This window comes from Vigna umbellata, chromosome 9 (genome assembly GCF_029865625.1).
Source record: "Vigna umbellata cultivar VRB3 chromosome 9, Vumbellata_1.0, whole genome shotgun sequence".
Classification (NCBI taxonomy): Eukaryota; Viridiplantae; Streptophyta; class Magnoliopsida; order Fabales; family Fabaceae; genus Vigna; species Vigna umbellata.
The window spans coordinates 44,695,784-44,758,330 of NC_142173.1; the positions used below are offsets into that span (position 1 = coordinate 44,695,784).

Sequence of the window (62,547 nt, forward strand, 5' to 3'; positions counted from 1 at the left end):
TGCTATCAATCTTGTAAAAATTCACCAAACGTATACTCATCAAACAAAATAGTCATACCTCATAGAATTCTCATCTATTTGTCTCTTAGCAATGTCCTCTTCCAGCTTAGGATCCCTCACCACAACACGTTGACGCATTTCCTCTACCCACGAACTCTCAAATCCAACTTCAATAGCTTCTTCACATAGTTTATCGAACTCCTTTTCTCTTTGAGGAATAACACTATAGACACTCTCCTTCTGCAGGAACAACAACATATCTGCCAAAATTTTCAACCTCCAAGCTTGAAAGCGCTCACTAAACTTCTTGGAAGCATTCCAGAGATGAGGATATGTTGTTATTGCCTCCACCAGAAGAGAAATCTGTGCATCATTCAGATCAACAAAATGTTTATATGCTCCCAATCTTGTACGGACATCTGCAGAAGCTATAAAATGTTTGAGAAGGTGATATGGAAATATAGGATGGAAACGAGAAAATAAGAAATCAGAAACCTGAAGAAATGTCAATATTGTTGTTAGGAACAACATCTATTCCTTCTTGTTTATGCAAAAGGTTCAACCCTTCTTGTACTTGGATTCCTTGGCTTGCCACTGTTCCTGCCTTGCCTTCATTCAATTTATCATCTTGTTCAACTACCTTGGAATCTAGCGCAAGTTTGTCCTCACCACCAGACTCAACGTGAGTTGCAACACCACCTTCAATGCCAATGTCTTCAACTAAAGGGCCCTCTTCAACACCACCTTTAATGCTCTTCAATGCCAATGTCTTTAATTTCCTATTCATAGATTGGTTGGTTCTGACCTGTGATGAAGTGAAATCACTGCTATCACTTACTATGGCTCGAAGTACCCAACTATGAACTTCAGTGGTTACGAAATCTGTAGAAAGATATATATATTAGGATAGTACACTAAGATAACTAAATTACATAGATAACTAAATTGTAATAGTGCAAACAAAATGTGAAAATAACTAAAAAAAGAGTTAATTTCTTAAAATAATTTGAGTCTAATAATTAATATATTTTCGTTGTTGAATACAAGTGAGATAAAATTATATTTAATTTGAAACTCATAAACTTCCTTTTTGAGAGTGTATACGAGTTAAGACCAAAATTTATGAGAAAAGAATTACCTTCAGGAGGAAAATCGTAACAGAACTTCTCAAATGTAGTTGTTGAAGTCAAAGAGAGTTTTGGACATTTGTAGACAATGCAATTCTTTACATTATGCAATTCAATATCTTGACTGATGTTTTCCAGATGCATAATTATTAAAAGTTTGAGTCTTGGAAGCTCAACTTTAATCTTTCCTTGTTTACATCCAACAAGCTCTTCTAGTTCATTGGCTCCATTTATGGCCAGAAGATGAAGATTGGGAAGGTCATTAGAAGCAGATCCAGAGAATAATCTTTTCAACTTGTGACAATCATCAACATGCAATGCTTCTAGTTTTGGGAAGCATGGTTGAGGAGAAAGAATATTAGACAAATTTTTATCCTCCTTCAATGATTTGTCTTAATTCTTTGCATTCTTTAATCGTCAAAAGCTTCAACTTTGGTAAGAATCTTACAACAGACTTTGGAAAGATTACTTCCAACTTTTCACATTTCCTTATTTCTAATGTGGTAAGATGTTGGAGAGTAAGCGAATTGTTGGGACCCACCCAAATATAAGTCATTTGAGGTAGAGATCGTAACACCAACTTCTCTAACCTTAAACTCACTTGTTGGCCAATCATTTCATGTTCATTAAGATAAAAAATATGTTCTGCATCAGAATCCATTATGATTAGAGTTTGCAAAGTGGCGAGATGGTTCTGAATCCCTTTCGGATCCTGTAGGACATTAAGAGCAAATGTAAAAACATAAATGAAAAAAGAAAAATTAATTAATAATCATAAAAAGAAAAAAAAGACAAGACTACCTTCGTACTTCTGATAATAGGCTCTCTTGAACCATAAAATGGATACAAACATTCGTAACAATTAATGCCCTTCAAAGATGGCCACGTCACAATGAGATTGTTGGTAGAACAAATGCTAACAAACTTTGGTAGATTCCAAAGAGTGAGTATTTCCAATGCTGAGAATTGAATATGAATCTCCTTATAATCCTTATTAGCTACGTCATATTGCCCAAACATATATTTCAATTGGAAACACTTATACACATAGAGATTTTTTAAGTTAGGAAAGATAGCTTTCATATTCTCTTTGCCATATTCATCATCAGTGTCTATAATGTACTCAAGTCCACCACATTCCTCAATTACCAAAATTTCCAACATCCTCAATGATGAAGCAATGGAGAGTTTAAAAAGGTACTTTGCCTTATCAAAGCCTTTCAGTTCAATCTCTCTAATATTGTGTGTCATAATCAAGTTCAAACCCTGTGGTTGTTTTGAAAGACATTCAACACTTTCAACCGGCGGATCAAAATCTGAGTTCGATATCTGCAATGTATACACCAAAATACTTCTTAAACCAAAATAAATATTATTTTAACTCTGATTATTAACGTATTCCATTTCTATCGTATTGTTCGTATTTTTACACAACATCATCTTGAAATTCAAATATTTAGATTAATTTTTGTAAATTCACAAAGATAGAAACAATGTAAATGATGGTTTTTCATACCTTGATTGCAATACAATCCCTTTTTGTAGCTTCTGAAGCATCGCTTGAACAATTTAAGTTGAAAAACCCAATATATCTCCCAATATCCAATGATAGTGTTCTTAAAGATGGACATATCACATCATAACTACCAACAACGGTTCTGTTCCGAATACGATGAAGTTCAAGTACTTGTAAAGCAGGAAGCTCAATTTGAGTATTATTTTGACTAGAGAAGTCTTTGAAATCAGCAGCCTCTTTATTTGTTATATCATTCAATTCTCCAACAAAAGAAACATGGAATATACCCTCAAATAACTCACAATCACGGATGTACAATTCTTCCAAAGAAGTCAAGTTCTTAGCTATAGATGCTGTAAAAGTTGAGCCTAACTTCCCACAACGTTTTATCTTAAGACTTGTAAGGTTGGATAGAGTTCCTGAAAAGCAATTATAAATTAAAAAAATATTGGTTTCTAGGAACTAAAATAATCGTACAAGACAGTTTCCTTGAAATAATTTTAAATTTGACAAACAACTTCAAATGCAAATATAATTGTCTATAATTTTAAATGAGACCAATTTTGCTTGTAGTGTATTAACAAGTAATTGATTTAAGTAAACGTAGATTAGTAGTGTCTCGAGTTTGAACCTTACTAACGGAAAATAACATTGCAATAAAACAATATATAAGTTCGAAGCTACATGTGTCACCATTTTTAACAAAGGAATACCATGTAATGTAATTAGGCTATGCTTCACAACTGTTGTTGGAATTGAAGGGCTATAGAAATATGGATGCTTACCTTCCTCTATTAGTTTATCACGGTCTGTTGATGGAACAATATCTCCAATTATTTGATCTAGCTTCTCACATTCTTCTATCTCAACAATTTTCAATTGAGTTAAGCCTCCAACAATGTTGGCTGGGAATATATGTTTTAATTCTCGACACCTGTTTATCTTTACAGCCTGCAGATTTTGGAAAATTTGTACATACGTTTTGTCATCATCTGCTAATATATACTTCAGTTCATCACATCTTGATATTTCTAATATTTTCAATTTTACCAAACTTCGAGCAACAACATACGTGAAGAGAGATGTCAGACGTGGACAATCACTTAAATACAGCTTCTCTAACTTCTCAAAAGGCCCATTGGCAGGAAGAAAACAATGCCATATAACTCTTAGATTTCTCATGTTCTCAATTCCAAGCGTATGCAACTTGGAGAAGAGAGTTACCACCTCACTCGAGTGACTATGAGTGTCAATCAAACATTCTAACTCTTCAGAATTACGTATCTTCAACTTATTCAACTCATCCAAACCTCCTCCTTCAATTTGAAATATATCAGGGATGATATTTTTTGCACCTCCATGAATAGTTGCCACAAATAGATCCTTTGCTCTTTTTGCCAAACCCTTTATTACCTCGTTTGATATGTCAAAATGGTTAAGTAATAAAGTTCTGCCATGAATGTAAATATCTCTAACATCAAAATCCTTAAAACTATAAGATCCTAATACAATTCCATACCTTTGCAGTGTTTCGGGAATGCTAAACGTCTTAAAGAATTCAATATTGTCTTCACTGTTAGCATCCCACCATTCTCCTTGAATATCAATAATGTACAACTCTTCCAAAAGCGGGATTCTTTTAATCACTTCAAAATTCTTCACTTTAATTTCACATTCCCTCAACTCCAACAATTTTAGTGTAATCGCAACATCGGTTTGTAATTCAGGAAATGAAGGCAGTAAACAATTATACAACGAGAGACTTTGAAGATTCTTCATACCGCCAAAAAATGAGAAGTCGCTCAATTCATAATTCTCAATGAATAGACAACGAACATTTGTTAATGTTTCGAAAGATATTGTTGACAATGGTGTTCTTCCATACTCATCGTTGACAAGAATCAAAACTTTGAGCATTCCCATTCTTTTGAAAATTCCATCAAATTCTTTCATCTTTGTCCGTAAGCGTAAAAACTCAAGATTGGAGCAATCCAAATCATTTGGAAATTTCACACACCATAGATATCTAACTGAATTTTGTTCCACTCTAATATCTTTTTCCACTTCACACTTGATAATCTTATTCTCATCTTTTGCTATTATGTGGGCCACATGACGAACTATGTCATGCATTTTGACACGTTCATGATCTGCATCCAACAATAAACAACAACTAACAAGCTTAATTTTAGCTGCAATCACTTCACTCCTTGCCTCTTCATATGAGTCAACTTCTCCAACTACACCTAATCCTATTGCACATCTTGTTAAAATTTCAATTTGAATTTCACAATCTTCAGGAAACACAGAGCACAACAGGAAAAGTGATTTAGCTTCTTCAGTATCCAAATAATCATAGCTCAACTGCAAGCACTTGTAGGGATTAATCAAATTCTTTCAATATTTATTGGCTCAGAACGTTCAAATCTATTCAATGCAACCCTCCATACTGTCTCAGCTTTTCCCTTTAAACTACAAGCAACAGCGTTAATGGCAACCGGCAATCCTTTACATTCATTGGAAATTGATCTTCCCAGATCCTTTAAGGTATCAGAGGTGGCTTCTGATATAAGTGCTTTATTTTGGAAAAGAGTCCATGCTTCTTCATCCGTTAAAATTGGCAAGTAAATCTTTCTTTGACAGTCCATTAAAGTACAAACTGCTTCTGATCTAGTCGTAATGAGAATCTTGCAGCCTTTATGGTGTTCAGAAGAAGGAATCCCAATACGACCAAAGTCAAGGTTTTCCCACACATCATCGAGAATTATAAAAATATGTTCCTCTTGAGTTAATCTTGAACACAATCTTTGTGCTCTCTGCATTTCTTCGGTTTCTGGAAATTTAAATTGCAGTGAACTTGCTATTTTTTCTTGAATGCTCCGAACTTCCACTGAACTAGAAACAGGTACAAAAAGAACTTTTTCAAAAAGATGCTCTGCTTCTACTAATTTCCTAACCTCCATTGCTAATGTGGTTTTACCACAACCTCCCATCCCATACAACCCAATCATGGAAACATCATTATTTTTTACTGCATCCAGTAGTTTCTCGTATGCAGATTGTGTACTATCAAAATATACGCATTTTTCTGAAAGCATATCAAGGGTGTTTAAAGGAAGCGGTGCGGGGCTGTTAAATGGCACATATTTTGTTCCTTTTTCAATGAACTTTTTGAGGTCTATAGTTTTATTTGCTAACTTTTTTCCAACCTGGTATCGCCAAATCCAATTTGGACAGTGCCCAAAGCAACAATGTTTTTGTGTTCTTGCCTCTTTCAGCAACTTATTCACATTGTCTACATCATTGACAGCATCTTCCAGCCACTTGTCCACAATTGCACTGGGCGTTTTCGCTTGTTTCTTGTCATCCGTAACAGATTTTTGGACACTATCTCTCGTTCTAATCAAATTGCTCTCTTCTTTTTCAAGCCTTTTGACGAAATTGTTAAAGCAACAAGGATAACGTAATTGATTTAATGCTCCATACACTAAATCTCTTGAAACAGAAGATGGTAACCACTGCATCACTTTATTCCAACCTATACAACTTTCTTAAACCTGAAAAGAAAAGATAAAGGCACTTGTTAGTCTTATTATATTTACATGTATTACATAACAAAATGATTTTAAAATAATTTATTTCATCATTCAGTAAATAAAAAGTTATCAAGTGTAGGAATTAAGTTTAATGTTTTCTATCCTAAATAGTTAATTATGGGATAGACAATAAAAAATCTAATAACTTTAATCATTGCTTTTAAAAATCTAATAACTTTAGTCAATTATTGACAAAGGGATTAAATAAAATTATCAAGAATCTTATGTGAAAGTCATGAAAATATCTACTCGTGGTACTGAATCAATTGAGGAAAATACAAACTTCAATGATTACATAATATTAATTAGTTGAGTGTGAGTTGTTTTTCCTGTGAAATTAGGTGGTTCCATTGTATTATGTCCTATAAAGGAAAGATTAAAAAGAGGAGTTCATTAAGCTCCTTTAATATTTCTAAATACATAATTTCTCTCTATTTTAATTTTAAGTTGGTACTAGAGGTTGCTATTAACCAGCCATGAGGTCCTTCCATGGAAAGCTTGACCACAAGTCTCCTTATTGTTCCAACACTTCGTAGAAAGGAAGTTCATGAACCTATGGAACCGTCTTCTATGGTTATCACACGAGGAAGGAGATGTGGAGGACGAGGAAGTACTCAATGCACATACTGTAAAAAGATTGGTCCCAAGAAAAGTGTTTCTCCAAGCATGGTTTTCCTACCAAGACCGCCCATGTCTCTAAGGCAGATGTTACCGACTCCAAATTTACTAATGAAGAATAACAAAAGTATCTAAGGTTAAAATCTAATAACTTGGTACAAACATCTGAAACTTCAAGTACATCAACGACTTACATTTTCCAATCCATGAAAGGTCAAAATTCATAGATAATTGACTCAGGTGCTTTTGATCACATGTTTGATAATATCTCTTTGTTCACATCTCTTTCTTTTAAAAACAAAAACATCATTTCATAACTATGGCGAATGGATCTAAAATTTCCTCAAAGGTAGTCGGTCAAGTTTAACTTTCTCCTTCACTTAATCTTAAATATGTTCTTTTTGTTCGTAATTGTCCTTCTAATCTAATTTCATTAAGCTAATTAACCAAAATGTTAAATTGTTCAATAACCTTTGTCATATGGAGCATGGTTTAGGGAGACGAATTAGAGAAAGATATGATGTTGGAGGATTATACCATTTTGGAAGTCCATATGTATCATGTGTTGCATCTTTGAGACCTAAACTGTTATTTGATCAATTAGGACATCTTCCTTTGTCAATATTAACAAAAATGTTTTCTAAGCTCAGTAGTCTCTAAACCTTAGAATGTGAATCTTGTTAACTCAGAAAATATGTTAGATCTACCTTTCCTAAGAGGTCTTAAACAACGAATAAGTATATTTTTTCTATTTTCCCTTTTGATATATGCATGCCTAGTCGCATCTTAGCGTTTGGTTTTAAGTATTTTGTTATGATCATTGATGAATATTCAAGATGTACTTGGGTTTATCCTATGAAAGATTATTCTAAATTGTTGTCTATCGTCATATCCTTTTCGAATGAAATAAGGAATAAATTTGGTCAAGTAATTAAAATTTTAAGAAGTGATAATGCCAAAGCGTATGTACTTTTCATCTAATGTTTCTACTGTCTTAAGTTCCCATGGTATGTTACATCAATCACTTGTCCTCACACACCACAACAAAATGGTATAGCAAAAAGAAATAAATAAACACATAGTTTGAACAGATGGCTCATACTGTATAGGTGTAAATATTATTATTCATCATTACGAGGATGTCATCCTAACTGCATGTTTTCTTATTAACAAGATGGCATCCTCCTATCTTAAAAATAAGGTTCCTTTTTCCATTCTTTTTCTAAATGACCCTTTTTTCACATCTCTCCTAATCTTTTTGGTTGTGTATATTGTTTTCATGACATGTCTCAAGGGTTAGATAAATTATCTGCTCGTACTATCAAATGAGCCTTCTTACACTATTGATCATGACTTCGAAAGGGATACTAGTGTTACTCTCCTAAAACTAAGAAGTACTACATGTTTGTCAATGTCACATTCTTTGAACATATTCCTTACTTTTCTTCATATATTCAAGATGTTCATGTTATTCGGCAAGTCCTCCCTATACCTTTAGTTGAGTACAATATTTCTAGCTAACTGTCAATTTTAGTCTTGATTAAAGTCCTCATGAACCATCATCTCCACTTACTGATTCCACCTACAAGATACCTCAATTGATAATCTAGTTATCCAAGAACAAGGTGAATCTCTTACATCAAATTCTTCTCCATGTCACTCAATACCATGACACGCGGTGAAGATGATTCAACATGGCTCATTGCTATGAAAAAAGGTCCTCATTCCACTTGAAACTCACATCTTATTCATAACTTTTTTAATTTTCACAAATTGTCGTTTTCCTATTATTACTTTTTATCCTCCGTGTCCTTTATTATCATTTCCAAAAATGTGAATTAAGCACTTGATATCCTAGATGGTGACAGGCTATGCTTGTCGAAATACAGACTCTTAACAGAATAATAGTTAGGTGTTAGTTCCTCTTCCATGAAAAAAAAAGGAAGTTGGATGTCGATGGGTATATGCCATTAACATAGGACCTAATGGTGAAGTTGATCAGGTCAAAACCCGATTAGTTGCAAAGAGGTATACTTAGATTCATAGATTTTGTTGGATCAAATGACCAACTAGCATATGTGTTGTCCAAATCCTTAAGGGGACCTGAGATTGAGTTTATTTGTTTCAAGCTTGGTATATAATTTATATGCTCCAGCTTGAGAAGGAATGTTAGTAATTAAATCCATGTCATATACACACAACTATGTGTGAGTTGTGTAATTAGTTGAGTGTGAGTTGTCTTTCCTGTCTAGATTAGCTGGTTCCATTGTATTAAGTCCTACAAATGAAAGGTTATGAAAAGGAGTTCATCAAGCTCCTCAAAGACTTCTAAATACATAATTTCTCTTTGCTTTAATTTTAAGTATGATTTTCCTAATAGAAATAATATTTTAATATCTTAGTATGCATTATGTTTGTTAGAGATTCCACATCAATTAGAGATAAGACCAATTTAGTGTATAAGTAGCTGCAAGCCTCATTTTATAAGTTGGTTTTATGGAGTTTGAGTTAGGCTTAAAGTTCACTTCATAACATGGTATTAAATTCATGAGTTTGAGCAAGATTTGTGATTTTTTTGGGTTTATTATTCTAATCGCTATCAGACCACTCATTAATGTATAATCCCACACTCGACATGTATATACCTTGGCATGAATGAGTGTGTTAGAAGTTTCACATTAACTAGAGATAAGACTAATTTAGAGTATATAAATGGGTACAACCCTCACCTTGTAAGCTAATTTTTTGAGATTTAGTAGACTTAAATTCCATTTGTTAATAATGTTTGTTTAATTTATTTGTTTATTCATTCATATAAACATATACAATGACACATAAACCAAGTGGAAGAATATAAGGTTTTATGTCTCGTGTTAATTAAAGATATCAATGAGTAAATAAATTAATAATAAAGTGGAAAATCGTAATTACTCTATTGAGGAGCAATTTTCTAATGATGACTACTAGTTTATGGTCGAGCAAAACAATAGAACATGTATTTATATGAACCACTAAGGTATAAAGAAAGCTTTCTCGTATGTTTCTTCATGTTACATCCGTTAAGAAAGAAGATTGTAAAATAGAGAGTCAAAGTCATTGAAAAAAGCTTAGAGTAATTCATTAAATCAAATCTCTAAAGCATTAAAGGGTGTTTTCTCATGAAAAAAGGTACACATACTCTTTCTTTAATATATGTGAGAATCACGTAATTTTAAAATCCTATTTTGGCTATCTATATCATGCAGTTATTCGAAAATCATTTAGTTTTGCCATGTGTTTTTCTTTACCAAAGTCACTAATAGTCTTTTCTAGCCATATTAGTTACGTCGACTATGTCACTAATTATCTAGTCCCCATCTATTTCCATGTTTGTTGTCTTTAGTGTAAGGGGATGTGTTGAAAATCTCACGTCGACTAGATATATGACCAAGTTATAATGTATAAGTAGGTACAAAGCTCACATTCTAAGCTACATTTTGAAATATGTGAATGCTCGATGTCCTTAATGTGAGGTGTGTTAGAAATCTCACATTAGCTAAAGATGTGCACAAATTATAACACATAAGTGAATATAAACCTTACCTTACTAAATTAATTTTACATATGATTAAGTTAGGCTTAAATATCACTACATAATAGCTTTTAAAGTTATTAAAAATCTATCTTAGCAAAATTAGTTAGATATATCAAACATACCTCTTTACCATTCCAATGTCCTCAATTTAAGAGAATGTATTCAAATTTTCACATTGATAAAAAATTCATTCAGTTATATATATATATATATATATATATATATATATATATATATATATATATATATATATATATATAATTAATAATTTAGTTTAATGAAATTGAACTATAGTTAGATTTGATTACTTAAAATACTCAATTTAGTTTCAAATAATTCATTATGGTCAAAAATTAATTAGATTTAAATAAACTTTTGAGCTAGTTACACCTTTACTCATCTCTCTTAGAAAGGACTACTAGTAAAAAAGATGGATATTAACTTGCGTATTTAACATCGGTTTCATTGCAACCGAAGCATAAAAGTCCATAGTGACATTTTTGTAATTATGACAAACTTATAAGTCTCCATTGAAGAATAACCAAAGCCTAAAGGGATATATGGCTTCGGTTCTTTAAACAACGAAGGTCAAATCACTCTTACAAAATTGACTTTTTAGTTGACTCATTTTTAAAATAGATCTATGGTCTCGGTTGTTTAGAGAACCGAGGTCATATAATTCTTATGTTTCAGTTATGGCGCGAATCGAGGCATAAAATAACTGAAAATATTTTTTTAAAATTTTTTGGGAGGCTTTAGACAACAGTTCTTAGAACTGAGACCATAGACCCCTTATTACTAAAATAACAGAACGATTATTTTTTTTAATATGGACTTTAAACAATAGTTGTGGTAAAAAATTGAGTCAGAAAAGAGTCTATTGTCTCGATTTTAGATCCAACCGAGGTAGAAAATGGTCTATTGCTTCGGTTTTGGATCCAACTGAGGCAATAGACTCAATTTTTCTTTCTCTTTGATTTATTGCTTCGGGTTTTTTTGAAGTGAGGCAAAATCATAACTTGTTTTGCTTCGATTTTTTGATCGAGGTCAAAAATCTCATATTTTTATCTCGCTTGAATATACTTTGATTCTGAAACTGCTGTCATAATTTTAAAACAACTATTGTCGTATCCCTTCATTGCACTAATAGACATTTGCTCCGTTTAAATTAAAATGATACTATTATCTTCTTTTCAAATTAAACTGAGACCAAACTGCTTTTAAAATTTTACACAAATTTTTCATTTGTATATTAAATATTTTTTTTTTCACATTATACATGCACCTCCATAAAATTAGTGAATGTAAGCATAATTTCAGAAAGCATATTGTATTTTACTCATCCATTTAGAATTCAGATGATGTTAAAAATGTTCATCTTCTACCTATACGATACATAATTGATAATGGGATGTGAAATAAAGATGATGTTTCTAATTTGGAAGTGGAAAATGATAAAAGATTATTTACCTGATTTAACTAATACGCAGAGAGAGAATGGAGAATTGACGAGAAAGAAACAAGTGAACATCCATTATTTCAAAGAGACTCTGAAACGTTAAGTTACTGCAAATACAAACATAAACACAAACACATTATCTACAACTTCCATTGAAAAAGAAACGATTAAAATTTCAAATCAGAATACAGAACAGAAGTTAACTTTACACTGACAGATAGCTCCGGAGAGATGAATGTACTCAGTTGCTTGGATCTGACTAGAGAATATGATATAGAATGCTCACACTCATTACTCTTGCAAGATATAAGAATGAAAGCACAGCCTTTTTCTAACACTCACAATTTGTTTTCTTCCTATTCTCCTATTATTAGTATTAATTCTCTGTGATCGAGGGAGATTATAACTTGCACTTGTATGTCTTTGAGAAGTCTTCATGGTATATTTATTATTGTTGTGTGGTGGGTGCTATCAGAATTCAGAATTATTATTATTAATTCTGCATGATTGAGGCTGTAACTTCCACTTGTATGCCTTTGAAAAGTCTTGGTAGTTTATTTATTATTTTTAAGTGGTTGGTGCTATTAAGATCTACATTCAACTCTTGTATACTTAATCTTTCTTGCAAAATTTGCTTGTTGGAGAAATTAATTTGCATAAATTTTTTTAGAATAAATTTGGCTACCACAATTTACTTAATTCACTGAATAACACACAACCAATACGATTTGGTTATATATAATCTTGTAAAGTCTGAGTATTTGGCTTTTTAAAGTTAAAAATAAAAGAGTTTTAATTAAGTTTTGAATGATAAATTTAATAACTCTCAAACAATTTTTTTTAATTTATCGAGTATTTAATAAAATTATATATTTCAAGAAAGTCTTTATAGTTTGATTTTGTTATTAATTATATATGTAATGTGGTAGCTATAAATGGGTCATGGATGATGTAAATCTTGTTTGCTCCGTCTTTGTTTAGTTATTATCATGTAATTTTATAATTTTATATCTTACCTTCCAACTTATAAATCCTTAAACTTTCTTATAATTGTTTTCCAGAAAAAAAATTTGTGATCACAAAAATTGATAAAGAAATTTCTAACAATGTTAAAGATCATCATCAACGTCGAGATGCAGGTCAACCATTAGGAAATCATACATAAACATTAAAATTCTCTTTAATTATCTAAAAAACAGTGTCTTAATTTTCATTTTGTAGTCACATTACATTAACTAAAAAATTAAACCCCAAGAACTCAATTGAAAAATACAATTTTATTAAGTATTTAATAGACCATAAAAATATATTACAGACTAAATTGAAAGTTTTTAAATTTATCAGGAACTTAAAACTTAACTAAACTAAAAATATATATAATTTTTAAAAGAATTTTACTTTTATCTTGTTTACATAATATTTGAAATTAAAAACTAGTATAAATGTTTCAACCCAAATTTAAATTCACCCCAAAATCTAGTGTAAAAATGAAAAGTACAAAAGAAGCCCTTTTAAAATTCTTATACTTTTTTTAAAGATATTATTTAAAATGCACTATAAAAAATAAACCAGAGAAAACTGAATTTTGTATTAAATGTTATAAAAAGTAAATAAAAATATAAATTGGTGATTCCTCCTTTTAGACTGACCGTTTAAAAATATTAGATAAAATGAAATAAACCATTAATATTTTTATGAATGACTTCCATTTTATAGATTTAAATTTAAAACATTTAAATATTTAAAATGTTCAATCATATTTATTTAATTTTTCTTATATGAAAATAAATTTTTAAGAACATGATGATTAATATTTTTCTCACTAATAACTTTATTTTTAGAAAGAAAATTCAAATAAAATTCAATATAACAATTAGTGGATAATAAATATTTACAAGTTGGATAATCGATTATACCATAAACTATTTGAAGAATTATCTTCTCGTTGGATAATCAATTATCTTAAGTGATAATCGATTATTTCAAAAACTTTAAAAAATATATTAAATTAATTATTGTAATTATCATTAGTTATAATCGATTATCATGTAGGTTTTTAGAATAATAAAACTTTTTCTTTTTTTTAATATTTTGCTGGTTGAATTTTACCTATTGACTCTTAGGATACTAATTTCAAATAAAATACATAGATTACAAGATTTCAACAACTACATTCTTAAGTCTTCAATGAATCTCCTGATCCAGCAACACTTCTCTATAAGTCATCATCATTAAACTTCTTTATTGAAACAAGATGTTCATCTTCTTCTTTTGTCAACAAAACATAGTCCAACATTATATGAGCTTGACACAATGCTATTTTATTTGGTATGAATAGATCTAACAGTTCATAATTTAAAAATGACATCGTTCAACATAAATTGAAAAAATATTATGCAAATATAAAATTACAAAAATATTAAAAAAATTGACCAAAAAATAACATTAAGATTGACTACGAAATATTATCAATATTTATAGTTTTTTTAATTCTTAATTATTATTTGATATATATTTTAAATTCGATGATAATTAAAAATAATTTATTTTTAAAAAATCATTAAATTTGAATTTATTTATCCAACAAAACATTGAAAAAAATAAAAGAATTTAAAATAAAATCAATTCAAATTTGATATATTAATTTAAATATTTTAAATTTATGAAGTTTTTATCCAAACACAAGAATTTTTTTTTCAAATTAAACTATGCCCGAAGTGTTTCTAAAATCCTACACAAATCTTCCATTTGTCTTGAAAACATTACATTATTTATCCATTCTTTTTATGAAACATCATTAAAATTTGTGGGAAAATGGGAAAGATGCAGTTGTTGGTGTTTTGATCTCTTAGTTAAAATAATTAAACATCATTACGTAAAACAATTTGTTAGTTTTTTTTTTTACTTGAATAAGTTAAAAACAAATAATTTTGTTCTCTTTTCAGTTTTCTCTTTTTACATAGTTCAATAGTTCTTCTGTTTGTACTTTTATTTTTCAAGTTTAATAATAATGATGCTCATATATCTTTTCTTTGTCTCCTTTATAAAATTAGTGTTTTTTTACCATATGAAGAGGTTTCATTATTAATATTTAGATTATATTAAGAAGATGAACAATTTTGTTGAATCTTTCCCTTTCAAAGATAACGAGCTTTTATTATTGTGCAAAGTGTTTTATGTTAAAAAATTTATTCGTCCGACCTTTTACAATCTCAACATCTTACATTTAGTGAGATTAAAACTCGTATGCCACTTGAGACTGATAATAAATTTGCTCAAGTCTTCATCTTTGAATTCTAATGTCTTAAAAACCATGACAACTTTATATGTGAGCAGTGAATTAGTGATAAGGTCTTTTGGAATAATCATTAAGAAACATTCATTAATATTCTTAATGAGAATCTTTATTAATTTAATTAAGGTACATTGTCCAAGTTTTATGGAAACAATAACGTGCCGAAAACTTTATATATCAAATAAGCTTGAAATTTTTTTCATACTTTTTAAGAATGTACACATGATGCTTCTTTTAGATTGATTAAAGTTTCATCTATTTTGATTCAATAAATATAAATCTTTTCCAAATCAATTGGTAAATTTTATTTTGCTTATTCTCAATAATTAATTTGAAAATATTATGAAATAAGTGAAATTTTTTCAATAATTTATGACGTTACACTTGTTATAAATCTTATTTTTCTTTTATTATTGTTTTGAGTTTGCTTATTCTTGGTTGGACTCTTGATTCTGCAGGTTCTCAGGCTTTTTCTTCCTACACCTACATTTATTCTACCTGCACCCTATAGAATTTGGTGAAATATAAGTTTTATCCTCTCATTCTTCCTCTATACAGAGTCTCCTGTGTCCAGTCCCTATACCCAGCGGCGGCGAGTTAGGCGGCGAGGTCGCTGTCGAAGATGGCGGTGTTGGTGGCGATGAGGGAGGAAATAGAAGTGGAAACGAAGACCACTCTTGCGACGGCTGAAATAAAGTATTACAAAAGGACAATGATACAATTGGAAGTCCCTAGAGAAGACATAAGACACTCATTGAAGAAAGGAAAAAAATGGTTTCTGTAATTTTGAAGAAAAAATGAGATGCATTTGATCACCGAATTACATAAAAGAACAAATAGTTTTTTCATTTATCACAACACTTGTTTTGTCTGTTTCACGAAGAACAACCTCTTACACACAAATAAGATACCAAACATACAACAAAATAGAACAATCGAAATTTGGAAAGTAAACTGAAACTATATGATGAGTGGTACTGGCTGATGGGTTGGGTGCACATTAAGTTAATTTAGGACCAAGCTACCTTATTGAAGCATAAACCACTAGAAAAAACATAAGACATTAACCTTAATAATAATGAACAACGAAAACCCTCACGAGGGATTTGTAGCAGCCATGCGATTGAGCTCATATTCACTACACAGAACTGACCATTTATGAGCCACCTCCAACATTTTGAGATTCGTCTTTCCTCGCATTTCTAAGCTCCGTTTTGTATTCTACAGTTTCCGCAATGCATTTGTTTTTTTCCTCCTGCAGAGATGATAAGGCAACCTCACAAACTCTTATTTCTTCCTTCAACCTAATGATTTGTTGCTTAAAAACTACTTCCCTCCGTTGAACTTCATCATAGAACTTCTTTTTAATGGTCCCCTCATTCGCACGAGCTTCAAGTTCTGCCAACTTGTCAGTGGTGGCAAAGCCTTGCTTAAAGGAGAATAGAATGCTTGGGAAGTGTCGGTGCATAGTGTCTATAATATGTTTGATTCCATCTGATACTTTGACATCTTTGAAAGGAAGGTTGGAAAGGAAATTAAGAGCAGACAAAAGGCAAAGGCTGTTAGTCTCAGAGCTAACTATATCCTTCAGAGACATCTTCAGATACTTTTCTAACTCGCTTATCTTCACCCTTTTTCCCAACAACAACTGGTGCAAATAAACTCGTGATATCATTGGCCCCAAAGTCTTGAATGATTTTAGGATGGCCTTCACTTTCTTTAGCAATGCGTGCCTCAGTTTGGCTGCTGTTAATTTCACCCTGGGTGGAATAAGTGTGATGATAACAAATATATTAAATATAAATTCCAACTTAGAAATTCTGTTGTTTTTCAATTCCACTTCTACGATAAATAAATAATAAATCAGAATGGTAACGTTATTTTTATTCTGACCGAATATGTTAGAAATGTGAATTGCATAAAATAAACTTACATGATGATGTGGATGTGATTTACTTAGTAAAGTAACTGTTGGATCCAACTTAGAGGTCGCGGATTCGGAAAAAATTGATGAAGCTGCCATATTGGTGTTCTTTGCTATGGTTTCCTCTACGGCAACTTGCTCAATACTCTGCGCAAGAACAAATGATATGTAGCTTTGCTGTAATAATTTGCAGACATCATTTCTTTTTTGTGACTTATACTAGCAGGGTCATTGTCGATGGCAAGTGGATATGCATATTAATTTAGAATAATTTATGGTATTTTTGTTTGCCATTTACCTTTGGAATTTCACCAAGTGGTTTTTTCTGCTCCATCAAACACGGTTCACTAGTGTGCTGTGTGTCCACCAATGGCTAAACAAAGTAATAAAAAGGTGTAAAATCACAATAGTCTCATCTAATACTCATAAAAAGATTTATTAGACTCACATTTGAAGGTGTTGGCTTTTCAACTGTTTGCGAATTTGTTAATGATGTTGCTATTCTTGGTATTTCTGAAGTGGAAACTTCTGCAACAAATTCCTGCTCTGGTTCTTCATTTCTCGGAGCCACAATGTGATCAGTAGAAACAACAGCTATTTCACCTTCTTTATCAACCAAGTCAGAACCTTCTTCCAAGCGAATCTTAGGCCCATTACCTTCTTCAACAACGTCCCCACTACTACACCTGTTTAACAAACTTAAATTTCTCGCCAAACAACAAAAAACTTAAACTGATGCTATCAATCTTGTAAAAATTCACCAAATGTATACTCATCTAACAAAATAGTCATACCTCATAGAATTCTCATCTATTTGTCTCTGTGCAATGTCCTCTTCCAGCTTAGGATCCCTCCCCACAACACGTTGACGCATTTCCTCTACCCATGAACTCTCAAATCCAACTTCAATAGCTTCTTCACATAGTTTATGGAACTCTTTTTCACTTTGAGGAATAATACTATCCACACTTTCCTTCTGGAGGAACAACAACATATCTGCCAAAATTTTCAACCTCCAAGCTTGAAAGCGCTCACTAAACTTCTTGGAAGCATTCCAGAGATGAGGATATGTTGTTATTGCCTCCACCAGAAGAGAAATCTGTGCATCATCCAGATCAACAAAATGTTTATATGCTTCCAATCTTGTACGGATATCTGCAGAAGCTGTAAAAAGTTTGAGCGGGTGATATGGAAATATAGGATGGAAATGAGAAAATAAGAAATCAGAAACCTGAAGAAATGTCAATGTTGTTGTTAGTAACAACATCTATTCCCTCTTGTTTATGCAAAAGGTTCAACCCTTCTTCTACTCGGATTCCTTGGCTTGCCACTATTCCTGCCTTGCCTTCATTCATCTTATCATCTTGTTCAACTACCTTGGAATCTAGCGCAAGTATGTCCTCGCCACCAGACTCAATGCGAGTTGCAACACCACCTCCAATGCCAATGTCTTCAACACCAGTTGATGAAGATTTTGTCTTAGCACCCTCTACTAAAGAGCCCTCTGTAATGCTCTCATTTCCTATGTCCCCAATCTCCTGTGTATTACAAATTGAAAAAATACGATTGAGTGAGTGGCTCTAAAGTTTTGAAAGGAGACCTATTACTTGCTTCTTCAAGTGCATATTGGTATGGAAAACCTCCTTCATTGTTTGATTCTGATACACCACGTTTGCTTTGAAATATTGCACAAGCAAGTTAGGAGTTAGTCTTAATATTACAAAATCCATTTTTATGTTTAGTAATGTTACAAATTAGAGGTGGGCTTCTAAATTCTAAGGCAGTAGTTGGTATTGCTAGTCTATCAGTGATAAGCTAGAACTTTTCCAATAAATGTTGTCAGTTTCATATTTACAATGCAAAAGCTAAGTTTGGTAAAGTAACTTTCATTGTGACTATGTTGGAACAATTTTCCAAAACTTAGGGAAACAAGATGAACAACAATGTAGACTTGATATAATCTTCTAGGCGTGAATACACACTTTCCTAAAAGCAATATTTCGTCCCTTATAAGAGTGAAGGGGACCACGAAATCCGCTTTTGAGATACAAAGAAGAAATACAACGATAATACTCACTCTTAGTATTAACGTTAAACAAGAATATGATTCTCAGGAATTGATTTGTGTGTTAAGAGAATGACAGAATTCTCTTTTGAGTAGAGCACAGGATCCCTTTATATAGATGTTGATCAGGCATCTTTCAAATCCAAGAGATACCAGATTTTGATTAGTTACATTTCTTGATTGTAACTTTTCATGAATGGTTGTAACTCTTCATGAATAACAACTTTTCTGACTAGTTACATTTTTTGATTGTAACTTTTCATGAATGGTTGTAACTCTTCATGAATATTGTAACTCTTCATGAATCTGAAAACTGTCTCTAATACTCTTAAATTCCAACAATCCTCCACCATTTGAGAGTATTGTATAATTACTTAACACAAACATCAATTTAATAATTGCAATCTTACACATAAATGAAAGTGTACATAGACTTGAACTTTCACTTAGTAGAATACACATTCCAGGAATTCGAATTTTATTGGTGTCGAAACGATTGAACCAACATAATACATAATGAAATCTTGAAGATACTCTACATATAAGATAAATTACATATTCTTGTTATACTTGACACAATAGGGCCATGCGTCCATATCTATTCATAAGTGCAACAAAATCATGCCCCCTTGACTTCTTGAAGCGGCCAAACTTCGCACTTACACAGGTTGATTTCTTAGGTAAACATGTTCCTGTGACAAAACATAATTTCAAGAAATCAATTAAGAATTAGTCAACCTCCTAAGCATCACAGATCTAAAGCACTCTTGAAATTCTTATTTGTGCTTTCAATCATCAAATAAGAGATTTAATCTTATTGAACTTAAGACTCAATGTCATATTAAGCGTTAAGTTAAGATTCTCTTACTTGTGATTAATTGTGGGCTCCATTCCTATTCCAATTGTCATTCTGGAAATGGAATCTTTAGCCAATGCCTTAGTAAATCCATCAGCCAAATTTAACTTTGTTCGTACGAAATCTACTGTAATAACTCCATCTTTGATTAGTCCTTGGACATAACTATGTCTCACACCAATATGTCTTGATTTGCCATTGTATACTTGACTATAAGCCTTTGCCAATGTTGCAGCATTGTCACAATGTATTGCTATTGGTGATATTGGTTTTGGTAACAATGGTATTTCGAACATGAGATTCCTCAACCATTCGGCTTCCTTTCCTGCCGAGGCTAGAGCTATAAACTCTGAAGCCATAGTGGAATCTGTAATGCAAGTTTGTTTCTTGGACGACCAAGAAATTACACCTCCCCCAAGGAGGAAAACCCAACCACTAGTTGAAGAGTGATCTTCTGCATTTATAATCCAACTTGCATCAGAATATCCTTCCAAAACTGAAGGATAACCACTATATGTTAATCCATAATTAATAGTTTTCTTTAAATACTTAAGTACTCGACGTACTGCTTGCCAATGTGATAGACTAGGATTACTAGTATATCTACTCAATTTGCTCACTGCAAAAGCAATATCTGGCCTTGTACTTATCATTGCATACATTAAACATCCTATTACCCTTGCATATTCCAGTTGTGAAACTGCTTTACCACCATTTGATAATATCTTTAAACTAGGATCCATAGGGGTTGAAGCAAGAGAGCATTCATAATTGTTGAATTTCTAAAATTATTAGTCTAGCATCAATCATTTTATAATTATATTAAAATTACTAACCAGGAATTTCCTTGCTTGATGCATCTTCAGAAATGTATTTGCTTTCAAGTTGATCCCAAAGTTCTTTTGCAGAATCCACATATTGATATATGTCAAATAAAGGATCAGACATACCGTTCAGAATGTGACCACGACAGACATAATCATCATTCTCCCATTTGTTCCTTTTCCGTTGTTCCTCTAATGTCTCGTTTTCGCTTTCTTTGGGTTGGGGAGAACTTAGAACATATGCCACGTTTAGAGCCGAGAGAAGGAAATGCATCTTCTTTTGCCATCGTCGGAAACCAACACCTTCAAACTTGTCTAATTTGTGAAAGTTTGCAGACATCTCACGAATTGTTGTCATCTTAGAGAAAATATTGCTTTTAGACTGTTGGAACAATTTTCCAAAACTTAGGGAAACAAGATGAACAACAATGTAGACTTGATATAATCTTCTAGGCGTGAATACACACTTTCCTAAAAGCAATATTTCGTCCCTTATAAGAGTGAAGGGGACCACGAAATCCGCTTTTGAGATACAAAGAAGAAATACAACGATAATACTCACTCTTAGTATTAACGTTAAACAAGAATATGATTCTCAGGAATTGATTTGTGTGTTAAGAGAATGACAGAATTCTCTTTTGAGTAGAGCACAGGATCCCTTTATATAGATGTTGATCAGGCATCTTTCAAATCCAAGAGATACCAGATTTTGATTAGTTACATTTCTTGATTGTAACTTTTCATGAATGGTTGTAACTCTTCATGAATAACAACTTTTCTGACTAGTTACATTTTTTGATTGTAACTTTTCATGAATGGTTGTAACTCTTCATGAATATTGTAACTCTTCATGAATCTGAAAACTGTCTCTAATACTCTTAAATTCCAACAGACTATACTTCCTTCTTCTCCATATTTAGGTTACTAATTTTTATTTGATTCTTAAATAGTTGACATATTATGACTTTAACTAATGCAATTGAATTCTTTGCCCCACTCAATATTCTGCAATCTGCACATGCCCAGAAGAAGTGTAATTAGGTAGAATATTTTTGTTTTTTTTATAAAAATGAAATGAAAATGTGTATCAACCTCAAACCATTCGAAAAGGCAGTCCTTTTTTTCTGAAACAAGGGACACCAACAATTTTCTTTGTTCACTCCTTAGCTTTGAGTAGTATACATCAATCATTCATTTCCTGTTAAATTACTTAGCAGATGTGCATTTGTTGGTAATTAAGGTGGCTTCTGTTGATCTACCAAAGATGATTTACTTTAAGAATTTTAATGGTACATTAAATTTAATGGATCACATTGATTTGTTTAATAAAAAGGGAGATCAAATTTAGTACGTTAAAATTGAAAGAAGTTATTCTAATAATGAGACAGAATAGGCTATAATTTTTTTTATTGTATTTATATTCATAGATTGGTTGGTTCTGACCTGTGATGAAGTGAACTCACTGCTACCACTAATAGTTGAATCGTCATATATGAATTTTACTATGCGATCAAATTCCCAAAAACCAAGTTCAGTGTTTATGAAATCTGTACAAAGATATATATATTAGGGAATTCACGTGAAAATGAAATACATAACAAAAGGGAATACAACCTCAACTTTCCATGATGGATCATTAAATCATTACAATTAATAATACAAAAAAAGATATAAAAAGTTTCATGATAGGAATTTTTTTATCATCCATCAACATAAAGTGGCGACTCTACGTCTTAAGGATAGTACCCTTTACAACAGTGTTCTTCATAACTAAAATTACTAGAACCTAAAATTAAAAGTCTTGCAGCAAAAATCAAGTTAATGTTCTTATTTTAAAAAATTCTGGTGAGTACTCTGTTGGGAATTTGAAACCGTCCTCTCTGAGTGAAATAATGAATTTGTAAATATATTTTCTTTAGGTAAAATTGTTTACAAATGAAGGGACGAATTGTCTCAAACCATGCCAATATACATAGGCAAGACNGGCGTTCGTCCTCATAGGGAGTCCTTTCCAAATGAAAGGGTCCGACTACTACCAGAATTTACTGATAATACCGAACGGTCAATGACCGTATCGATACGAACGTTCATTTTCATAGGATTTTCATATTTACATTCCACATACAGTAAACCATATTTTCCAGTATACACTTTCATACATTAAATCAATCATACCATAGTATTTTTCCATGCTTCTCATGCTTTTAATCAACATCATATACTAATCTTCAAATATCAAAATCATCCACATACAACGTTACAGAACATTCATACACTCAGCATATAATTTCCAGTACATACATGCATCGTTTTCTCATATCATCTCAGAATCATATTCATAAACTCCAAATTCCAATATCCTAAATCATATTTCAAGCATCACATAACGCACATGCAGTACAGAAATTGCATGAAATAAACCAATAAGCTTCCCTTACCCGGATTGCAGTGAACGTCCTAAACTGAGTGGTTTCTACTCGTCCAAGGTGACTTTCTATTCTCAACGTTTCCTCTTAAACTCTTCAACTAAATTTACAAAAGAAAATGAAAGAACTAAGTTCACGCCCATGCATGCGGATGAGTACGGTTCGTAGAAATTCCAGAGACGAGCGTTCAATTGAAACTTACCAGAACTGGAAACGGTTCGGTTCCAGGGGAAGCTCACGGTGCAGGGAACGTTTCTGTGGTCTCTGAAACGAAATCGGAGAAGAAGAAAGTGAGTTATGGTAGAGAGAAGGGGGAGGTTCTAGAGAGAAGGCAGAGAATCTGGAAATCAAAAGTTTGAGGAAGAAGATGAAGCGTGCAGAGGAATGGGAAGAGTTTTTCTGAAAATTAAATTTCTCTCCCCACTTAGGACGAACGTCCACTCGCTGGCTGCCACTTGGATCCCACTAACATTTGGAACGTTCCAAAGTGACACTTGTCAGCATGCATGCATTGTGAACGTGAGTGCGTTTTAAATGAAGGATGTGCGTGTCACGGTGCATTAATTGAAGCCCAGTGGTGACTCAGCAGTGCATTTATTGGGGCGTGACACACTTCAAAACCATGGTTGTTCAAACATTATCTTTTATTTATTTCAAATTAAACTTTATTTCTCAAGCTCATTATATACTTTTGTTTGTATTAAGGTAAAAAATAACATTAAATATTTTGTATCAATTTATTTTTAAATTTGATCTTTATATCTATAATTTTTTTTATCAACAATAAAGAATAAATAAATATGACAGAACGTTTTATATATTTAAATGTTTTAAATTTAAATCTATAAAATTAAATTCATTCATAAAAATATTAAGTTCTAAACCTTATACTTTGATTCAACTTATTTAAATTTGTTTTTGAAAAAAGACTACATTTTTTTGCATTAAGAATTTAATGTATAATTTTCTATGAATTATATTTTAAAATTAATATTTTAAACTAAATTTATACTTTAAAGATTTGATGTTAAATAATTTTATTTAAAAGTTAATATATATATATATATATATATATATATATATATATATATATATATAATTTTATTAAATATTCAATAAATTATAAAAATGTTGAGAGTTATCAAATTTATCAAATGTCAAGATATTTTTCTAGATGAAAATTAATTCCTTCATATTGGAAATTTTGAAAGAAAGATTAAGTTTACAAAAGTTAAATCCGTAGATAGTTTTGAACTCTAATAGTATCCACCACACAAATAATAAATAAACGACGAAGAGTTTTCAAAGACGGAAGTCATAGTCTTGTGAGTGTTAGAAAAAGGGTGTGCTTTCATTCTTATCTCTTGCAACAGTAGCGAGTGTGAGCATTCTATAGCATATTCTCTGGTCAGATTCAAGCAAGGGAACACATTCATCTCTCTGGAGGTATCGATTCTGTTCTGCTCTGATTTCAATAGTTTCCTTTTCAATGGAAGTTGCAGATAATGTGTTTGTGATTATGTCTGTTAAACGTTTCAGAGTTTCTTTGAAAATGGATGACCGTTCTCTCTCGCCAATTCTCAATTCTCTCTCTGCATATTAGTTAAATCAGGTAAAGTAATCTTTTATCATTTTCCACTTCTAAATTAGTTTGATATCAGTCTGAGGTTACTACATCTGCTTCTGCTTATTCATCAAAACACCAACAACTGCATCTTACTCATTCTCCACTTTTTCTTTGCTTCACATACTCTCTTTTTCTTCTAAAATGATCCACTTCGTTTTTATAATTTATAATTTTGTTATGGAAAGAAACTCCTTAATTTAATCTTTTGTTTTATTCTTCATCGTACGTACCTTACTTAAAAAAACCTTATAATCAGATTAAATGCATGTATAAACTTAAAAATGGTTATGGAGGATTTTAAAAAATCAACTATCATCCCTACCAGGTCAACAACGATATCATTTTATACATTTTTAATCTTCAAAAGTACGACTGCAAATCCAATATATTATTAAAAATAAATAAATAACTAAATAATAACTAGTAAATTTAAATTTAAATAATTAACTAAATTGTATTTTTATGGGACCAAGAGTAATAATAATTAGTAAAATAACTTATTATCTAGTGTAAATTAATATACTCGTTACATATATCATTACTATGAATAAAGAAAATAATTTTTTAACCATTTATAATAACAAAATTATGAAAAATATTTAATTTTTAATTAACTTTCATGAATATATTTTTATAAATTTAATTATATATATTTTTTATTTTTTATCATCATAAAATAAAAATAAACACACCTACACCTATTCGCTGTTGTTTTCAATAGTTTATCTTTAAAATGTTTTAGTTAAATGTAAAAGAATATGTCTCTCAAAACATTTTTACTATGGTGTTTAATATATTTTTTTTTACTAATTTTGAATCGATTTGACTCAATAATTTTTTTTTTAGAATTAACATGCTAATCACATGATTTATTATCAATGAATGACGAGTTCTATTTTTTAAATAATAACTACCAAACTACAATTTTCGTTTTGCAATTTGTTTTGAATAGTATTATATTAGAAACATGATCTTTACTTCACATCCGATTATCAACTATGCATCATATGTAGAAGATGAACATTTTTAACATCGGAAGTTTTATTAAAATCACATGCAATTAACATCATCTGAATAAGATATTTAATATACAAATGGAAAATTTGAGTAAAATTTTAAAAGCCGTTTGGTCTCAGTTTAATTCCAGAAAACATAATAGTATCATTATACTTTAAACGGAGCTAATGTCGTTTCTAAGATAGAGTAAAAGGGTAAATAGCTCAAAAGTTTATTTAAATTTAATTAATTTTTGTACACAATAAATAATTTGAAAATAAATGAGTATTTTTACTTTTTAATTATTTCTCTCATAGTTTAGTGTATTAGTTAAGAAAAAAAAAAGACAAACAAGATTATAATCATAATATGTCAAACATAAATATTTAAATAATAAAAATAATACAATCATAGTTATCATATATATATATATATATATATATATATATATATAAATAAATAAATGATTCTGATACTATAGTAGGAAGTGGACTTTAAGTATAATTCAATTTTATAAAATTAATTTGTAAGATGAAGTTTGCATTCATTTATATATTTTAAATTGGTTTTATTTTTAGTAGATGTGAGACTTCTAATAAACATAATTCTTACTAAAATATTAGAATATTTTTTTATTGGGCAAATCATACTTAAAATTAAGATAGAGAAATTATGTTTTAGAAGCCCTAAAGGAGTTTCATGAACTCCTTGTCTTAATATTTCATTTATAAGACTTAATACATTGGAACTAGCTAATCTAGACAGGAAAGACAACTCACACAATTCATTCTCAACTAATTACACAACTCACACATAGTTGCTCTACATGACATGAATTTAATTATTCTCTTTCCCTCAAGTTGGAGCATACAAATTGTATGTACTAAGCTTGAAACAAATAAACTCAATTCGAGATTCTTTTAAGAATTTGGTCAACCCATATGCTAATTGGTCATTTGATCCAGCAAACTCATGTGCATATTTCTTTTGTCATCATTTTTTCCTGAACAAGATGGAAATCAATTTCTACATGTTTTATTCCCTTGTGAGACACTGAATTTTATGCAATGCAGAGAGCAACTTGATTATCGCAATACATTTTCATGGTTTGGATTTCACAAAAGTTAAACTCTTGAGAGAATTGTTTCACACATATAAGTTCACATCTTAGTGATGTCATTGCCCTATATTAAGCTCCAGTCGTCAATCAGGCCACTACATTCTAGTTCTTACTTTTTCATGAGATAATATTTCCTCCAAGAAAAACACAATATCTCCTGTTTGAGCATCTTTCAATAGGAGAACCTGCCCAATTAGCACCACAATACCCAGAGACTAGAATGTTTCCTCTATCTTCATATATCCGGATACATGCCTTTGACATAGGGCTGCAACGTAGGTGTGCACTTGTAGTGGTATCTATGCTCTGCAGAGTTATAAACAAAGGGGTTATCACCCTACTACTTACAAGGTTAGTCCCCTTTGTGCCTAGGACCAATAGTCTAGTGGTTAAGACCTCCTGCGACTCTCACCACATAACTCATTCTACACTATTTTAGTTTGATTAGTTATTAGAGTTCAAGATACCTCCTTCGAACCCCATATGTCAATGTAACCGATCCTCCTTAGATTGGTTCTAACCATTCTCAGATAAACATCATAAAACTAACCATCATATTAACATCCACAAAATACCACACTAAAACATATACCATATGAGAACATGTGAAAATAGAGTTAGACTCTATTAATTCCACTCAATGAGAATATCTACTCGTTTAGCAACCAAATAACTCGTCCAACGAGATCATCACTAAAACTCATAGGTTTAAAATGTCACAAATGTCGCCCAACTAGACTTGTCTTGCCCAGCCACTGTCAAGTCAGTGAGCTCCTTGACTTTGGTTGCCCTATTCTCGCCCATCGACGGCTAAGTTAGTAGCTCATTGAGTTTGAGCTCACCCAACCAACATATTCTTGCCTATTAATAGTCAAGTCAGTGAGCTCTTTGACGTTGGTCTTACCCATCGAGTGTATTCTCGCCCAACAATTACAAAGTCAATAGCTCTGGGACTTTGAGCGAGTATATGTTATCCTAACGAGTCTGCATAATTCCGTAAAACAGAATTCTACAAATTTATGTCATTCTAGTCCTGCAATTCAGTCCAACAATAACCACAAATGCTAAAACGTACCATAAGATCATACACAACTCAATCATTCAATTCATCTTAAATATAATATCAATCATATAATATACGAAATTTCAACATATTAAATGCTAGAGACAAATCAAAACCCTAGTAAACTCCACAAGTCTTATTTATTCAAACAACTCAATTACACAAACTAAATATTGTACGAGCATACCATCAACAATTATAAGTTATCTATCCCTTAAAAATAAGGAAATTAATTTCTCTTACTTGAAAGACAACTAAACAGCTTGATGACCTCTTAAAACACCTTTAGACACACATAAAGCTCAAATTGTTTCTATGAACAACACAAACATGATCACAACCCACAATTAGTATGGTTGATTAGTAGAGACTTGCAAAAAGAACACAAAACCACATGTGATCCAAAAAGGACCTCATGCAGAAGAAGAACAAACGGACATATTGAAGAAACTAATTGGTTGATCTTGATGAACTAACTACAAAGAGGAATACAATGGTTTTCGATCTTCATAAAGATGTGCAGACCCTAACAAATCTTAGAGATAAGGAAAAGAACATTGGTTCTAAAGAGAATGTGCGCTTTTAAAATAAAGTATCCCATAATTGACTATTGAGGATAGAAAACGTTAAATCTAATTACTACACATAACTTGATAGCCTATAAAAGTGATGTACTAGAAGATGTAATAAATGATTTTAAAATTTTGTTATCTAATACATCTAAATATAATTGCAAGACTTACTTAAGTGTGATTATCTTTTCTTGTTCAGGTTCAAGAAAGTTGGATATGTTGAAATAAATTGATGGAGTGTCTCTTGGGTTTCGCATCTTCTGTTTCAAGAGATTTAGTATGTGGAGCTTTAAATCAATTACGATATCCTTGTTGCTTTAACAATTTTGTCAAAAGGCTTGAACAAAAAGAGAGCGATTTGATTATAACGAAAGATAGTGTCCAAAAATTTGTTGCGCACGGCAAAAAACAAACGAGAAGGCCTAGTGAAATTGTAGACAAGTGGCTGGAAGATGCTATCAATGATGTACACAATGTGAATCATTTGCTGGAAGAGGCAAGAACAAAAAAAATTTGTTGCTTTGGGTACTGCTCAAATTGGATTTGGCGATACCATGTTGGAAAAAAGTTAGCAAATAAAACTATAGACCTCGAAAAGTTCATTGAAAAGGGTAGAAAATATGTGCCATTTGACCGCATCGCTACGCTTCCTTCAAACACCCTTGATATTTTTTTAGAAAAATGCATGAACTTTGAGAGTAGACAATCTGCATATGAGCAACTACTGGATGCAGTGAAAAATAATGATGTTTCCATGATTGGGTTGTATGGGATGGGAGGTTGTGGTAAAACCACATTAGCAATGGAAATTAGGAAGTTCATAGAAGCAGAACATCTTTTTGACAAAGTTCTTTTTGTGCCTATTTCTAGTACATGGGAAGTTCGAAGGATCCAAGAAAAAATTGCAAGTTCAATACAATTTGAATTTCCAGAAATGGAAGAAATGGAAAGAGCCCAAAGATTGTACTTGAGATTAACTCAAGAGAAAAATATTTTTATAATTCTAGATGACGTGTGGGAGAAGCTTGACTTTGGTCGTATTGGGATTCCTTCTTCTGAATACCATAAAGGCTGCAAGATTCTCATTACCAGTAGATCAGAAGCAGTTTGTACTTTAATGGATTGTCAAAGAAAGATTTACTTACCAATTTTAACGGATGAAGAAGCATGGACTCTTTTCCAAAATAAAGCTTTTATATCAGAAGACACCCCTGATACCTTAAAGGATCTGGGAAGATTAATTTCTAATGAATGTAAAGGATTGCCTGTGGCCATTGCAGCTGTTGCTTGTAGTTTGAAGGGAAAAGCTGAGACAATATGGAGTGTTGCATTGACTAAATTGAGACATTCTAAACCAATAAATATTGAAAGAGGTTTGACTGATCCCTACAAGTGCTTGCAGTTGAGCTATGAGAATTTGGATGTTAAAGAAGCTAAATCACTTTTCTTGTTGTGCTCTGTGTTTCCTGAAGATTTTGAAATTCAAGTTGAACTTTTAACAATATGTGCAATAGGATTAGGTATAGTTGGAGAAGCTCACTCATATGAAGAGGCAAGGAATGAAGTGATTGCAGCTAAAATTAAGCTAGTTAGTTGTTGTTTATTGTTGGATACAGATGATGAATGTGTCAAAATGCATGATATAGTTCGCGATGTGGCCCACATAATAGCAAAAAATGAGAATAAGATGATAAAGTGTGAAGAGGAAAAAGATGTTACAGTGGAACAAAATTCATTAAGATATCTATGGTGTGTGAAATTTCCAAATGATTTGGATTGCTCTAATCTTGAGTTTTTATACTTGGAGACAAAGATGAAAGAATTTGATGAAATTTTCAAAAGAATGGGAACGCTCAAAGTTTTGATTCTTGTCAACGATGAGGATGGAAAAACACGATTGTCAACAGTATCTTTCAAAACATTAACAAATCTTCGTTATCTATTTGTTTACAATTATGAATTGAGGGACTTCTCATTTTTAGGTGGTATGACGAATCTTCAAAGTCTCTCGTTATTTGATTGTTTACTGCCTTCATTTCCTGAATTACAAAGCGATGTTGCAATTACACTACCAACCTTAAAATTGTTAGAGTTGAATAAATGTGACATTAAAGTGAAGAATTTTGAAGTGATAAAGAGAATTCCGCTTTTGGAAGAGTTGTACATTATTGATATTAAAGGAGAATGGGATGCTAACAGTGAAGACAATATTGAATTCTTTAAGACGTTTAGCGTTCCCGAAACACTTCAAAGGTATGGAATTGTGTTAGGGTCCCATAAATTTGACCATTTTAATTATGGAGATATTTACATTCATGGAAGAACTTTATTACTTAACCATTTTGACATATCAAATGAGGTAATAAAGGGTTTGGCAAAAAAAGCAAAGGATCTATTTGTGGCAAATATTCATGGACGTGTGAAAAATATCATCCCTGATATATTTCAAATTGAAGGAGGAGGTTTGGATGAGTTGAATAAGTTGGAAATACTTGATTCTGAAGAGTTAGAATGTTTGATTGACACTAGTAGTCACTCGAGTAAGGTCGTAACTCTCTTCTCCAAGTTGCATACGCTGGGAATCGAGAACATGAAAAATCTAAGAGTTATATGGCATTGTTTTCTACCTACCAATGGACCTTTTGAGAACTTAGAGAAGTTGGATTTAAGTGATTGTCCACGGTTGACATTTCTCTTCACATATGTGGTTGCTCGAAATTTGGTACAGTTGAAAATATTAAAAATATCAAGATGTGATGGACTGAAGCATCTATTAGTATATGATGAGAAAACAGAAAAATGTCAAGATGAATTCAACACAGGGCATCCTATACAAATCTTCCAGAATTTGTTGGATGTAAAGATAAGTAGCTGTCGAGAACTAAAACATATATTCTCAACCAACATTGTGGGAGGCTTAACTCAATTGAAAGTTGTCGAGATAGAAGAATGTGACATGCTAGATCAAATTATTGGAGATATTGTTCCATTAACAAACCAGGATAGAAAAGAAGAACTTGATGAAATAATTGAGGAAGGTAAGCATCCATATTTCTATAGTCCTTCAATTCCAACAACAAAAGTTGTGAACCATAGCCCAATCACATTTTTCTTTTCGTATTTATAAATATGTTTAACTGTGTATTAGTAAGTCTACATTGTATTGCTTAGTTAAAAAATGTGACACATGTAGGTTCAAACTTATTTTCAAGTTACATAAACATTGTGAATATGTTATTATATATGAAAAATTTAAGCATAATAATTATAGATTGTTTCATTCCGATGTTTTTTTCCTTTAGTAAGATTCAAACTCGAGACACTACTAATCTACTTTTACTTAAACTAACTCCTTGTTAATACACTACAAGAAAATTTGATCTCATTTGAAATTAAAGACAATTATATTTGCATGTGAAGTTGATATTTAATTCAAAGTTATTTAAAGGAAACAGTCTTGTACGGTTATTTTCATCATTATTAATTGATCATTTGACGCTCTAGATTGTGGTTTTAGTTGCTAGAAACTAATATTTTTTTAATTTATAATTGCTTTTCAGGAACTCTATCCAGTCTTGCAAGTCTTAAGATAACATGTTGTGGGAAGCTAGGCTCAATTTTTACAGCATCTATAGCTAAGACCTTGACTTCTTTGGAAGAATTGTTCATAGAAGATTGCAAAAGTTTGAAGGATATAGTAACTCACGAAAGGGTCAATAAAAATCAGGAGGAAAGCATTGTTGAGGATGAGCATGATTGTCAGAGTGATATGTCAATCTTCCAAAGTTTGAAAAAGCTACATATCAGTAAATGTGACTTATTGGAGGGTATATTCCCTGTTTCTTTTGTCGAAGAATTGAATGATATAAAAAATAAACAGGCTGCTGATTTGAAACACTTCTCTAGTCTAAATAATACTCAAATTGAGCTTCCTGCTTTACAAGTACTTGAACTTGATCATATTCAGAACAGAACCATTGTTGGTAGTTATCATGTGATATGTCCATCTTTAAGAAAACTATCATTGGATATTGGGAGATATGTTGGGTTTTTCAACATAAATTGTTCAACAGATGTTTCAGAAGCTACAAAAAGGGACTCTATTGCAATCAAGGTATGAAAAACCATCATTTACATTGTTTCTCTCTTTGTGAATTTACAAAAATTAATCTAAATATTTGAATTTCAAGATGATGTTGTGCTAAAAGTAATAAAAGGTCTTACATGCCCTGCCACTTACTGGTGACCTGAATTCATACCATAAGTGCAACATAAATTTTTAATATTTAAGTATTGGGATAGATTATTTGGAATAGATTAACTTTGGAAAGTTATTTTCTTTTCCACTTTCTCTTAATAGGATAAACAGAAAGCAATTATTTTTTGCGGAGAAAGAAGTGAATCTAAACAATTAGTGGCATTGCTTAAACTTTTAGCTATACGAACAATACGATAGAAATGGAATACATTATCAGAATTAAAAAGTGTATTGGTGTATAAATTGCAGATATCGAACTCAGATTTTGTTCCCCCGATTGAAAGTGTTCAGTATCTTTCAAAACAACCACATGGTTTGAACTTGATTATGATACACAATATTAGAGAGATTGAACTGAAAGGCTTTGATAAGGCAAGGTACCTTTTTAAATTGTCCATTGCTTCATCATTGATGTTGGAAATTTTGAGAATTAAGGAATGTGGTGGACTTGAGTACATTATAGACACTGGTGATGAATATGGCAAAGAGAATATGAAAGCTATCTTTCCTAACTTAAAAGAGCTCTCAGTGTATGACTGTTTCCAATTGAAATATATGATTGGCCAATATCACGTAGCTAATAAGGATTATAAGGAGATTCATATTCAATTCTCAGCATTGGAAATACTCTCTCTTCATGATCTACCAAACTTTGTTGGCATTTGCTCTACCAACAATCTCATTGTGACGTGGCCATCTTTGAAGAACTTTCAGTGTTACAGATGTTTCTACCCATTTTATGGTTCTGTTAGTTGTTTGACGATTCCTACAAATTCAAAAGAGCCTATTATCACAAGTACGAAGGTAGTCTTGTCTTTTTCTTTTTATGATTATTAATTATTTTTTCCTTTTCGTTGATGTCTACATTTTTTTACATTTCCTCTTAATGTCCTGTAGGATCCAAAAGGGATTCAGAACAATCTTCCCACTTTGCAAACTCTAAACATAACGTATTCTGAAGCAGAACGTATTTTTTGTCTTAATGGCCAACAAGTGAATTTAAGGTTAGAGAACTTGGAGTTGAATAATCTACCTCAAATGACTTATATTTGGGTGGCTTACGACAATTCTATTACTCTCCGATATCTCACAAAATTAAAAGTAATGGATTGTCAAAAATTGGAAGTAATTTTTCCAAAGTCTGTTGTAAGATGCTTACCAGGGTTGAAGCACGTAACCATAATAGAGTGCATGGAATTGAAGCAGATCATGGAAGAAGACGACTCCAATCTTCTTCCTATAGATGGAGGCTCTGAAATAGAGATGATTGGATATGATAAAGAAGCTTCAAAGAATTATTTTACCTTCCCAAATCTTGAAAAACTAAAAATAATTGAATGTGCGAAATTGGAAATAGTCTTTCCAAAGTCTGTTTTAAGATGCTTTCCAAAGTTGAATGCTCTTGTGATAAGAAAATGCAAAGAATTAAAGCAGATCATCGAAGAAGACGAGTCAAATCTTCTTTCTATAGGAGGCTCTGAACTAGATGAGATTATTGGATGTGATAAAGAAGCTTCAAAGAATTATTTTGCCTTCCCAAATCTTGAAAAACTAGAAATAATTGAATGTGCGAAAATGGAAGTAGTCTTTCCAAAGTCTGTTTTAAGATGCTTACCAAAGTTGAAGCTTTTGAAGATAAGAAAATGCAAAGAATTAAGACAAATCATTGAAAAGGATGTGGAGGGTAAAAATTTGTCTAATCTTGTTTCTCTTCAACCATGCTTCCCAAAACTAGAAGCATTGCATGTTGATGATTGTCACAAGTTGAAAAGATTATTCTCTGGATCTGTTTCTAATGACCTTCCCAATCTTCATCTTCTGGCCATAAATGGAACCTATGAACTAGAAGAGCTTGTTGGATGTAAACAAGGAAAGACTAAAGTTGAACTTCCAAGACTCAAACTTTTAATATTAATGCATCTTTTAAACTTCCGTCAAGAGATTGAATTGCATAATTTAAAGAATTGCATTATCTACAAATGTCCAAAGCTCTCTTTGACTTCAACAACTACTCTTGAGAAGCTCTGTGAAGATTTTCCTTACGAAGGTAAATACTACATACAGTCTTCAAATTTAAACTATTAATGGAAGGATGTCAAACTCTTGAATTAATCTTAAACTATTACAGTATAGAAATGAGGTAACTCTATCTAATTCTGCTCTAAATAAATGTTGGCCTTAACTCGTATACAATGTCAAAAATGAAGTTTACTAGTTTCAAATTAAATGTAATTTTTATCTGCTTTTATTCAACAACAAAAATATATTATTATACTTAAATTATTTTAAGAATTTAGCTATTTTCACATTTTGTTTTCACTATCACAATTTAGTTCTTTATGTAATTTAATCTATCCTAGTGTACTACTACAATTTATTATTTTTTATTTGTTTTTTTTATGATGTCAAGAATATTAAATAATTGTTATATTAACTAAGTGTTTTGAATCCGCTTATTCTAACTCCACAATCCACAACTAAACTTGCTATTTCGTTCACAAAATATGATCACATTTAAAAGAAGTCTTGCATATGTATATTGGCATGGTTTGAGACAATTCGTCCCTTAATTTGTAAACAATTTTACCTAAAGAAAATATATTTACAAATTCATCATTTCACTCAGAGAAGAAGGTTTCAAATTCCCAACGGACTACTCACCAGAATTTTTTAAAATAAGAACATTAACTTAATTTTTGCTGCAAGACTTTTAATTTTAGGGTGTAGTAATTTTAGTTATGAAGAACACTGTTGTAAAGGGTAGATTCGTAAGAGTCGCCACTTTATTTTGACGGGTGATAAGAAAATTCCTATCATGAAGCTTTTTATATCTTTTATTTTTATTTTTAATTATAATGATATAATGATCCATCATTTTGTTATGTATGTCCTTTTCACGTGAATTCCCTTATATATATCTTTGTACAGATTTCAACACTGAACTTGATAGTTGGCAATTTGAACGCATAGTAAGATTCATATACGAAGATTCAACTATCAATGGTAGCAGTGAGTTCACTTCATCACAGGTCAGAACTAACCAATCTATGAATGTAAATACAATAAAAAAAAATTAATAGCCTATTCTGTCTCATTATTAGAAGAACTTTTTTCAATTTAACGTACTAAATTCGATCGCCTTTTTATTAAAACAAATCAATGTGATTCTTTAAAATTAATGTACCATTAAAATTCTTAAAGGAAATCATCTTTGGTAGATCAACAGAAGGCACCTTAATCACCAATAAATGAACATCTGCTAAGTAATTTAACAGGAAATGAATGGTTGATGTATACTACTCAAAGCTAAAGAATGAACAAAGAAAATTATTGTTGTCCCTTGATTCAGAAAAAACGACCATTGCATTAGATAAAGTCATAACATGTCAACTAATTAAGAATCAAATAGAAATTAGTTATTTTACCAAACTTAGCTTTTGCATTGTAAATATGAAACTGACAACATTTATTGGAAAAGTTCTAGCTTATCGCTGATAGACTACCAATACCAACTACTGCTTTAGAGTTTAGAAGCCCACCTCTAATTTGTAATATTACTAAACATAAAAATGGATTTTGTAATATTAAGACTAAACGTGAAGGAAAGTTGGTGTATGAGGAATCAAACCGTGAACGAGGTTTTGCATACCAATATGCACTTGAAGAAGCAATAGTAATAAGGCTCCTTTCAAACTTTAGAGCCACTCACTCGATCGTATTTTTTCAATTGTTATACACAGGAGATTGGGGTCGTAGGAAATGAGAGCATTAAAGAGGGCCCTTTAGTAGAGGGTTCTAAGACAAAATCCTCATCAATTAGTGTTGAAGACATTGGCATTGGAGGTCCTGTTGCAACTCAGATTGAGTCTGGTGGCGAGGACATACTTTCACTAGATTCCAAGGTAGTTGAACAAGATGATAAGATGAATGAAGGCAAGGCAGGAATAGTGGCAAGCCAAGGAATCCAAGTAGAAGAAGGGTTGAACCTTTTGCATAAACAAGATGGAATAGATTTTGTTCCTAACAACAACATTGACATTTATTCAGGTTTCTGATTTCTTATTTTTTCATTTCCATCCAATATTTCCATATCACCCTCTCAAACTTTTTACATCTTCTGCAGATATCCGTACAAAATTGGGAGCATATAAACATTTTGTTGATCTGGATGTTGCACAGATTTCTCTTCTGGTGGAGGCAATAACAGCATATCCTCATATCTGGAATGCTTCCAAGAAGTTTAGTGAGCGCTTTCAATCTTGGAGGTTGAAAATTTTGGCAGATATGTTGTCATTCCTTCAGAAGGAAAGTGGCGATAGTATTATTCCTCAAAGAGAAAAAGAGTTCCATAAACTATGCGAAGAAGCTATTGAAATTGGATTTGAGAGTTCATGGGTAGAGCAAATGCGTCAACGTATTGTGGTGAGCGATCCTAAGCTGGGAGAGGACATTGCACGGAGACAAATAGATGAGAATTCTAAGAGGTATGACTATTTTGTTAGATGAGTATACATCTGGTGGCATATGAAATTCTTACATGATTGATAGCATCAATTTGAGTTTTTTGTTCTTTGGCAAGCAATTTAAGTTTGTTACACAGGTGTAGTAGTGGGGACGTTGTTGAAGAAGGTGATGGGCCTAAGATTAGCTTGGAAGAAGGTTCTGACTTGGTTGATAAAGAAGGTGAAATAGGTGTTGTTTATAATGACGACATTGTGGCTCCGAGACATGAAGAACCAGAGCAGGAATTTGTTGCAGAAGTTTTCACTTCAGAAATACCAAGAATAACAGCATCATTAACAAACTTGCAAACAATTGAAAAGCCAACTCCAAGTCATTTGTATATTCCAATACGTGAAACACCCTCAAATGTGAGTCTAATAAATCTTTTTATGAGTATTGGACGAGACTACTGTGACACCTCTTTATTATTTTGTTTAGGTATTGGTGGACACACAACAGACTAGTGAACCGTGTCTGATGAAGCAGAAAAAACCAGTTGGTGAAATTCCTAAGGTAAATGACAAACAAAAATACCATAAATTATTCTAAATTAACATGCATATCCACTTGCCATCAACAATAACCCTACTAGTATATGTCATAGAGAAGTCAAGTCTGCAACTTATTACACCAGAGTTACATATCATTTGTTCTTGCGCAGAGTATCATCTAAAATGGTGTTAAGAAACTCAATGCTTTGCAACTATTGTAGCTTGAAGCTAACGTCTTTTCTGTTATATTTTCTTCTTATTCCTCCCAGAGTGAAATTAAGAGCAGCCAAATTGAGGTACGCATTGCTAAAGAAAGTGAAGGCCATCCTAAAATCATTCAAGACTTTGGGGCCACTGATATCACGAGTTTATTTGCACCAATTGTTATGGGGAAAGAGGGTGAAGATAAGCTAGTTGGAAAGACCCTTGCTGAGTTAGAAAAGTATCTGAAGATGTCTCTGAAGGATATAGTTAGCTCTGAGACTAACAGCCTTCGTCTTTTGTCTGCTCTTAATTTCCTGTCCAACCTTCCTTTCAAAGATGTGAAAGTATCAGATGGACTCAAACATATTATAGACACTATGCACCGACACTTGCCAAGCATTCTATTCTCCTTTAAGCAAGGCTTTGCCACCACTGCCAAGTTGGCAGAACTTGAAGCTCGTGCGAATGAGGTGACCATTAAAAAGAAGTTCTATGATGAAGTTCAACGGAAGGAAGTAGTTTTGAAGCAAAAAATCATTAGATTGAAGGAAGAAATAAGAGTTTGTGAGGTTGCCTTATCATCTCTGGAGGAGGAAAAAAACAAATGCATTGCGGAAACTGTAGAATACAAAACGGAGCTTGAAAATGCGAGGAAAGACGAATCTCAAATGTTGGAGGTGGCTCATAAATGGTCAGTTCTGTGTAGTGAATATGAGCTCAATCGCATGGCTGCTACAAATCGCTCGTGAGGGTTTTCGTTGTTCATTATTATTAAGGTTAATGTCTTATGTTTTTTCTAGTGGGTTTATGCTTCAATAAGGTAGCTTGGTCCTAAATTAACTTAATGTGCACCCAACACCACTCATCATATAGTTTCAGTTTACTTTCCAAATTTCGATTGTTCTATTTTGTTGTATGTTTGGTATCTTATTTGTGTGTAAGAGGTTGTTCTTTCTTTCTTCAATGAATGTCTTTTGTCTTCTCTGTAGGGACTACCAATTGTATCATTGTCATTTTGTAATACTTTATTTTTGTTTTTATGTGTGCTTTTGGTTCTAATTTCCCTATCAGTTCACCCCTTTCTGTCTGCATGATTCCATAAAGCATAATAATATTCACTCCAATTAGTGTGTCACTTCAAAGCATTTAAGGGATAAAAATTTTGAGGTTGGAGAGAAAAGGATTTACATTTAGCATTCGTATTTCTTATACGGTTCAAATAAGTCGCAATGGCTAGAAAGTGGATTATTGTGAAGGAACGTCCCCCCTTCTTAAGAAAACAAAAAAACTTTAAAAGTTTATCTTTTAAGCTACCCACACACACATGACTAACTAAAATGAGTAACTTAAATTCATCCTTAATTTGAAATAAAAAAAATCTTGTGTTTGGATAAAAATTTCATAAATTTTAAAATATTTAAATTAATATATTAAATTTGAATTGATTTTATTTTAAATTATTTTATTTTTTAAATGTTTTGCTGGATAAATAAATTCAAATTTAATGATTTTTTTAAAATAAATTATTTTAATTATCATCAAATTTAAAATATATGTCAAATAATAATTAAGAATTAAAAAAACTATAAATATTGATAATATTTCGTAGTCAATCTTAATGTTATTTTTTGATCAATTTAAAAACGATATTATTTTTAAATTATGAAATGCTAGATCTATTCATACCAAATAAAATAACATTGTGTCAAACTCATATAATGTTGGACCATGTTTTGTTGACAAAAGAAGAAGATGAATATCTTGCTTAAATAAACAGGTTTAATGATGATGACTTATGGTGAAGTGTTGCCGGATTCAAGAGATTCATTGAAGACTTAAGAATTTAGTTGTTGAAGTATTGTAATATGTGTATTTTATTTGAAATTAGTATCCTAAGAGTCAATAGGTAGAATCCGAGAAAAAGATTCATTGAAGACTTAAGAATTTAGTTGTTGAAGTATTGTAATCCGTGTATTTTATTTGAAATTAGTATCCTAAGAGTCAATAGGTAGAATCCAAACACCAAAGTACTAAAAGAAGTTTTATTATTCTAAAAACTTATGTGATAATCGATTATAACTAATGATATTAATTACCATAGTTAATTTCATATTTTCTTAAAAGTTTCTGGAATAATTAATTATCACTTGAAATAATCGATTATCATAACACAAAAATATAATTTTTGAAATAGTTTATGGTATAATCGATTATCACTTATAATAACCTAATTTTCAAATTAAGAGTGTGTGTATATATATATATATATATATATATATATATATATATATATATATATATATATATATATGTTACCTAAACTTTTCACTTAGAGGTTTAAGAGTTGTGTGCTAGAAAAATTTTCAATTTTTTTTGTAAAAAAAGGGCTTTGAAAATTCCTTGTATGAATTTCTCTTTTCGTACACTCTTTATCTTTATTGTTGTTATATATAAAAGAATCTATTTTTATCATAAAATTAGTTTATAAAAGGGAAAATTTTTAAAAGACACGATTTTATTAACTAAACCAATTCACCCCTCTTGGTTTTTGTCCACACATGAATATTGCGCTTCCTGATAATTGGTATCAAAGCTTGCTTTGATAGTTTTTCAAATATTTCGAAAATGGTTGGATAAAACCAAATCTTTGTTGAGGGTGCTTCAATTGACAAACCTCCTTTGTTTACTAGGGAAATTTATGTTTTTTTGAAAAATAAGAATACAAATATTTTTAGAGTCACTTGATATATGTATTTGGGATGCTATTATAAATGGTTCTTTTTGTTCCTACTATTAATAATGTGCACCCTTTTCACAATGGACTGCGAACGAAAATAGAAGGGCTCAATATGATTTTAGGACCAAAAACATAATTTCATCTACTCTAACTCTTGATGAGTTCTACAAAATTTTTGTGAGTAAAAGTTCTTAGAAAATGGAAAAATTTTAAGAGTCACTCATGAAGGCACAAATGATGTCAAGCATGCAAAAAAGAACTCTTTAATTCAAGAAATTTAGATTTGGTTTGATAAATTGTGGATGATAGGTATTGGTTTGTTGTTGAATGATTTATGTATTGGAAAATGGGTGTATATGATGAGATGCTTGTTGAATGGTGTTTGATTTTGATGATTGATGAAAGTTGTTAGTTTAGTGGAGTTATGAATTGTTAAAATTTGAGGTGAACATTAGGTTAGATTAGTGGTATTTGATAGGAAAAATTTTAAAGGAAGAGTTGGATGGGTAAACTTGATGTTTAAGGTCTTTCTTAGGCCAATTAAGACTTGTTTAGCTAATTAATTCACAAAAAGTTGATGGGTAGTATGTAAAATCTGATATATGTGTTTTTAGATAGTTAGGTTGATTTAATGAACCAAGTCCTAATCAAATGAGCTAATTTATATCAAATTTGAAGGATAGGTGTGTTTTTAAATCAAATGTAGTGTCAAAGATGCAAGTTGGATCATTTGAATAGGTATTGGGTGCATATAGATCAAAATTCGAGAGCTTTGACATTCAGCAACACCAAGTTGGTGCTCAAGCACCAATTTTGTGCAATAAATGGTGCTCAACAACAAGGATGTGCCGCTCAACGCCAGGGTCTTTTCCATTATGTTGTTGTTTCTTTTAAGGTTTGTTGACACGTAATCTTACTACAAATGATCTTGTTATACTTTTTAAGGTATGTAAAGTTTGTGCTAATGTGATGTGTGTTGTAAGAGGGGAGTTTCATGAGGAAATTCCTAATGTGGTGTTTAGAGTAATGTATTGATGTAGGGATTCAACTTTGAAAGTTATCCTAACGCTTCAATAATCAGTCCATCTCAAGTAGAGAAGGTGATTATGTGGTGAGGGTAGCAGAAGGTGTTAGTCTATGGTCTGGTGTTTTTTGTTCATAGACTATTAATGAACTAATCTTGTGTGGTAGCTAAGAAGGGAGCATTTGTTCCACTACTACAAATGTACAGTTTGTCATAGTCTGATATCAATACATATATTCGAATTAGTCAAGTCTAGAATGTATGCTTTTAGGTTTGATTTGGTTTGGAAATGAATTATGTTATATGATGTTTTATAATTGCATGATTTGATGTTAGAAGTGGACTTTAAGCCTAACTGAACCCCACAAAACCGGCTTGTAAGGTGAGGTTTGCACCCACTTATATACTATGAATTTGCCTTATCTTTAGTCGATGTAGGACTTCCAACACACGTCCCTCACATCGAGGTATATACATCTCGAGCGTGGGACTAGACATTAATGGGTGGTCTGATAACGACCCGATAGGAGGTGGAACAACATACCCAACAACAACAAATATCGCTAGGATAGGCCCTAAATCATGACTCTGATATCATGTTAGAAGTGAACTTTAAGCCTAACTCAACTCCACAAAGTCGACTTGTAAGGTGAGGTTTGCACCCACTTATATACTATGAATTGGCTTTATCTTTAATCGATATGAGACTTCCAACATTTAATTCTTTTATAATATTAACTTTATCATTTTTGCGTTGTTGTTTGTTTGTACTTGTTGTTTGTTTGTACTTGTTGTTTGATTTGAAATGATCCTTATGATGTTAATAAAGGAAGATGAAATTTATGTGAAGCAAACTTTAGGAAGTAATGTTGTATATGCTCAGTAATTAGTATAGTTACTGTATGTGGACGAGGGGAATGGTCATGGAGATTATGGAAAAAGTGAGTAATGAAATTGACCTGTTCTATCATGTCACGGATACCATCATTGTATGATTTCCTCATGGTTGACTTACACGTGGACAGTTGTTGATGATCTTTGACATTGTTAGAAATTTCTTTATCAATTTTTGTGATCAGAAATTTTTCTAGTAAAAAAATTATAGGAAAGTTTAAGGATTTATTAACGCTGGAATATGAGATATAAAATAATAAAATAATAAAATAATAAAATAAATAAAATTATAAAATTATAAAGTTATATATGACAATAACAATAAAAGACGGAGCAAAGAAGATCTACATCATCCACTTAACAACATAACCCATTTAGCTACCACATCACATATATAATTAATAACAAAATCAAACTATAAAGACTTACTTAAAATATATAATTTTATTAAATACTGAATAAATTTTAAAAAAATTATTTGAGAGTTATTAAATTTATCATAAATTCAAAACTTAATTAAACCTCTTTTTTTAACTTTAAAAAGCCAAATACTCAGACTTTACAAGGTTATATATAACCACATAACCAAATCGTATTGTTGTGTGTTATTTAGTGAATTAAGAAAACTTTTTTAGATGCAAATTAATTTTTCGAACACGCAAATTCTGCAAAAAAAAAAGATTAAGTTTACAAGATTTGAATCGGTAGGTAGCTCGGTAATAGCACCCACCACTAAAAAATAATAAATAAACGACCAAGACTTTTCAAAGACATACAAGTGGAAGTTACAGCCTCAATCATGCAGAATTAATAATAATAATAATTCTGAATTCTGATAGCACCCACCACACAACAATAATAAATAAACCATGAAGACATCTCGAAGACATACAAATGAAACTTATAGTCTCCTTCGATCACGCAGAATTAATATTAATAATTGGTAGTGTTAGAGTGTGCTTTCATTCTTATCTCTTGCATGATTCAAGCATCGGACTACATTCATCTCTCTGAAGGTATCGATCAGTGTAAAGTTAACTTCTGTTCTGCTCTTATTTGAAATTTTAAACGTTTCCTTTTCAATGAAAGTTGTAGATAATGTGTTTGTGTTTATGTTTGTATTTGCAGTAACTTAACGTTTCAGATCTCTTTGAAATAATGGATGATCACTTGTTTCTTTCTCGCCAATTCTCCATTCTCTCTGTGTATTAGTTAAATCAGGTAAATAATCTTTTATCACTCTCCACTTCCAAATTAGAAACATCATCTTTATTTCACATCCCATTATCAATTATGCATCGTATATGTAGAACATGAACATTTTTAACATTGGCAGCTTTTATCAAAATCATATGCAATTAACATAATTGAAAGAAGAAAGATGACTACCTTTCTACTCCTCGAAAGAGGAAAGGTATAACTCCGAATTAACGAAATATGGCAGGAAGACATTCTAAAGAATCACAACCACCACTACACTGCATGTTTGATTCAATACTGTGTCTCTCTCACTAAGAAAAACAATATTCACGGAAAACCATTACCGTTCTTTTCGTCACCCATCCTCTTCCACTGCCATGCACAGGCACAAAAGACCTCTTTCCACTACATCGCAGAGAACCCTCAAATTCCCCAGATATTACAAACTTCACCATCAATCACTCTTTGCTCTTGCGCATTGACAAGAGTAACACTCAAGGTATTTTGAGGTTCTAACTCCAATCACTATGACCACTCTCAACACAACTCCAACCTTGCCCACAGTTACTACCCTTGACCATAATCACTACTCACACATAACCACCCAACCCGAGGTATTCAAGGACATGAAGTATGTCACACATGTTAGAACGAGTATTAAAAATACCCAACCCCACACACATCTTCAAAGTATGTAGGAACAAGATAACAATTTAAACAGATTAAATCCACAACAAGACAACAACAAAATCTATTCAGGCCAAAGTGACGAAACACCACTTATTACCAACCGGCACATATAACTTCACTAACAAGTTGATTTTCATACAATAAAGGACAACACTATCATACACTAACAAGGTACCTTATGACAGCAACGTCGCTTCCCACCACGTCAAAACCATTTATAAATCTCACAACATAGGGGTGACAATCCTTATTATTGAGAGAGAAGGATGACATCTTGTTAATAAGAAAACATGTAGTTAAGATGACATCTCCCAATGTTGAGCAATAATATTTGCACCAAGCACTACATTATGAGTAGTCTTAACTATGTGTTTGTTTTTGAAAAGAAAGATATGATAACAAAGAAGTATTACCAAATATGTGATCAAAAGCATCTGAGTCAATTATCCACGAATTTTGACCTTCCATTAATTGGGAAATGTAAATTGTTGATGTATATGGAGTTTCGAATGTTTGATCCAAGCTATTAGATTTTAACATTAGATACTCTTGTTATTGTTCATTAGTGAATTTGGAGTTGACAATTTCTGCCTTAGAGACATGGGCGGTCATGCTAGGAGAAACAATTTTCTTAGGAGCGATCTTTTTATAGTATGTGCATTAAATATGTCCTTGTCCTCCACGTTCTCTTCCTTGTGTGACAACCATAGCAGACGGTTCCATAGGTTCATGAACTTCCTTGCTTTGAGGTGTTAGAACTCTAAAGAGACTTGTGGTCAAACTTTCCATGAAAAGGATCTCATGATGGGTTAATAGTTGATCTCTAAGATGATCAAAGTCTAGATGTAGAGAACGAAGGATCATCATCATATAGTAATTGTCAAGTTTCTTTTTTATTTAATCCAAAGACTACTTCCAAAAATATCTTTATTTCTTCAATTGCGGACTAAGCTTCAGTCATGAAGGATATCATATCATGGTCAGTTTGTTTAAGGGATTCAAGTCTATTTATGAAGCCAGAAACATTGGATATCATTGCATAAATATTTTGAGCTTTCTTCGAAAAGAAGTGACAAATTTCAAAAGTTCCAAGGGAAACCAAAATCTTTGGTTCCACATATTGCCACAACACGACACACAATTGAAAATCAACTTGCTTCCATTATTCAATCTTCTTAAGAGGTACGTTGCTTTCCATCTTGGTCAAGGTGGTCATGATGACCTTGGTTAAGGAACTATATTTCAATAATGCTATAATTTTTTTCATTTAGTTTTTCAATAGTATTGGTAGGATTTTTAAAAATGATAGGTCTAGTAGACATTTTAAAAACAGCTTTTGAAAACAAAACAATAGTCTTTAAAGGAAAAAACTAGGTTCTATAGAAAAACCTTCAATCCACAAGAAAGAGTGAATCTCTTTGTGACTAAGAGTCCACCAAATGACCTCTAAACAAGACACGTGGAAGGAACGTATTGGGGTTACTTTAGCGAGTCAGATGGTAGTCATCTAGAGAAGATCAGATGATTAGGCGATGGTGTGTGGGATTCACGCACCTCGAAGCACTCTATAATTGATGTGTGTGACGTTGCTTGGAAATGTTTCTCGTTCTGATTCTAATAGGGGTGATCGTTGCTTGAAGAGACGATCTCGGTCTGGTGGTCATCGATGAAAACTACGACGATAACTGATGACAATAGAAGACTGAAAAAAATGCACCGAAAATTACATAGACTAGCAACCTGTTTTGATATACCAACTTAAAATTAAAACAAAAAGAAATTATGTATTTGGAAGTCCTAAAGAAGCTTGATGAACTCCTCTTTTTAATCTTTCATATATATATATATATATATATATATATATATATATATATATATATATATATATATATGACTTAATACATTTGAACCACTTAATCTCACAAGGAAAGACAACTCATACTCAACTAATTAATATTATGTAATCATTGAAGTTTGTATTTTCCTAATTGATTCAGTACCACGAGTTGATATTTTCATGACTTTCTCATAAGATTCTTGATAGTTTTATTTAATCCCTTTGTCAATAATTAACTAGTCTTATAATTGGCCTCTTAGATAAGTTACATTTCCTTATAATAGAAGTTCGGATAAATTATGATACACATGGCACCTCACTCAAAATTTCCAAATAGATGCAAAAAATTGTTGAAAAAAATTAATTTAGTCTTAAAGAAAATAAAGAATTAAAGTGAAGATTTTGTGTTGAAAATTAAATTATAGATAAGAAAGCAAAGTGTCTTATATTAACGGAATTTTTTTGAAGAGAGGGTATACGATAAACTTGATCTTAACTATTTAAGTGAGGAAAACGGTAAATTAATATATTTCATTATAATGAATTAATACAAGTAACAGAAGGTGAAGACTTGAAAGTATAGTTTTGCATAACGAATTGTTTATAAAGTAACCAATCGGATCATGCATATAATAACTTAATTCCCAGATCCTCTGTCACAATTAACATTTTAAGGAATTATGTATTTTTATTCTTTTTCTATTTTTACATTTTATCTAAAATTGATATAATCTAAAAATGTGGATATAAATTTAAATAAATATAGAAAAATTAAACTTACAAAAAAAAAGTATAATGTTAATTTTGTACACAACGCATGTTTTAGTTTAAGCTTTGGTTAAATATATTTTGTACTGGTACACTTTTCTTTTTTTATTTAACACATCTTCTCATCTACATACTTGTATGTTTGAACATGATTTATGTTTTAATGGTGGGAGGTTAAAACATTTATAAAACGTTATTTTAAGAAAAAAATGTTCCACAAAATTATCAAAGTGACGAAAAATAAATTTAAAAACTCTAATCAAACCTAAAAATTTTAAGCAATGATTAAAGTTATTAGATTTTTTTTATTGTGTATCCATAATTGACTATTTAGGATAGAAAACATTAAATTTAATTATTACGCTTTTTTACGTACTGAAAGATGAAATAAATTATTTTAAAATCTTTTTATTATCTAATTCATGTAAATATAATTGCAAGACTTACAAATGCGTTTATCTTTACTTGTTCAGGTTTAAGAAAGTTGTATATGTTGGAATAAATTGATGGAGTGTCTCTTTGGTTTTGCATCTTCTGTTTCAAGAGATTTAGTGTGTGGAGCATTAAATCAATTACGTTATCCTTGTTGCTTTAAAAATTTCGTCAAAAGGCTTGAAGAAGAAGAGAGCAATTTGATTATAACGAAAGATAGTGTCCAAAAATTTGTTACGCACAACAAGAAACAAGCGAGAAAGCCCAGTGAAGTTGTGGACAAGTGGCTGGAAGATGCTATCAATGATGTACACAATGCCAATCAGTTGCTGGAAGAGGCAAGAACACAAAAACATTGTTGCTTTGGGCACTGCCCAAATTGGATTTGGCGATATCATGTTGGAAAAAAGTTAGCAAACAAAACTATGCACCTCGAAAAGGTCATTGAAGAGGGCAGAAAATATGTGCCATTTGACCGCATCGCTACGCTTCCTTCAAACACCCTTCATATGCTTTTAGAAAAAGGCATGAATTTTGAGAGCAGACAATATGCTTATGAAAAATAAGGATGTTTCCATGATTGGGTTGTATGGGATGGGAGGTTGTGGTAAAACCACATTAGCAATGGAGGTTAGGAAATTAGTAGAAGCAGAGCATCTTTTTGAAAAAGTTCTTTTTGTACCTGTTTCTAGTACCGTGGAAGTTCGGAGGATTCAAGAAAAAATAGCAAGTTCACTGCAATTTGAATTTCCAGAAACGGAAGAAATGCAGAGAGCCCAAAGATTGTGCTCAAGATTAACTCAAGAGAAAAATATTTTTATAATTCTCGATGATGTGTGGGAAAACCTTGACTTTGGTCGTATTGGGATTCCTTCTTCTGAACACCATAAAGGATGCAAGATTCTCATTACCAGTAGATCAGAAGCAGTTTGTACTTTAATGGACTGTCAAAGAAAGATTTACTTGCCAATTTTAACGGATGAAGAAGCATGGACTCTTTTCCAAAATAAAGCACTTATAACAGAAGCCACCTCTGATACCTTAAAGGAAATAGGAAGATTAATTTCCAATGAATGTAAAGGATTGCCGGTTGCCATTGCAGCTGTTGCTTGTAGTTTGAAGGGAAAAACTGAGACGGTATGGAGGGTTGCATTGAATAAATTGAGACATTCTAAGCCAATAAATATTGAAAGAGGTTTGACTGATCCCTACAAGTGCCTGCAGTTGAGCTATGATAATTTAGATACTAAAGAAGCTAAATCACTTTTCCTGTTGTGCTCTGTGTTTCCTGAAGATTTTGAAATTCAAATTGAAAATTTAACAAGATGTGCAATAGGATTAGGTGTAGTTGGAGAAGTTGACTCATATGAAGAGGCAAGGAGTGAAGTGATTGCAGCTAAAATTAAGCTTGTTAGTTGTTGTTTATTGTTGGATGCAGATCATGAACGTGTCAAAATGCATGACATAGTTCGTGATGTGGCCCACATAATAGCAAAAGATGAGAATAAGATGATGAAGTGTGAAGTGGAGAAAGATGTTAGAGTGGAACAAAATTCTGTAAGATATCTATGGTGTGTGAAATTTCCAAATGATTTGGATTGCTCCAATCTTGAGTTTTTATACTTAGAGACAAAGATGAAAGAATTTGATGGAATTTTCAAAAGAATGGGAATGCTCAAAGTTTTGATTCTTCAAAACGATGAGGATGGAAGAACACCATTGTCAACAATATCTTTCGAAACATTAACAAATCTTCGTTGTCTATTCATTGAGAATTATGAATTGAGCGACTTCTCATTTTTTGGCGGTATGAAGAATCTTCAAAGTCTCTCGTTATATAATTGTTTACTGCCTTCATTTCCTGAATTACAAACCGATGTTGCAATTACACTAAAATTGTTGGAGTTGAAAGGATGTGACATTAAATTGAAGAATTTTGAAGTGATGAAGAGAATCCCGCTTTTGGAAGAGTTGTACATCATTGAAATTGAAGGACAATGGTGGGATGCTGACAGTGAAGACAATATTGAATTCTTTAAGACGTTTAGCAAAGGTATGGAATTGTATTAGGATCTTATAGTTTTGAGGATTTTGATGTTAGAGATATTTACATTGATGGCAGAACTTTATTACTTAACCATTTTGACATATCAAATGAGGTAATAAAGGGTTTGGCAAAAAGAGCAAAGGATCTATTTGTGGGAACTATTCATGGAGGTGCAAAAAATATCATCCCTGATATATTTCAAATTGAAGGAGGAGGTTTGGATGAGTTGAATAAGTTGGAGATACATAATTCTGAAGAGTTAGAATGTTTGATTGACACTCGTAGTCACTCGAGTGAGGTGGTAACTCTCTTCTCCAAGTTGCATACGCTTGGAATTGAGAACATGAGAAATCTAAGAGTTATATGGCATTGTTTTCTTCCTGCCAATGGATCTTTTGAGAACTTAGAGAAGCTGTATTTAAGTGATTGTCCACGACTGACATCTCTCTTCACGTATGTTGTTGCTCGAAGTTTGGTAAAATTGAAAATATTAAAAATATCAAGATGTGATGAACTGAAGTATATATTAGCAGATGATGACAAAACGGAGGAAGGTGAAGATGAATTCACCACAGGGCATCCTGTACAAATTTTCCAAAATCTGCAGGATGTACAGATAAATAGCTGTCGAGAATTAAAACATATATTCCCAGCCAACATTGTTGGAGGGTTAGGTCAATTGAAAGTGCTCATGATAGAAGAATGTGACAAGCTAGATCAAATAATTGGAGATATTGTTCCATCAACAGACCGTGATAAACTAATAAAGGAAGGTTATATATTGTTTCATCAAATAATTATAGTTACATTACATGGTATTCCTTAGTTAAAAATGGTGACACATGTAGCTTCGAACTTATATATTGTTTCATTGCGATGTTATTTTCCGTTAGTAAGGTTCAAACTCGAGACACTACTGATCTACGTTTACTTAAATCAATTACTTATTAATACACTACAAGCAAAATTGGTCTCATTTAAAATTATAGACAATTATATTTGCATGTGAAGTTGTTTGTCAAATTTAAAATTATTTTAAGGAAACTGTCTTATACTATTATTTTAGTTCCTAGAAACCAATATTTTTTTAATTTATAATTGCTTTTCAGGAACTCTATCCAGCCCTCGAGGCCTTAAGATAAAACGTTGTGGGAAGTTAGGCTCAATTTTTACAACATCTATAGCTAAGACCCTAACTTCTTTGGAAGAATTGTTCATAAAAGACTGCAAAAGTTTGACGGATATAGTAACTCACGAAAGGGTCAATAAAAATCAGGAGGAAAGCATTGTTGAGGTTGAGCCTGATTGTCAGAGTGATATTTCAATCTTCCAAAGTTTGAAAAAGCTACATATCCGTGATTGTGAGTTATTGGAGGGTATATTCCCTGTTTCTTTTGTTGGAGAATTGAATGATATAACAAATAAAGAGGCTGCTGATTTGAAAGACTTCTCTAGTCGAAATAATACTCAAATTGAGCTTCCTGCTTTACAAGTACTTGAACTTCGTCGTATTGTTGGTAGTTATGATGTGATATGTCCATCTTTAAGAACACTATCATTGGATATTGGGAGATATGTTGGGTTTTTCAACATAAATTGTTCAAGCGATGCTTCAGAAGCTACAAAAAGGAATTCTATTGCATTCAAGGTATGAAAAACCATCATTTACATTGTTTCTATCTTTGTGAATTTACAAAAATTAATCTAAATATTTGAATTTCAAGATGATGTTGTGTAAAAAGTAATAAATGGTCTTACATGCCCTGCCACTTACTAGTGACCTGAGTTCATATCAATAGCTGCAACATAAATTTTTAATATGTAAGTATTGAGATAGATTAACTTTGGAAAATTATTTTTTTAATAGACTAAACAGAGAGCAATTATTTTTGCGAAGAAACAAGTGAATCTAAATAATTATAGACATGGCTTAAACTTTTATCTATACGAACAATACGATAGAAATGGAATACGTTAATAATCAGAGTTAAAATAATATTTAGTTTGGTTTAAGAAGTATTTTGGTGTATAAATTGCAGATATCGAACTCAGATTTTGATCCGCCGGTTGAAAGTGTTGAATGTCTTTCAAAACAACCACATGGTTTGAACTTGATTATTATGACACACAATATTAGAGAGATTGAACTGACAGGCTTTGATATGGCAAAGTACCTTTTTAAACTGTCCATTGCTTCATCATTCATGATGTTGGAAACTTTGAGTATTGAGCATTGTGGTGGACTTGAGTACATTATAGACACTGATGATGAATATGGCAAAGAGAATATGAAAGCTATCTTTCCCAACTTAAAACAGCTCTCAGTGTATAACTGTTTCGAATTGAAATATATTTTTGGGCAATATGACGTAGCTAATAAGGATTATAAGGAGATTCATATTCAATTCTCAGCATTGGAAATACTCTCTCTTCGTTATCTACGAAACTTCGTTAGCATTTGTTCTACCCACACTCTCACTGTGACGTGGCCATCTTTGAAGGACTTTAATTGTTACGAATGTTTGTATCCATTTTATGGTTCAAGAGAGGCTATTATCACAAGTACGAAGGTAGTCTTGTCTTTTTTTTCTTTTTATGATTATTAATTAATTTTTCTTTTTTCGTTTATGTTTTTACATTTGCTCTTAATGTCCTACAGGATCCGAAAGGGATTCAGAACCATCTCCCCACTTTGCAAACTATAAACATAATGGATTCTGATGCAGAACGTATTTTTTGGGTGGGTCCCAACAATTCACTTACTCCCCAACATCTTACCACATTAGAAATAAGGAAATGTGAAAAGTTGGAAGTAATCTTTCCAAAGTCTGTTGTAAGATTCTTACCAGAGTTGAAGCTTTTGAAGACATGGAAATGCAAAGAATTAAGAGAAATAATTGAAGGGGATAGAAATTTGTCTAATATTCTTTCTCCTCAACCATGCTTCCCAAAACTAGAAGCATTGCAGGTTGATCATTGTCACAAGTTGAAAAGATTATTCTCTGTATCTGCTTCTAATGACCTTCCCAATCTTCATCTTCTGGCCATAAATGGAGCCAATGAACTGGAAGAGCTTGTTGGATGTAAACAAGGAAAGATTAAAGTTGAGCTTCCAAGACTCAAACTTTTAATATTTACGCATCTGGAAAACTTCAGTCAAGAGATTGAATTGCATAATGTAAAGAATTGCATTGTCTACAAATGTCCAAAACTCTCTTTGACTTCAACAACTTCTCTTCGAAAGCTCCTTGAAGATTTTCCTCACAAAGGTAAATACCATATAAAGTCTTCAAATTTAAACTATCACAGTATGGAAATGAGGTAACTCTCCTATTAATCTATTACAATTTAGTTAATCTATCCTAGTGTACTGTTACAGTTTATTAATGTTTAATTTTTTTTATGATATGAAGAAATATTAAATAATTGTATATCAACTAAATGTTTTGAATCCGTTGATTCTAACTACACAATCCACAACTAAAGTTGCTAATTCGTTCACAAAATATGATCACATTTGAAATAAGTCTTCTATAAGTATATTGACATGGTTTGAGACAATTCGTCCCTTAATTTGTAAACAGTTTTACCTAAAGAAAATATATATATTTACAAATTCATTATTTCACTCAGAGGACGGTTTGAAATTCCCAACCGAGTACTCACCAGAGTTTTTTAAAATAAGAACATTAACATAATTTTTGGTGCAAGACTTTTAATTTTAGGTTCTAGGAATTTTAGTTATGAAAACACTGTTGTAAAGGGTACTATCCTTAAGACGTAGAGTCGCCACTTTATTTTGATGGGTGTAAAAAAAATTCCTATAATCAAACTTTTTATTTCTTTATTTGATTTTTAATTGTAATAATGATCTATCATGGAAAGTTGAGGTGTATTCCCTTTTGTTATGTTTTTTATTTTCACGTTAATTCCCTTATATATCTTTGTACAGATTTCATATACACTGAACTTGGTAGTTGGACATTTGATGACATCCTATCAGACATATATCAAGAATATTCACAGGTCAGAACCAACCAATCTATGAATATAAATAAAAAAATTTAATAGCCTATTCTGTCTCATTATTAGAATAACATTTTTCAATTTAACGTACAAATTTGATCTCCTTTTTATTAAAACAAATCAATGTAATCCATTAAAATTAATGTACCATTAAAATTCTTAAAGTAAATCATCTTTGGTAGATCAACAAAAGTAATTTAACAGGAAATGAATGGTTTGTATATACTACTTAAAACTAAGGAATGAACAAAGAAAATTGTTATTGTCCCTTGATTTTGTAATATAAAGACTAACTCCTAACTTGCTTGTGCAATATTTCAAAAGAAAGTTGGTGTATGAGGAATGAAAGAGGGAAGGAGGTTTTCCATACCAATATGCACTTGAAGAAGCAATAGTAATAGTAATATGGCTCCTTTCAAACTTTAGAACCACTCAATCGTATTTTTTCAATTTGTAATACACAGGAGATTGGGGATGTAGGAAATGAGAGCATTAAAGAGGGCCCTTTAGTTGAAGACATTGGCATTGAAGGTGGCGTTGCAACTCACGTTGAGTCTGGTGGTGAGGACAAACTTGCGCTAGATTCCAAGGTAGTTGAACAAGATGATAAATTGAATGAAGGCAAGGCAGGAACAGTGGCAAGCCAAGGAATCCAAGTACAAGAAGGGTTGAACCTTTTACATAAACAAGAAGGAATAGATGTTGTTCCTAACAACAATATTGACATTTCTTCAGGTTTCTAATTTCTTATTTTCTCGTTTCCATCCTATATTTCCATATCACCTTCTCAAACATTTTACAGCTTCTGCAGATATCCGTACAAGATTGGGAGCATATAAACATTTTGTTGATCTGGATGATGCACAGATTTCTCTTCTGGTGGAGGGAATAACAACATATCCTCATCTCTGGAATGCTTCCAAGAAGTTTAGTGAGCGCTTTCAAGCTTGGAGGTTGAAAATTTTGGCAGATATGTTGTTGTTCCTGCAGAAGGAAAGGGTCCATAGTGTTATTCCTCAGAGAGAAAAAGAGTTCCATAAACTATGTGAAGAAGCTATTGAAGTTGGATTTGAGAGTTCGTGGGTAGAGGAAATGCGTCAACGTGTTGTGGCGAGGGATCCTAAGCTGGAAGAGGACATTGCTAAGAGACAAATATATGACAATTCTATGAGGTATGACTATTTTGTTAGATGAGTATACGTTTGGTGAATTTTTACAAGATTGATAGCATCAGTTTGAGTTTTTTTGTTCTCTGGCAAGCAATTTAAGTTTGTTACACAGGTGTAGTAGTGGGGACATGGTACGAGATTCCCAGGCTGTTGAAGAAGGTGATGGGCCTAAGATTCGCTTGGAAGAAGGTTCTGACTTGGTTGATGAAGAAGGTGAAATACGTGTTGTTTCTATTGACCACATTGTGGCTCCGAGAAATGAAGAACTAGAGCAGGAATTTGTTGCAGAAGTTTCCACTTCAGAAATACCAAGAATAACAACATCATTAACAAACTCGCAAACAGTTGAAAAGCCAACACCCTCAAATGTGAGTCTAATAAATCTTTTTATGAGTATTGGATGAGACTATTGTTATTTTACACCTTTTTATTACTTTGTTAAGGCATTGGTGGACACACAGCAGACTAGTGAACCGTGTTTGATGGAGCGGAAAAAACCACTTGCTGAAATTCCTAAGGTAAATGGCAAACAAAAATACCATAAATTATTTTAAATTAATATGCATGTGCACTTAACCCTGCTAGTATAGGTCAGAAGTCAAGTCTGCAACTTATTACACCAAAGCTACATATCATTCGTTCTTGCGCAGAGTATTGATCAAGTTGCTGTAGAGGAAACCATCGCAAAGAACACCAATATGGCAGCTTCATCAATTCGTTCCGAATCCGGCACCTCTAAGTTGGATCCAACAGTTACTTTACAACGTAAATCACATTCACATGTAAGTTTATTTTATGCAATTCACATTTCCAACATATTTGGTCAGAATAAAAATGATGTTACCATTCTCAAGGTCTAAAGTATAAGACTAAAGTCCTACATGGGATGGAAATAATAAACATCATATAAGAAAAAAGATTTATAAATTTATTGTGTTGAGATTTGAGTTGAAAGTAGTGTTAATACTTTATGTAGGTTAGACTAAGTTCACATTTATATAATATCTCCTTAATATTTCCCTCGAAGAAAAAAAAGATCACATTTTAACTTTTACTTGCACTTATATGAGTCGTCCAAATTGGTGTTAAGAAACTCAATGCTTTGCAACTATTGTAGCTTGAAGCTAACGTCTTTTCTGTTATATTTTCTTCTTATTCCTCCCAGAGGGAAATTAAGAGCAGTCAAATTGAGGTACGCATTGCTAAAGAAAGTGAAGGCCATCCTAAAATCATTCAAGACTTTGAGGCCAATGATATCACGAGTTTATTTGCACCAATTGTTGTGGGGAAAGAGGGTGAAGATAAGCTAGTTGGAAAGACCCTTGCTGAGTTAGAAAAGTATCTGAAGATGTCTCTGAAGGATATAGTTAGCTCTGAGACTAACAGCCTTCGTCTTTTGTTTGCTCTTAATTTCCTGTCCAACCTTCCTTTCAAAGATGTCAAAGTATCAGATGGACTCAAACATATTATAGACACTATGCACCGACACTTGCCAAGCATTCTATTCTCCTTTAAGCAAGGCTTTGCCACCACTGACAAGTTGGCAGAACTTGAAGCTCGTGCATAAAGAGAATGGGCCAGACTTGTAAAGAGCGAGCCCAATGGCTTCAACCCAAAACGCACCCACTAATACCAAAACGCAAAACTCACTTGCGTTAGAAGATCCCTCGCAATCAGATGGTAGGTGGCTGGCAACGTGGGACGCATCTCGTGAATGGAAAGGAAGGTTCTAGGGCTTCCATGGAAACCGGTCGTCGGAGCAAGCAGCTGTCTTCACCGGAGACGATGGGAGAGAAGACCGAAAAGAAGAAGAGGAAAGGCACGATTTAAAGGTTAGTGAAAGAGATCTCTGTTAGCTCTTTAGAAGAAAAGAATGTCTAATATTATTGCTTGAGTATTGTACGTTCTTACAGAGTTGAATGTTAAGGGGAAAACTCTATTTATAGAGTTACGAAGGGGAAGGGAAAATAACTGAAAACAGAAAGCTAACCTAACACGTAACCTAACTTGATTACTGTATTTGAAAACAGTAATCTATTTAACCAATAATACTTAATAGCCTCCCCTCAAGCTGGATGGTGTATAGTTGCCAGTCCAAGCTTGGGAACAATAGATTTGAACCGAACACGGTGAGGAAACTTGGTAAATATGTCTGCTAGTTGTTCATCTGAGCGAATGGGGAGAAGATGTAAAAGATTAGCTTGCACCTTTTCACGAACAACATGGCAGTCAAGCTCTATATGCTTGGTTCTTTCGTGAAAACTCTGATTATGGGCTATATGTCGGGCAGATTTGTTGTCACAGTATAGGGCTGGGATCCCAGCTTCCTTGATCTGTAAGTCCTCTAAGAGATAGTGTATCCATTGTAGCTCACAAGTAGTGGCTGCCAAAGCACGATATTCAGCCTCAGTGGAGGATCTGGAAACAGTGCTCTGTTTTTTTGATTTCCAAGAGATGAGTGATGACCCGAGGAAGACGCAAAAACCTGTAGTGGACCTCCTACTGGTGGGGCAGGTTGCCCAATCTGAATCACTGAAGGCCTTTAGCTGTATGGGAGAATCAGCTGGGAATAATAGTCCTTCTGAGGGTTTAGACTTAATGTACCTAAGAACATGTTGAATAGCCCGATAATGGTAGTAAGTTGGAGATTGCATAAATTGACTCAATAAATTAATAGAGAAACACAAATCAGGTCTAGTGTTAGTGAGATAGAGCAACTTCCCTATTAATCTTCGGTATGAGGTTGGATCTTTCAAATAGCTATCAGTTTTGTATAGGGTGCTCGTGTCACTCAAAAAAGGGGTTGAACAGGGCTTGCAACTCTGCATTCCTGTCTCCTCAAGTATGTCTAAGGCATATTTTCTTTGAGACAAATGAATTCCTTTCTGGGACCTTGCCACCTCCAATCCTAGGAAATATTTGAGTTCTCCTAGATCTTTTACTTGGAACCGGTTATGCAAAAGGCTCTTTATGTGATTAATTTCTGTCATAGAATTCCCTGCTAGTATGATGTCATCAACATAAACAAGTAGGGCTGTGAAACCAGTAGGTGTCCCTTTGATGAAGAGAGAATGATCACTCTTTGACTGTATATAGCTAACAGAGGTAAGAAAAGTGGACAACTTTTCAAACCATTGTCTACTAGCTTGCTTTAGGCCATATAATGACTTAGTGAGTTTGCAGACTTGGCCTTCCTTTTGAATATTAAGACCAGGAGGTGGCTCCATGTAGACTTCCTCATTTAAGTCTCCATGAAGGAAGGCATTATTCACATCCAGTTGATGTAAAAACCAGTTTTTAGAAGCTGCCAGCGCAATTAGTAGTCTAACGGTAGTTAGCTTGGCAACGGGAGAGAAGGTGTCTAAATAATCTATCCCTTCTTGCTGGGTGTAGCCCTTAGCAACTAGACGGGCCTTGTACCTTTCTATGGTGCCATCAGCCCTGTATTTAATCTTGTATACCCATCTGCACCCAATGGCAGTTTTCCCTTGAGGAAGCTGTGTGAGAAACCACGTGTTGTTATCCTGCAAGGCTTTTATTTCCTGGTGCATTGCCTCTGCCCATTCACTTACATCTTTGGCCTCATTGTAAGAGTGGGGCTCACTGTTAGCAGTGATAGCCATGGTATATCTTGAATGCTTTTCTGTCAGGGAATCACAACATAATAGATTAGAAATGGGGTAAGGGGTTGTAAACTTATTTTCCATAGACAAGGATTGATTAACCTGGTGGATGTAGTCATCTAGATATCTTGGAGGTTTTCTGATCCTGTCAGATCTCCTGTATCCGTGATCCCCTTCATCGTTATCAATCTCATTATCAATGCTATTCTCTTCGACAATGTCATGCTGTATTTCTTCTTCTGCAAACCTTTCATAATTATTAGAGGTAGAATTGCCTAAGGAATCATTAAGAAAGGCAATTCTGTCAACTTCTTCACCATCCACTCTTATGTTGTTCTGCTGATCCTTCCAAGGAAAAACATCTTCATAAAAAATAACGTTCCTACTTATAAACAGCTCTCTAGTATTGATGTCAAGGACAATATAACCCTTGACTCCACTTTTGTATCCAAGGAAAATTCCTTTCCTTGCTCTTGGATCAAGTTTGCTCCGGCCAGCTGCAAGGGTGGAAGCAAAACAGAGGCATCCAAAAGTTTTTAAATCTAAATAAGTGGGGGGAACATCGTAGATGCGATCATGAGGGGTTTTGTTGTTAAGAATGGGAGTAGGCAATCTGTTTATTAGGTATACAGCATGGCTAACAGCATAAGACCAATAGGCATTAGGTATACTGGATTGGAACATAAGGCTACGGGTGACATTTAAAATGTGTTGGTGCTTACGTTCAACAACTGAATTCTGCTCAGGGGTCTCAACACAACTAGTTTGATGACTAATACCATGTAAGTTATAGAAGTTGACACAGTTGAATTCAGGTCCGTTATCAGTTCTAACAGTCTTAATAATTTTACCAAACTGATTCTTAATCTTGATAATAAAATTCTGTAATAAGTCTCTAGTTTGGCCCTTATTGTTCATCAAAAAAATCCATGTATGTCCCCTATAATCATCAACAATAGTAAAAAAGTATTTATGTCCATGAACAGAAGAAATAGAATAAGGACCCTAGATATCACAGTGAATCATCTCAAAACATTCAGTATTTGAAAACAGTAATCTATTTAACCAATAATACTTAATAGTGCAGATGAGGTGACCATTAAAAAGAATTTCTATGATGAAGTTCAACGGAAGGAAGTAGTTTTGAAGCAAAAAATCATTAGGTTGAAGGAAGAAATAAGAGTTTGTGAGGTTGCCTTATCATCTCTGGAGGAGGAAAAAAATAAATGCATTGCGGAAACTGTAGAATACAAAACAGAGCTTGAAAATGCGAGGAAAGACGAATCTCAAATGTTGGAGGTGGCTCATAAATGGTCAGTTCTGTGTAGTGAATATGAGCTCAATCGCATGGCTGCTACAAATCGCTCGTGAGGGTTTTCGTTGTTCATTATTATTAAGGTTAATGTCTTATGTTTTTTCTAGTGGTTTATGCTTCAATAAGGTAGCTTGGTCCTAAATTAACTTAATGTGCACCCTACCCATCAGCCAATACCACTCATCATATAGTTTCAGTTCACTTTCCAAATTTCGATTGTTCTATTTTGCTATCTTATTTGTTGTGTAAGAGGTTGTTCTTCGTAAAACAGACAAAATAAGTGTTGTGATAAATGAAAAAACTATTTGTTCTTTTATGTAACTCAGTGATCAAATACATCTCATTTTTTCTTCAAAATTACAGAAACCATTTTTTTTCCTTTCTTCAATGAGTGTCTTATGTCTTCTCTGTAGGGACTTCCAATTGTATCGTTGTCCTTTTGTAATACTTTATTTCAGCCGTCGCAAGAGTGGTTTTCGTTTCCACTTCTATTTCCTCCCTCATCGCCACCAACACCGCCATCTTCGACAGCGACCTCGCCGCCTAACTCGCCGCCTAACTCGCCGCCTAACTCGCCGCCGCTGGATATAGGGACTGGACACAGGAGACTCTGTATAGAGGAAGAATGAGAGGATAAAACTTATATTTCACCAAATTCTATAGGGTGCAGGTAGAATAAATGTAGGTGTAGGAAGAAAAAGCCTGAGAACCTGCTGAATCAAGAGTCCAACCAAGAATAAGCAAACTCAAAACAATAATAAAAGAAAAATAAGATTTATAACAAGTGTAACGTCATAAATTATTAAAAAAATTTCACTTATTTCAAATTAATTATTGAGAATAAGAAAAATAAAATTTACCAATTGATTTGGAAAAGATTTATATTTATTGAATCAAAATAGATGAAACTTTAATCAATCTAAAAGAAGCATCATGTATACATTCTTAAAAAGTATGAAAAAAATTTCAAGCTTATTTGATATATATAAAGTTTTCGGCACGTTATTGTTTCCATAAAACTTGGACAATGTACCTTAATTAAATTAATAAAGATTCTCATTAAGAATATTAATGGATGTTTCTTAATGATTATTCCAAAAGACCTTATCACTAATTCATTGCTCACATATAAAGTTGTCTTTGAAAGGTCGGACGAATAAATTTTTTAACATAAAACACTTTGCACAATAATAAAGCTCGTTATCTTTGAAAGGGGAAGATTCAACAAAATTGTTCATCTTCTTAATATAATCTAAATATTAATAATGAAACCTCTTCATATGGTAAAAAACACTAAAGGAGACAAAGAAAAGATATATGAGCATCATTATTATTAAACTTGAAAAATAAAAGTACAAACAGAAGAACTATTGAACTATGTAAAAAGAGAAAACTGAAAAGTGAACAAAATTATTAACAATGGTATCATAACTATCTGATTCATCCAGCAATAAAAGAAATCTTATATTATTTCTTTCATCACTTCCTTTTTAGATTATGAAACAATGGACACTCTGTATCCTTTTTACCTCTCTTTACTGAAAGAATAAAACGTAGTAATGTGGATATTTTGATGTGAAAATTTTATGTCAGTAGCAAACTGGCAATTATCAAAAGTACAGGTTTTACATTCTGAAAATTTCTTTGTTCAAATGTATGCAGAGAAAATACATTTTAGTATATGCTTATTCACTCAGAATGATCATTTTATGCTTGCAACCTCTGTAAATATTAGTCATTATTTACAACAATAAATATTTTATATCAACATAATAACAAAAACTAAGATAGAAGAAAATAGTAAAATCAAATACAGCCTACAAATATTACTGATTTCCTAACCATTTTCTTTCTGTTACTCTTAATTTTTTATCACATATCTGCAGGGATTGCTTCATTGAGAAATTGCTAGAATAGGGAAGGAAGAACCTTGTAACAACTATCAAACTGCAGAGACATGACTGCTCTTTCTATTTTAGAGTAGTTATTGATCAATTTTAGAGTAGTTATTGTAACAGCTATCAAACTGCAGGACAAACACTTTTTTCTTTTTCGATAAAAAACTATTACAAAACTTAGTAGCAGTATCTCTTCCTTCACAATTGACGATTCCTAAGTAATTTATGTATACTTATATTATATATTTTTACTACATTAAAAATTATTAATATACAATATAACAAAATGAGTATATATATATATATATATATATATATATATATATATATATATATATATTGCTATATTGAAAGAATTTATTTGAGAATTTGAAAGATAGTATCAGAAAATAGGGATTAATGATGTTTAAATCAGTCTACGAAAATGTGTATATATTAAATGCCTTTTAACCTGTCTTTACACTTCCATCTCAAGTCTAAAACTTTTATTTAAAACGTCTCTTCCTCAGTGCTTCAAAAACCTTTCATGCCCTTTTCTTTTCCCTTAACCCCCTGGCAATAAATTTCCCTTTTTCCAGATTTTCTCCCTGAGGTATGATAAAGATCACCTTAAAAATTGAGGTAATAACGTCTCTGTCTCACCACCTTGTTTCTATCATCTTCTTCAACTCTCTTTATTACATCCCAATTAATACCATGAAATAAAAACAGTTTCATTCGACAAAATTGATAGAAAAAACGGTGCAATTTCCCCCTTCTATGTACTTATACCT

The 62,547-nt window shown here is 32.3% G+C and overlaps 3 protein-coding genes and 2 pseudogenes across 7 annotated transcripts in view; 2 read left to right on the forward strand and 3 right to left on the reverse strand.

The window, feature by feature from the left end:
• LOC124833408 (uncharacterized) overlaps window positions 1-12,229 on the reverse strand; it is a 14,650-nt gene extending 2,421 nt beyond the window's left edge. Inside the window, 10 exon segments of the mRNA XM_088099723.1 lie at window positions 59-428; window positions 496-882; window positions 1,139-1,506; window positions 1,508-1,839; window positions 1,929-2,456; window positions 2,644-3,062; window positions 3,429-5,036; window positions 5,039-6,200; window positions 11,902-11,997; window positions 12,106-12,229. Coding sequence (XP_087955849.1) covers window positions 59-428; window positions 496-882; window positions 1,139-1,506; window positions 1,508-1,839; window positions 1,929-2,456; window positions 2,644-3,062; window positions 3,429-5,036; window positions 5,039-6,167 — 5,141 coding nt within the window. The 5' untranslated portion in view covers window positions 6,168-6,200; window positions 11,902-11,997; window positions 12,106-12,229.
• A 3,776-nt stretch (window positions 12,230-16,005) lies between these two features.
• LOC124848943 (uncharacterized) lies at window positions 16,006-18,615 on the reverse strand (annotated as a pseudogene). Its single transcript, XR_015782059.1, has 6 exons — window positions 18,341-18,615; window positions 17,904-18,273; window positions 17,558-17,795; window positions 17,408-17,482; window positions 17,119-17,256; window positions 16,006-16,945 (listed from the first exon to the last, which is right to left on the reverse strand). The product of XR_015782059.1 is annotated as an uncharacterized LOC124848943 (transcript).
• A 1,423-nt stretch (window positions 18,616-20,038) lies between these two features.
• Window positions 20,039-20,773, reverse strand: LOC148193658 (secreted RxLR effector protein 161 pseudogene; annotated as a pseudogene).
• Window positions 20,774-24,589: 3,816 nt separating this feature from the next.
• Window positions 24,590-39,154, forward strand: LOC148193659 (uncharacterized). Of its 4 annotated transcripts, none has more exons than XM_088098880.1 (12): window positions 24,590-24,726; window positions 24,820-24,892; window positions 28,858-31,696; window positions 32,219-32,772; window positions 33,166-33,720; window positions 33,814-34,963; window positions 35,845-35,945; window positions 36,657-36,963; window positions 37,040-37,400; window positions 37,496-37,787; window positions 37,858-37,932; window positions 38,180-39,154. In XM_088098880.1, the coding sequence occupies exons 3-12, from the start codon at window positions 28,891-28,893 to the stop codon at window positions 38,861-38,863; spliced, it is 6,885 nt and encodes a 2,294-aa protein (XP_087955006.1). In that variant the 5' UTR covers window positions 24,590-24,726; window positions 24,820-24,892; window positions 28,858-28,890; the 3' UTR covers window positions 38,864-39,154. The 4 variants fall into 4 exon arrangements, with proteins under 4 accessions (XP_087955006.1, XP_087955007.1, XP_087955008.1 ...); XM_088098881.1 differs by having other exon boundaries at window positions 37,505-37,787; XM_088098882.1 differs by having other exon boundaries at window positions 37,517-37,787.
• Window positions 39,155-45,443: 6,289 nt separating this feature from the next.
• Window positions 45,444-60,231, forward strand: LOC148193660 (uncharacterized). The gene is given in 14 exon segments (XM_088099479.1): window positions 45,444-45,841; window positions 47,738-48,252; window positions 48,254-49,740; window positions 49,743-50,516; window positions 50,853-51,391; window positions 51,783-52,313; window positions 52,403-53,012; window positions 53,696-53,769; window positions 54,234-54,504; window positions 54,572-54,941; window positions 55,051-55,306; window positions 55,382-55,456; window positions 56,104-56,497; window positions 59,643-60,231. Coding segments are annotated over 13 exon segments (6,153 nt in total). The 5' UTR covers window positions 45,444-45,841; window positions 47,738-47,770; the 3' UTR covers window positions 59,933-60,231.
• Window positions 60,232-62,547: the final 2,316 nt, after the last annotated feature.

Bases quoted from the DNA above. Each gene is read 5' to 3' on its own strand.
- LOC148193659 (XM_088098880.1), top strand. From the start codon at position 28,891: ATGGAGTGTCTCTTGGGTTTCGCATCTTCTGTTTCAAGAGATTTAGTA. The intron at 35,946-36,656 runs GTCAGAACTAAC...TGTTATACACAG, and splicing joins GTGAGTTCACTTCATCACAG to GAGATTGGGGTCGTAGGAAA. The intron at 36,964-37,039 runs GTTTCTGATTTC...CATCTTCTGCAG, and splicing joins CAACATTGACATTTATTCAG to ATATCCGTACAAAATTGGGA.